Below are 72089 nucleotides of genomic sequence, written 5' to 3'. Positions count from 1 at the left end.
CATCAATTATTTGCTGAAAGCCATCCAGATTGGCTTGTACATGCCATTGTGTGTGCAGCATGGAAACATGAATTAAAACTGTCAGTCTTTTGATCTGCATGCCAGCTCAACAGTGTAAATGCTTATTGTAAGTACTTATAAAGACCTCTCTGTGTTCTTCAGAGAACCAATTTTTTTTGCCCCTGTGCCTGTTTTTATCATTTTTCCCTCTAACACTCTTTTTAAAAAATGACATTTATTTGTCAGTAGGAGAAATAATCTTGTCAGATGTAGTTCTTAATTATAGATTCTGAGCTATGTGTTTTATTCCTCACTTCAGGATACAATCAAACAGCAAAGAAACCATGTGTAATATAAATTAACTATTAGCTTCGGCATCTTTTAAATCCTCTGCAATTACTATTAAATCTCTTTTTCACTTGAGGGTGGTGGTTTGCTAAATTTTATGGCTGTGATTTGTGCTCAGACAACCACTTTTTTAAAAAATGAGAAAAAGTATTTTATTATCATAATGCATTTGCCCCCACAAAACGCATTCTGGTCTTGCGTTATTACATTGAATATTCCACTACAGAATAAATGGAAGGCATTTTCCAGCAAGTTTCATGGTTCCTCCTAAGCCATTCCTTCATCACACTTCATCTGTCGCTTTATCCATCTCAGCGATATCTAGAACTGAACTGAACCATCTTCCCCATGATGAGATAATGCAGTTTTTCACAGCAGCTAAAAGATTTGGCAACAATAATAGCCCCTTGAAAGTCCTCTTCCAAATAATTCAGAAGGAACATCGCCACACTGGAGCTTAGCCTTTTATCTGCTTTTCGAAACATTAGCCCTACAGCTTGAGTCCAATAAACATGAAGACATCTCAACAAGTGAGATTAAAAAACAACCCTGCTTGATAGTTACAGCATCTTCAACGGAACCTATTTACCAGGGTGGCTAACCTGTGGTTCTCTAGCTGTTGCTGAACTACAATTTCCATAACCTCTGACCATTGTCCTAGGGACGCGGGTGGCACTGCGGGTAAAAACCTCAGTGCCTAGGACTTGCCGATCGAAAGGTCGGCGGTTCGAATCCCCGCGGCAGGGTGCGTTCCCGTCGTTCGGTCCCAGTGACTGCCAACCTAGCAGTTCGAAAGCACCTCCGGGTGCAAGTAGATAAATAGGGACCGCTTACCAGCGGGAAGGTAAACGGCGTTCCGTGTGCTGCGCTGGCTTGCCAGATGCAGCTTGTCACGCTGGCCACGTGACCCGGAAGTGTATGCAGACAGCGCTGGCCCTCGGCCTCTTTGAGTGAGATGAGCGCACAACCCTAGAGTCTGGCAAGACTGGCCCAAATGGGCAGGTGTACCTTTACCTTTACCTGACCATTGTCCACGCTGGCTTGGCCTGGTGGGAGTTGTAGCTGGCGGCATATGGAGGCCAACAGGTTAGCAACCCCTGTGATGCTCAGCCTGGACAGTTGGGGAACTGAAAACCACAGGTGGGGAGCATTCTCTTGCACTTGGCTCCTACAGGCATCTGGTTGGTCACTATGAGAAGAGGATGGTGGACTAGATGGGCCATTGGCCTGATCCACAAGGCTCGTCTTCTGTTCTAATACTATAAACTAACAGCAAACTCAGAAGTTACTCCCACATGTTGAAATTTACATTTGTAGAATTTTTCGGGCAGCTCACCTGTTGCCAAGCCTGATCTCTTTTCAGCACTGGGCAAGGACCGTTTGAGTTGCCCATTTGTATCACCTGAGCTGGCTTTGTTGTTACTGAATACAGTGGTACCTCGGGTTACATACGCTTCAGGGTACATACGCTTCAGGTTACAGACTCCGCTAACCCAGAAATAGTGCTTCAGGTTAAGAACTTTGCTTCAGGATAAGAACAGAAATCATGGTTCGGCGGTGTGGCGGCAGCGGGAGGCCCCATTAGCTAAAATGGTGTTTCAGGTTAAGAAAGGACCTCCGGAACGAATTAAGTACTTAACCTGAGGTACCACTGTATTTCTTTATCACTCTGCTGGTTTTAAAACTTGGGCTGTTTCATTAGTTTGACTGTGGCATTGAATCCTGGCTCAGATTCTGAAAGAGCATTAGGGTGCCACCGATGAAAACGAGAAAACATTAATTTGTTGGTGCAATACTGGACATTTTCAGAGATATGTCTTCTGATCCAGAAATGGTCTGCCCATTCCAAAGTTCTGCGGGGTCCCAATGTGCACATGGCACTCTCTTCAGTGATGTGTCATGCAATGTCCTATGAGTGTACCACCATTGTATCTTAAGAGCTTTCCCCAGGTTTGAATGGCACAATGCAGCCTGTATTTGCCTAGAGCGCCCTATGGCACCAAAGTTCTGCATGTCCAAACTGAATCTTTTGAAAAATATCTACGATACATTTTTCAAAATATGCACTTGCCTATTAAGAACTGGCTATTCTGGGATCTTCATGTTAATTTATCTGGTCCCCCCTCCCACATAATATTCCAAGCCAGAACAGCAGGTACTAAATAGTTTTCAAAATCCTTGCCTTGGACACTATACTATTTTGCCTTTTATAGGAAAAGTAGAGTACCCAAAAATGCAGTTCGATTATGAATGCTGTCTCTTGCTCAGTTTATTACAAGAGAAATGAGGTCTGGTAGTTCTGTTTAATACAAAATTCTCTTGTAATTCCGTCGGCCAACTTCTTTTGATCCCAAAGATAACTTGCTCTGGAACATTTCAGGAGAAGAGAGGAGAATGGCTCTCTTTTTTTGGAAAATTCAAAAGCTAAACAGGGTGAAAGTATCCCTCAGCAGTTTCTATTCTTCTATCATAGTGGGCCATGATTCACTAAGATTTCATGTGCTGGTGAATCACTCAGGGAACCAGCCTCTTCTGAGTACTGTATATAAAATTGTTTTAGTGGTGTGTCTTGTCCAAATTTAAACAAAGAGAATACAAACGATCTTCATAAGAACTGGAGTGTATAATTGCATGTCCGATTCATAAGCTGGGCTTTCCATTTGGAAGTTTTAATAAACTTGCAAAAATTAGGCTTGTAGCTCAGTAATAATAATAATAATAATAATAATAATAATAATAATAATAATAATTTGTATCCCACCCATCTGACTGGGTTGCCCCAGCCACTCTGGGCAGCTTCCAACATATATAAAAACATAATAAAACAACAAACCTTAAAAAGCTTCCCTATACAGGGCTGCCTTCGGATGCCTTCACTGGATCCAAAGAGCTATTCAAAGGCTTGCAATCTTCCTCTGACCCTTTTGAATGGCAGGTCCCTGATGCCATATCGCAAACTGCTTTTGAAGCTTCCGTCATATTTGAAATACATTTCCATGCAGCGTGGGGGGTCCATTTGCCAAGAGCAAAGCGAAGCAAGGTGCCTGCTGGCTTTTGAAGATGCACCTGTTTGCACAGGCATTCCCTTAAATTCTCTCCTCTTTTAATTGCTCTTTGAGTTTTATAGGATTCTTTTATTGTACACTTTCATTATGGGTGCTTATAGTTTAATGCTTTAATTGGATTGTTTGTGTGTTTGTGTTTTAGTTATGGATGTTTATATTCCAATGTCTATGTAACAGGTTTTTATACTTTGTAGACCACTTAGAAGCCTGTTTTTGTGTTAAGCTCTATATAAATTAATTAATACACAACATTATGATTTGACTACTACCAAAGGGACATTCCTTTTATCTCTTGACTTGAGTCTCCAGTTTTAATTGCTGTGCCGTTTTAATAGAATTACTTTATTGTGTGTTGTAATTATGGGTGCTTGCGTTTTAATGGGAAATATGTCGCGTTAATGCTTATATGTCTGCGTAACTGGTTTTTATACTTTGTAAACTGCCCGGAAGCCTATTTTGCCATTTGCAGTTGCAAATAAACAAGCAACGCTGTCTCTGGTGTTAAGGGAGGAGCAAGGGGCTGGCAGTCAGGAGTAGTACCAGGGTGTCAGCGCTGAGGAGCAAAGCCTTGACACCAAAACACAGCAGAAGCAAGAAAAACTTTGTTGTTCAGGCAGACCCCCAAGCCAGACAGGAAGACTTGGAAGCGCCAGGTGACCAGCCTAGGTGGTTGAATCCAGTGCATAGCTGAGGAATGCTTTACTACCCTAGAAAACACGCCAGATGGCAAGTGTGGGACTCATCACACATGGTAGCTACATACAGAAATGAGGACTCCAGGGCTAGATCTACACAGCTATTAAAAATGCTCTGAAAACGCCCTGCAAAAAAAACGCTGTGAAGCTCACAATTGAAAATATCATTGGGTTGCCATTTCAGCTCTATAGCGCCATCTGGTGCCACAGTGTTATAACGCATTTATAACACTGCATATAAGCTGCATTTTGACTAATGTAGCTGAGTCCCAGGTTCCTGGCCCCAAAAGAGGACACATTTGCTCAAAATTTCCAAGTGTATAGATGCAAGTTTAGAAATATCTGCCGCAATTTAGAGAGAAATACAACATATCTCATCATAGTGGGGAAGACTGTGACCAGGTGACCTGTGCGCTTGCTCAATCTGCAATCCAGCTGCTAAATGTTGATAAGAACTTTAAGGCTCTTAACCTCTCTGCTTATGAGTCTTTATCTTTAAACTAAACTTGGACCAGGCATTCCTTCAAATAGAGAATGGTTTTCCATAAGGTAGACACATAGCGACTGTAAGCCTGATAGGTGGAAGTTCTTTCTTGTGCTTTTTCAGAACAAGAACCTAGCTGTAAGAGAGGCTGATCCCATCAGATCAACACTCTCTCAAGGGACAGATCCATTCAGCACTTGATCAGGGGCAGAGTGCGGAGGAGATGCTGCAAGCAGAATGGGTAAGGTGCCTTTGTGAATAAAGGCAACTCCCCATATGTCCGGGGTTGCATTCTGGGCCATTGTGCACCTGCATGAAATTGCGTATACAGTGGTACCTCAGGTTACATACGCTTCAGGTTACATACGCTTCAGGTTACAGACTCCGCTAACCCAGAAACAGTACCTCGGGCTAAGAACTTTGCTTCAGGATGAGAACAGAAATCGTGCGGCAGTGGGACAGCGGCAGCAGGAGGCCCCATTAGCTAAAGTGGTGCTTTAGGTTAATAACAGTTTCAGGTTAAGAACGGACCTCCGGAACGAATTAAGTACTTAACCCGAGGTATCACTGTAATTGGAACAACTATTGAAAAAGCCTGCAAGCACCCCATTCCATCACCTGCCCCATCCCCCATCCCACTCCTTTGTGTTATTTTTGTGACATTTTCAGGTCACTTCCAGGTACGGCGTGATGCACGTGTGTGTGGTTGTCCCCATATCAGACACGATGGCTGTACTTCCTTCTGTATTTGCCACCTCATATTAAAGTCTTGTCCCTTGGTTGGAATCAATAAAATAAACAGCAGTCTTCTTTGTTGTAGCCGCCATCCTGCAGAACTCCTAACCCTAGGAAATCAAACTGGTTCTCTCCTTTCCTAATTTTCAGCCCAAGATTTTTGCCAGGCTCTAATTAGCTGGCTGTGTTTTACACGGCACTGAGCTTTGGTTTTAGTCTGATCTTACCAAAGGAGGCTTTTAAAGATTTTGATTATAATGTTGTCTATTCTTCTGGAAAGGTGATTTAAACATTTCTAAATAAATAAATAAGATAAGATAAGATAAGATAAGATATATTTGAGCAAAGCTCTCTTTTTCTAAAAAAAAATGCACACCATATACTTGTTGCTAAGCCTATGCAACATTTTTAAATAGATTTATGCCCTCCTAGGTGATTCAGGGGTTGGGTGCTGCTGCTTTCCTTCTGTGGCGGTTAATCCTGATGAGAAGGTTCTGGCACACAAATGAGAGCCTATTACATAGTCTGTCGAGAATTATATTGTATTGAACCTGGTGTCTGACGCAGAATACATTAAAAATCTATAGGAAGCAGGTAATTGGGAGGAAAAATTAATCCTCCATCAGCCTTTGGTTGCTCTTCTCACAGCAAGTGTATTGTTCCCCTTCAGAAGTTTATATGGGCATAAATATTTCACTTTAATGTTTCAGAATTCATTGACTTTTGAATAGCATTTACGATTCAACATGACTGATGTTTTCTTCCTAGCTGGCGTTGTATTTTTTAACCACAATGGCTGCAATCCTGCATAGTCGAGCATACAAAGACCACTGAAATCAATTGCAATTAGGTTTATTAAGTTCCTGTAAAAATTTTAATACGACATGTTTCTTAAGGAGAGAGGTCATTAAATAATAGTTTTAGTACGCTGCCTCATTTGTAGGAACAACTCGCCATGATTAAATTCTCTTCCATCTGCATTTCCACAGTCTCCTTTCTCTTTTTGTTTCAAAAAGCACACTGTGCTAGCAGTTCTGATTTTTAAGCAGATTTGGTCACACGATCTTGGTAAGTAGTTCTGATTCATTCTCTAATGACTCAGATACTCCTGATTCCGTGGAAATTTATGAAGTTTCATGCTTGGGAAGCAGTTTTCAACACATGAAACACTTTCTGCCTTTTATCTGTTCCCATGCCGCTACTGTATCTTACAAATGGGGAAATAAGCTGAGAGATCGTGGCAATCCTGCTCTGCTGTTCAAATTTACCCATAAGCTTTGGCAACTAACAGTGAATCCTGAACTATGACTTCCATCATCCCTGGCCATTGGCCATGCTTGCAGAGGCTGATGGGAGCTGTAGTTCAGCAACATCTGGGATTCCAAAGCTTTCCTGTGTCTGGTTTACTCAGACTGGCAATGGCTCTCCAAGGTTCCACATGGGTTTATCCAAGCCCTACCTGGAGATACCAGGGACTGAACCTCTACCATTGAGCTATCGTCCATCCCCATAGTATTCCCATAGAGCTGTCAGGCATGTGTTGTTGCTTGGATGGGGGAGGTCTGATGCTGCTTAGGGCAAAACCAGGCAGAGGGCCTTCTTGGTAGTGGCGCCCGCCATGTGGAATGCCTTCATACCAGATATCAAGGAAATAAACAACTAGAAGAAGAGTTTGGATTTGATATCCCGCCTTTTACTCCCCTTCAGGAGTCTCAAAGCGGCTAACATTCTCCTTTCCCTTCCTCCCCCACAACAAACACTCTGTGAGGTGAGTGGGGCTGAGAGAAGTGTGACTGGCCCAAGGTCACCCAGCAGCTGCATGTGGAGAAGCGGAGATGCGAACCTGGTTCCCCAGATTATGAGACTACTGTTCTTAACCACTACCCTGACTTTTAGAAAACATCTGAAGGCAGCCCTGTTTCTAATGTTTGAGATTTTGTCATGTTTTTAATATTCTGTTGGAAGCCGCCCAGAGTGGCAGGGGAGGACCGGTCAGATGGGCGGAGTATAAGTAATAAATATATTATTATTATTATTATTATTATTATTATTATTAAATTATTATTAGGATCTGTCCTGCCTACCTGCCTTCTTCCAATTTGCCCTACCAGCACAGTTCCCACAAAACCTCCTTGAGAAGTCCGGAGGGTGGCAACACGAGAACGGGCCTTTTCTGCAGTGGCTCCACGTCTGTGGAATGCTCTCCCCAGGGAAGTTTGCCTGGTGCCTTCACTGTACACCTTTAGGCACTAGGCAAAAATGTTCCTTTTTAAGCAGGCCTTTGGTTGATCTGTTTGACATCCTCTGCCCTTTTAAAATGTGGCTCTTTTTGTGTTATTGGGTTGTTTTTATTTTGATTATATACATTGTGTGTCTATAATCACACAATGATGTCAGAGAAGTTCCCTCACTGACACATTGTGGTTTTTATGTTGATCTTTAATGTGAACCGCCCTGAGACCTCAGGGTATAGGGCCGTATATAAATTCAATAAATAATAATAAATAATAATTACAAATCTCCAGTATTTGTTATTCAATTAGAAACCAGCTCTTTAACTGCCCATCACCTCAGACCCTCCAAGTGTCTCCTTCCCTATACAGGGCTGCTTTCAGATGTCTTCTAAAGGTTGTACAGTGGTACCTCAGGTTACAGACGCTTCAGGTTACAGACTCCGCTAACCCAGAAATAGTACCTCGGGTTAAGAACTTTGCTTCAGGATGAGAATACAAATCTGGTGGCAGCGGCGTGGCGGCAGCGGGAGGCCCCATTAGCTAAAGTGGTACCTCAGGTTAAGAACAGTTTCAGGTTAAGAACGGACCTCTGGAACAAATTAAGTACTTAACCCAAGGTACCACTGTATAGTTACTTACTTCCTTGGCTTGGGGGGGGGGGTGTCACAGAACTTCATCCCCTCAAACATTTATCTGATCTAAATAGGGACGTCCTAAGGAAAAGCAGGAGATTCTGGGATCAAATCAGAAACCAGGATGGCTTCTGTAAATCCGGAACTGTCTGTGGAAAATAGGAACACTTGAAGAGTCTGTTATGGCATTAGATTGTGTGGCCTAGAATAAAACACAATGTATAAGAAATGAAAGCAGCAATGGAAATACAATTTGAAATCATACAGCATCTAGCACCGCTAACAGGCAGAGAAATCACCATGTGGTCCGCCATTTTCAAGTCATCTGTGGAGAGGAACATTTGGGAACGAGCAGCATAGACAATGTTAGGGAAGATGTGGGCTTGAGTGCTCCTGCTTTCCTCCCTCACATAATTAGTACTGTGTGGTTCTAAACAGCGCTAGAAAGGTTTATTTAAGACTGGGTAATGAGTTCCTGGCAGAGGTGAGATTCAAATCAAAGACTTCCTGACTTCATAGTCTCTTAGCTGCTACGCTACACCAGTTTCATCAACGGATGAAATACTTCATGTACTCAGTTTAATTGGAATTTCAGGAAACATGCCTGATGCCATCTTTCTTGCTGTAGAAGAGTATATGTCTCTTGTATAAAACAGACAGTGCCACAGTGGCAACATTAAAGGAGATGCATGGCATGCTTCTTCCTGAATTTGAGAAGCAATGCCGTCAAGTGACACCCAAGTTAGGGATGCTGCAGTCTCACTTTGTACAAATTTATTTTCATATGACACTCATTTGGAATGAGATCAGTGAAATCAATGCCCATAATTGCATGAATGCAAAGGACTTATTAGAATTGGCAAAACCTGTTTGCGTATAGGCAGCAATTCCTAGGGACTGAGGCAATTTCGGGTGCCCAAAATATATTTTTTGAAGGAGCCAGGCCTCCTCAGTATTCAGAAGACAGGACATCACGTGACGTTGCGTTAGGCCACCCCCAATTTTTTGAAGAAACTGGCGCCTCTGGTTTGCAGCAAGTACACAGACATGTGGCTGAAGACTGTGTGATCTGCACTGCCTTATCTCATTGCATGGATGCAAAGGCTACCTCTTGTAACAGCAGCTTCGACATCCCGCTTGATCCGGATTCACATGCAGAATACTGTTTGGTCATGTGGGATGACCTTCTTGGGAAGCATTCATAATCTATACAATAATCATAATCTGAGTCTGGCTTATTAATTATTATTATTATTATTATTATTATTATTATTATTATTATTATTACAACAAAGAGGTGCATTGTAGGATTAGGAACTGTTCTTTGCTGCCTTTGAAATATCCAGCTTGAATTAGGTTCACGTTCTGTAAAAACGAAAATTGTCATTTCACCGAATGGTTGCAGGGTGGGTTACAAAAATATCACAATTAAAACAAGAACCAATGATAAGAACAAAAAAATAAATAAATCATAACATAAACCACTAAACTTCACCACTGACAAAGTTAACAAAACAAAACAGCCGTCATCCTTTGTCTATTTATAGCTGGAACTTGTCTGCATGCATCAGCGGGGGCTGAGACATGAAAAATCTATTTTATCCTGGGACATCAACTCAGGTTTGGTTTAGCGAGGTGTTCTGAAAACAGGAAAAGTGAGACACTAAGGCTGTGTACACAATGTGCATTTAAAGCATGTTGCTCCCTGCCCCAAAATCCTTGGAACTGTAGTTTGCATGTCACAGAGCTACAATTCCCAGTTTTTCAACTACAATTCCCAGGATACTTTGCGGGAGGTGGAGCTTTGACCTCAGTTAACTAAATGCATGAAGTACTGGGTTGTTGCTCCTGTCTAAAATGCAAAAGTGTGTGTGAGAGAGAGAGAGAGGGAGAGAGGGAGAGGGAGAGGGAGAGAATATCGACCTGCTATGTTCAGGAGCAGCTACTAAAAATATCTGAATAATGTAAAACTTAATATGACTCCTGTACCTATATAGCTAAATTATATTTGCACGTTGAGAAGTGACATCCTTTTCAATATTGTTATTAAAAATCATTGGAATGATGCCACATATATCCCATCAGAATCAACAGGTCTCGCTGTAAAACTAATGATATAATCCATTATGGAAGATAGGCTGTGAAATTCCGTTCCTGAATTATACTCGCAAATAGAAGATGAGATAGAAAAAATATTCCTTTAGGAAATATCTCGTCATGACTGAACAGTTTCCTATTTACGTTTGGGGTAAATCATTCTCTGCTGATCTTACACACATACCTATGAAAAACGAAGGAGGGTGTCTCATACTCACACTTTTAGAGAAATTTATTTACTTATCCTATCAAGAGATAGGCAGATCCGTATCACACTGCTTAATGGCCTGGAAAGATTACAATGGCATACGATTTTTGCCTCTGGCCACATAATTGTGAGTTATTGTTGGAGAAGCATTTGCTTGACACACAATAATAGTAACCATGCTGAAAACAATTGGCTATCACAGCATTGTTTAAACTACATTTTAATCGCACAAGGCAAGCAAGTTCTCTTAATAGCTAGTTAAAAACAGAATAAAGCGTAGCCAGCAGGGCTGTTGTTCAAAGGCTGAAGCTTCAAATGGGTTGCTGTAAGATTGGAAGGATGACAAGTCATGTTCCACAAAAGTGTTCTATGTTCAGTATCACCAAACTATGTATTCCAATAAAATTAGGAACATGGGAAGCTGGTATAGGTAAGGTAAAGGCAAACGATTCCTGGACGGTTAAGTCCAGTCAAAGGTGACTGTGGAGTGTGGCACTCATCTTGCTTCAGGCCGAGAGAACTGGCATTTGTCCACAGACAGATTTCCGGGTCATGCGGCCAGCATGACTAAACCCCTTCTGGCACAACGGGACACCATGACGGAAGCCAGAGCGCAGGAAAATGCCGTTTACCTTCCCGCGAAACTGGTATATACCAAGTCAGACACCTTGGCCCATCTAGTTCAGTATTGCCAACACGGACTGGCAGCAGCTTTCCAGGGTTTCAGTCAGAAATCTTTCCCAGTCTTACCTGGAGACACCAGGAATTGAACCTGGCACCTTTTCTATGTAAAGCAAACAGTGTACCACTGACTATACAGGCCATGATTTGCGTATATCTTTTAATAATTATTTAATGATTATTAAAGAAAAGCTCATAATGGCAGAGAAGCAATGGCTTCCATAGGCATGGAAGCCACTTTTGGTAGTTTGTACCCTTTCAGTTTGTCCTCTTCATGGCGACTACCAGCGTTAAAGGACATGAAGGGCTTAAAGAGCATTTGTTAAACTGACACAACTGTTCATGTGAATGTGACTCTAGAATGACATGATTGGTATGCAGTGTAGAAAAGAACAAGACGTTCACTTTGTGAGAAGGAATGTCAAGGAGCTAGGAGAAAAACTTTTAAGTAATGACTCTGATAATGAAAATGTTTTGCTTTTTTTCGGTGATTGACAGTTTACCTCAGAGACACAATACCCTGCATTCAGCAATGGGTGTGTGTGTGTGTGTGTGTGTGTGTGTATCACGGTCTCCGATCTACTTCCTTCCATCAAATAAATAATACTAAGGTGACGTTGAAGATATTTACAGCAGCTATGAATTTCTCCATGCAACTCTTTCTGACAAGACTCTCTCTCTAAGTATTTTTGTCACATACAAGCTTCTACGGCACTGAAATGAGGCATGCTAAGAATAATATCCCTAGAATATCTCAATTGGCCTCAGTGTCCCTAACCCAGAGATGAATTTGATCCTATGACAGTAAATGTACTAAATCAGATTCCATACCAAACAGATGACTCTTGGAAGAAGAAGAAAAGTGCACTAATTGACAATGACATCACCCCACTCTGAATCAAAATTATGGCTTCTAGATCCACTTTACAGCCAGTTTCCTTTTCCCAGACATCACTATTGCTTCTTTATGAACTATCTCCATCATTTACAAACCATCAAAGGAAGTTTTAATAGGACTTTGCTTTTCAGTTTGGCAACTGCTGCTCTTTCCCCCCCATAGTTGCACTGTTTGTAGCTGTGGGGTTTTTCTTTTTGTTTAAATAGTAAACATACATTTTAAAGGCATTTGCATGAGCCTCTGCAATTGCGTCCTGAGACCTGTCACTTTTCAGCCAATAAAGTTCTCAGAGGACTCTAGACTGTGTCCTGCTCTGAGAACCTTTAACAGAAGAGTTGGGTGTGGGTTTAGAAGAATCAAGCTGAAAAGACCACAGCAAGCAGTAGCATCCAGCTGTGGCTGCAATTCTACACATTTGTGGCAGTGTCTTAATTAATTCAATGAACAGAAGTGCCCATTTCCAGCAACAGCCAATCAGATGCCTCTTGAGGAGCCACTGGTCTTGAGAACTTTAAAACACACTAGGAAGATATAGAAGCAGCAAAGTGAAAATAAACAATAAAATAATGAAAAAGGTAAAATACAATGATTATATAAAACTTTTGACATAAGTTTAAAACCCAATTTCCACTAAAATTGAACTGAACACAGATGGGCTGGATTTTGATAGCCTCGGGTCCACTCAGGAGCCAAATGTGTCCCTCCTGCCATAGCAGAAATCTGGAGCTTCACAGAAGAATGAGCGAGAGATACTTAAACATAGCTAGACTGGCTTGCCATGTTTTGAAGTAAGTGATGTGAGAAAGGGGACTCTGTAGGACCATTAAGTCCAGGGGCTAACATTGGCTAACTGCAAAACTTCATCCACTTTCTACCAAAGCAGATTAGTGCTGTTATGGGGAACAGCTTCAGTACCACCTCCTTCAAAGTGGCAAGGGGGTTCTCACCTTAACCTTGTCAAGAGTGGCATTGCAACAGCTGGGATGCTGTCAGTGCCAGGCCTAAGGTGTCAAATACAAACACTGCATACCTGGGAAGTGTTGTCTCTTACATCTGTTAACGATGAGGACAGAGATGAAAACTTGATTCCATATGTGCTTCTTTGAAACTGATGACTATGCATCATGAGGAGCAAATCTGTGTTGCAAAGCAGCCAAATATTGTCAGCATAACGTAATATTGTTAAATATTTTCCATTCCGTTAGCATCACATAGCTGCTTAACACAGAAAGAATCACACACCTTTTACCTTGGGAGTACCATGTGTCACTGGGATGCCTTCTGCTCTTCCAGAGTCATGGGATGGGATGCAGAATATGTTGGTAGAACCTCAGTCAACTACTAAGGGCTCATGTCTGCTCCAGATTGGGTTTAACTTGCCACCTACTCTTCCAGTTCAGTTTTTACCTATTAGTGAGCATCATTTGAAATTTCCCACAATGCCCTGATGTAGCATCACTCTGGGGAATTGTGGGAAATTCTCAAGGGCAGACAGCTCATGGGTGACCGTTGAAGAGGCCATGGGGAGCCTCTAAAGCAGGAGTGGATAAGCCCCAGTTTGGGGGCCTGATTTTCCCACCAGCACCAAAGAATCTTTCTACCCCCACCACACAGATTTTGGCGCAAGCAACAAAAAGGGGAAGGGAAGAAATCAAAGTAGAAACAATGTTCAGATTGGTGGAGCCCAGCACCCTGATGGGGATGCAAATTGGCTTTCCCCCGGTCATCAGATCAATCATTTGAGTGGAAACAGAACAAAAATCCACTCTCTTCAACTGATCAGTACGGACCTGTGTGTGTGTTTTCTGTGTATACATGCAGTATGAGGTAGCCATATCCAGTTTTGGTCATACCCACCACTGGTGTAAGATTCCATAGAGGGTTGGCTAAGGGCAAACAAAGCCCTTAGCCAAGAAAATGGTGAGTCATCCCTACTCTAAAGCAGGTAGACCCACCAGGGGAGGGTGCAGAGCAGGGTCAATGAAAAATGTGGGTTGGGTAGGGGCCCAAGGGCTGGATCGGTAGGCCTGGATTTGGCCCCCAGAGGCTGAGTTTTTCCACATGACAGGCATTGGGATTGTGTATGGGAATTGAAGAAGCCAGACAGAGGATCAATAAGCAAATGGGGAGTAGCAGAAGAAGGCAGCATCAGGCCAGGAGTGTTGAACAGAGTCAATAAAGGAATGCCTCATACTTCTGGAACAATTCAGCCCTCAGCCATGCAATTTTTAACTAAGAAAGACTACCTTTTTTTCTTCTCAAAGGTGAGAGTCATCGTCTGCAATTTTGTCTAACATAAAATATATCCCGCAGCCACACTGGATAGACTTCTCAGGATCTCTGCAACTCCTTCAATAGCTGCCATTGTTTCTGAACAGTGGGCCACTTTCTGAAGGTTGTCATCAGAGGCTCCATCCTGTGCAAAATGCAAGAACTGTACGCAGAGCCCTCCATCCCCTCAAATCCTTGTCACAACAAATGAGCAAACCCCATTTCCTTACTAGCAAAGGCTGTGATTTAAGGTTTGAGAATCACTGTGTGTGTTGTATCATCTCTTCTTCCGCTGCTCCAGAGCTTCTTTGACCTCTCTGCATCCCTAACCACCAATCAGATTTCCCCCAAACTAAGTTTGTCCATTAGAACAGGACACAGGGTACCAGATCCTGCGGTGTTTTGTAGAATTAGTTATAGCATTTTCGAGAACTGTTTAGACGGTGCAGATGAAACCCCTGTGAATTTTTATATAAATTCCCTGCAATGCTTTTACAGCTGATGCTGGCAAAGCTGCAGTTATTTCCTCTTCTACTAAATACACATATATTATTGTCAATTAAAGTTACTATTTTGAGCTGCAGACGCAGCTAGCTGTAAGACGGAAGAAGCATGTGAGGAATTAGATGTAACTGTTGGAGGATCTCCCAACATTCTCTGTATCCTTCTGCTGCTAACTATGTATGAATATAGTTGAGTATATCTGTGGATGTTTCTAGATTTCAGCAAAATATTCTTGACGTGCATTGTGTGAACTTGAGAGCATATGGTCGAGCTGATTATTAAACAGCCCTGTGGGCATAAACTGTGTGATTACTAGTAAATTTAAATTGTCCTTGAAGAATTTTCTCACCACCCGTTCATACAACCAAGATAGTTAAAGGTAATTTATAACACAAAGAAATATTAGTTAAAAGTGTGTGATCATGTACAAAAGATTGATATTACATGATAGAGCAATGGGAGGGGGGTTGGTAAAAGACACCTGGGGGACGCATTTAACACGCATGACATAGATAACATAGCTTTCCCTTCTTGAGCCGCCCTCATAGTCACAGAGAGGATAATGAGCGGTTCCTTTTCCTTTACCTTTCGCTCCCATTTTACCCTTGACCATTACTGTGTGTATGGAACCAAGAGTGATAGTTATTCTAATCAGCAGCAGACTAGTTTTATGTTGCACCACTGGAGCAACATGATTATCACAGGAAGAAGGCTCTACTCTTCACAATATTGACTAATTTGGATTTACTTTTGAATAAGGTGGAAAACCCTGGCTAGGAAGGGCCTGCCAGAAGTACAGCTGTTTCAAAACACAGCCTTGCCATCCAAACTAAAACAGAAATCACACCTGCTGCATAAAATTATTTACACCTTAACCACCGTGGGGGTCTTTTCTTATTCTCTTTGTCCGGCCTTTTCAATATGCACACTCTGCATAATCGATCACAAAACACGGCACATGTGCATCATTTGAATGACAATACCCAGGACTGCCAACTTGAATAAAATATTGGGGGGCAGGTAAGCCCCACCCCCACATAATTGATCGCATGACTTGGCCCACAGACACCATCTGAGTGGGAATTCCCCTCAACTATAGGAGGCAGCCCCCCCCCCCCCGCAAATATTTTATTGGGGGAAAGCAGGCGGCGAAGGGACCTGACCCATTAGGAGTTGGCTCCTAATGCCTGGCCCTCGCATCCCCACTCCCAGGGCTGGATTTAGGTTTGATAAGGCTCTAAGCTATTGAAGGTAATGGGGCCCTTTATATGGGATTTTTTAGGGAGCAGGCTAGCAATTGGGGCCCATTACTTACATCATAGGAGCCTAGACAACATAAAACACTGTAGCTGTATGTAGGTTGTATTTTGTTTTTATCTTATATTTTGGAAATGTACATCCAGTGGGGGTTTTTTTTCCTTTAAATTTTTTTGGTGCCCCCAAGAGAGTGGGGCCCTAAGCTATAGCTTGTTTAGCTTATACGTACATCCGGCACTGCCCCACCTAGAAACTTGCCCCCACCTTTATGACAAGGGAGGGCGGCTATAGGATGGGCGCAGCTGTTGCCACCTGTGAACGGGAGCGCAAAAACATCCGGAGCGCGCCACGGTGGGGAAAGGCAGGTTGAAGCAGCCCACGTCTAAACCCACCACCAAGGGGCTGCACCCCAACTTCGGGTCAGAACTGAAACCAGAGTTCGCTTTCCCCTTCGCGAAGCGGAGGCGTAGCCCCAAGAGGTAAAGGGAAAAGACCAAGTTGGAGGAGGAGGAAGGAGAAGCGGATCAAGGGCCGCCGCCGCCGCCTCCGGGCGGAAGGGGCTCCGTCGCCCTCGGAACCCGGCGCGCTCCGCTTGGAACGCGGCCGGCCTGGAGGAGGAGGAGGAGGAGGAGGGCGGGACGGAGACATGTCGGGCTCGGCCCGCCCCTCGCACCCCAAGGGGCATCCCGGCTCGTCGCCTAGGTCTCACCATGTCCCCGCCCGCAAGATTTCCACGGGCAGCGCCGACATGCTCAGGGCAGTCGTTATGGCAGCCAAGAAAAACAAGGCGAAGGAGAAAGAGAAGGCAGCCAGCCGGCAGGTAGGAAGAGGCGAGCCAGCAAATAAAAAGCCTGCCTCTCCGCCCCAGGGCCCCGGCCTGGCCCCCTACTCGAGCCCCGCCGCCGCCCTGAGGCCTCGCCAGCCTTCGCTCAGCCGCCCTCCTTGGTTCATTCCTCCTCCCCAGTCTGGCTTTTCCCCCCCTTTTCCCACCTAAGGGTGAAATGCTCTGTTCTCCCCATTCCCTAAAATATTCTCTACCCTTCCAGTGTATTGAGGGGCTGTGGGAAGGCTCAAATCCTTATATTTATTCTAATGGTCAGTAGTAGTAGTTATTTTATTTTTATTATTTATACCCCACCACTCTGGACGGCTTCCAACACTTATGGCTCTAATTAATAATAATTTTATTAGTGTTGTTCCAAAGGGTGGTCATATGTTACATTTGCCTTTTGAAATAATAACAATAACATTTCAAATTATTGTTTTATTTATTTGTTATTTATTGAATTTATATACTTGCAGCTCTATACCCAGAGGTCTCGGGGCGGTTAACACAGAACAAAATCAAAATATAAAACCACTCTGTGTGTGTGTGTATTCAAAATGCAAACAACAACCCAATGGCTACAAAATTGTTTTGTAGAAATATATTGTAGAACTGTAGAGTTTGAAGGGGTCCCGAGGGTCATCTAGGCCAACCCCCTGCAACGCAGGAAACTCAACTAAAGCACTGGTGGCCATCCAACCTCTGCTTAAAAACCTCCGAGGAAGGAGAGTCCACAAGCTCCCAAGGGAGACCATTCCACTGTTGAACAGCTCTTGCATTCGGAAAGTTTTCCCCCCAAATGTTTAGTCAGAATCTTCTTTCTTGTAACTTGAAGTCATTGGTTCGAGTCCCACCCTCCAGAGCAGGAGAAAACATAGCATACACATACATTATAACTGTTATTATTATCACCCTTAAAATTGTGCATATCAGGGCACATTAAAAATAAAAGAAGAGCCTCCTGGATCAGGCCAGTGACCCACCTAGTCCAGCATCTTGTTCTCGCAGTTGTCACACAGATGTCCGTGGGAGCAGAATCCAATCACATGACCACTATCCCCACCTGTGGCTTCCAGAAATTGGTATTCAAAAGCATTACCACCTCCAACTATGGGGCAAAGCCATCATGGTTAGTAGCCATTGATTAAAGCTAAAGGTATTGTTAGACTACAATCATGCACACTTACCTGGGAGTAAGTCCTGCAGAGCTCAGTGGGACTTCCATACAGCGCTTGTGTAAAAATCCTTGCATCTCTGTCATGTCTCTGCCTGTCTCTTCAGCATCCAGCTCACTTTCTTCTGTTTTGCTTACAGTGCAGTCCTATGCATGTCTACTCAGAAGTAAGTCCCACTAAGTTCATTGGGGCTTACTCCCTTGTAAGTGTGCATCGCATCTTCAGTCTTAGGTGCATATAACCATAGCTGTCAAGTGTCCCTTATTTGAAGGGACAGTCCCTTATTCCAGCGCCATGTCCCACTGCTGTCCCTTATTGATAGATGTCCCTCAAATGATGTCCCTTAAATTTCAAAGGAAGCAGCTCCTCTCCCTCCCTCCCTGCTGGCCAGGGCGGAGGGAGGCGAGGCTGCAACTGTGTTGCTCGACTGTGTTGCTCACCCAATAAGAAGTCTAAGAACGACTGGGGGGTGGAGCTTGCATGCCTTGTGTGTGGCTAGTTAATGCAAGCTGAGGGGGGTTTTGAATGCTGGACGCCATTTTGTTGCACGTGCTGCTGCAAAGTTTGCAGTGCAAAGCCAGGCCGGGGAGCCATCTTAAGTTGAGGCTGCATAGGCCTTGTGGTGCATGTGATTCAGATTCTGTTCAGTTGAACCTCTGGTTACAAAGTTGTTTGGACGGTGTTCTTGAAGCTACCAGCATGAGTTTGACCAGACTGCAGGAGGACTCAGACTGGAGTGCCTGGAACAGGCGAGGCTGCAGGTCCCTTATTTTGGCTGCTGGACCCTTATTTTCAAGGCTGCTGGTCCCTTATTTTCAAATCTGTAAGTTGACAGCTATGTATAACATGTAAATGAGCCTTGTTTGTTCATCGTGGGATGCTATGTTCTGTGTTTTTCGTTATATAAACGAATATTTCTTAAAGCATAAATGGAATTTTAAAAAACCAGAATGAAAATACAATAATTTCAGCAAAATCTCTCGAACAGCAGGGTAAAAAGGACATGATTTGAAACTCCCTCAGATGGCAAAAAACTACAAGAATAAGAAAGGCCTTTGCCTGTCACTGAAAAATATCTTGAAGTAAATAGATGTTATTTCCCACCTGCTTTACCTGAGATGGCAGAGGTACCCCGAAGATGACCTGAGTACATGGGCAGGTTGGTGAGGAATGATAATGGTTAGCATTCATATGGCCCTTCGGAGTTGTGGCTTGTCCTGCTGCTGCTAAAGGAGCCCTGCTAGCAAAAGAATGGCAACCAAGATTCAGATGTGATTCACATTGTGACATAGCTGATGACAGTGGCACCAGCTATGTCATAAGGGGATGTAGCTCCATTATGACATAACTGATGACATAGCTCTCTTTCAGCCTTCCACACTGTTATTTCCTTCACTGTACTACCTCTCCACTCTACACAAACATGGGAAAACCTTTTCATTTTCACCAAGATGCGCCTCTCTGGATTCCGGTAGGGAAACCATAAGTTTTGTCATGCTTGCATTAGCACTGGTGTACATAGTGGTTTTTAGATTAAAACAAATTGCCATGCTTTTCTCCCACCTTGTTAGTTTCCCTTAAGAGGCAATGGAATAAAGAAAAGGAAATTCGCATTTACAAAATTGCTAATGATTTCCCTATCTCTTATTAATTTTATGAGAGGCCAGGGGATGGGAACAGTAAAGAAAATGGCTGTGTGGCAGATGCCTTCTGCCATAGTAAAAGAGGAGGAATCGGGGGTCCATCCAGTTAGTTGTGATCAAAGAGATTTACATAGACAAAGACCGTGAAAATGTGACAAAGCCACTGCCAAATTGGAATGATTCTGTGGGGGGAGATGGTGTGTTGAGAATTAAACATTCCCTCCAGATAGAAAGCATTTGTATACAGGTGATGCAAAAATGCAGAAAGATGAATGTAGTTATAAATACATATTGCTAGGAGACCATAAAAACTGATGCAAGCACATTTAGTATTGCATCTTTATGTTTTATGCGTGCATACCAAGAATGGGAAAGAAACTCGAAAGCGCTTCAAGCAGATCATGTGAAATGAGTGAAAAGGGCAGAGTTAGCATGGTGGAAGTGTTGGAAGTAAGCTTTAATTGTTAAGAAGAAGGAGAAGAAGAACAGAAGTTGTGGAGTGCCAACCTAGTTGCTAAAAATAGTGTACATGCAATGCCAAAGAGCTTTAGCTAAACACGTGTCAAATGCGGAAGTTCCCAGACTCATACCTTGGATTAACTGCCTGAAAACATGGAGAAGTTCTTCCAGTCAGCTTAGAGACAATAGCAACCTAAACGGACAGGTGATCTAACTTGGTATGAGGCAACTTCCTTCCTAAGGTCCTGTAGAATGGTAATTGATATGTTTTAATGGTATAAATGCCAAGAGACTTGTGCAGCTATTTAAAACCTTTTGACTAGCCAGTCACTTTAACGATCACTCTGTTCTGTTTTTAATAGTGTTTATATTTTATAGTATACATAATGTACACCACCCTGATACTTTATGAGACGGTATATAAATACTTTAATAAATAAATAAAAGACACAAACTTTTTTTAAAAAACAAACAAACCAAAACCCTTGATGTCATTGTTTTGAAACAAAGTTTTCTGTTTGGGCCATGACTTGGTAATCTGACAGCCTGATCCTATGCATGTTAATTTTGGTGTTTGAGACAGTTCAGTAGGGTTTTACTCTTAAGTAAGCATGTGTAGGACTTGAAGACTGAGTAAAGCTGGCTTGCTTTTTAATATAATTTATTTGGCAGTGTACAAAAATCAAGAAGAAAACAGGCAGTGCCCAAAGACTTACAATCTGAAGTTAGACAGAGCACATTGGGGAGAAAACCAAAAAGGGAAGGAAGGTCAGTCAGAAGCCTGAAGGAAGAGCTTAAATTCAGAAAGTAGACTGGCATGAGATGTAAAGGAAATCACTTTTCTATTGCTGCTGGTAGCTGGGATTAAACCAGAAAGATGTATGTGTGTGAGATAGATTTTAATAGTCTGTGTTTTATCTAGAAGTTCAATTACACCTCTCACTAATGATTTTTTTTTTAAATTTAAATTTGTATACCACCCATTATTTGTAGATCTTGGGGAGGCTTACAACATAAAAATACAATGGAAAAATATTGCATCTAGTAGTACAGGTATGGCATTTTTATTCTGCCAGGCTTTCAGTTAATTTTAATTCATAGCTGCCTGTGGCATGAATTTGTTGATTTGTTTTAATGCTCTCTGGTTTTATAACTTTTTTAAATTGGCACTTTAATGAGGACCAAAGTGTGGTATAGAAATTATTTTATGAATAAATGGATAAGTACATATGGGAAAGAGTTCAGAATCTGATTTTTCGTGATATCCGAACCTTGGCTTCTGATTTGTTATCCCCCAAGAAAAGTAAGCCAAGAACAAACCTTTGTTACTACTTACGGTTTATTGGGAGAGAAATGACTCACAAGCTAGGATTTGAACATTAAAACAAAACAAACTTGTTTTCTGGCAGAAGCAGAGACGTAGTAAGGCACCAGCTTGCTGCCCATTCACATTAAACCATAGTTTGTTTTTAACTATTTTGAACAGACCAATGGTTGTGAGATGGTGAGGTGCATTAATTCAGACTGTGTAAGAATTAAAATTGTAATTCATTGGAGTATGGCCAGGTAAAGATTGGGCTTGCATTTCCTTGCATTCAAATGCTCTCTTTTGTCAAAGATGGGAAAGATGGGTCCATTTATCGTTACCTGGGTTTCCATCATTTTGGGAACAGTGTTGTAGAAAAGGGTCAGTTGCATTTACAGGTCAATATCCAGATGTAGCATCCCACTTGCGCAGCAGACGTCCTCTTGCAGGCCTTCCCCTTTCTCCTCTCTCTGCAGCTCCCTCCTGTGTACCCCCAAAATCAGCTGTAGGGGGGTTGGGGATCCCTTGGAAACAGGTTGGGGCCATGGGTGGGCTGCAAGGGGCTGGAGGAAAAGGACCACTGTGTCTGCTGGTGCAATATTGGATCTCACCCATAATACTAAGACAGGCTCTGTCTATAGACACTTAAAAACTGGGGCAAAATCTTTACCATATTTTCTTTCCTTCTGAGATGGATTTGCTTTTTTTTTTTTTTTAATGAAACACAGTATTTTTCAAAAGATGGCTTCAGAAAATCACCTCAAAGTAGGAAAGCAGTATTGTGACTGTACCTAAATGACATGTCTATTTTTCCCGGGTTTTCTTTCTCTTCCACAAGATTTGTGATATGCCCATTATACCTATGTTCTCTCTTAACAGTGTGCAATCCCATGTCTCTATCTTGAATTGTTCTAGTACTAGCCTGTAAGTACCTTTACTCTGTGCCCCTCTCAAAATTGTCTCTTTGTGTGCAAAGTTCTCTTTGGCCTCTTCAAACAGCTGTCATTTCTCCCCCTCCCCTGTATGCTCATTGTCAAGTTTTACCCTATTGCCACTTTGATGACTAGAAATATTTACACCATCATCCCTAAAGGATGAATTGTCCTGAACCCAGTGTTCCACAGCTCCTGTCAGCTTTCCCCCAGAAATAGGTTTAAAAGCTGCTCTGCGGCCTTTTTGATGTTAAGCACCAATAGTCTGCTTAACGAGCAGAGTCAAGGAAGCTATAAAAGGCAAGAAGTTTTCATTTAAAAAGTGGGAGTTTTGTTGAAATGGGGGAAATAAAAAGGAGTGCATACTTTGGCAATAAGGCAAGGGAAAAAGAACTTGGGGAGTTTGTTGCTGAAAACATTAAGACAAAATTAAATAGTCTAAATATATCAGAATCCAGAAACCAGTCCTGGAGGCGCTTGAATTGTTAAATGACCTACGTACAAAAGGATGACTGAAAAAGGATTGGTAGATATTCATAGAGCCCTGCTGAGGATACTACTTTGAAAACTAAGTCAAATAAAGGTGACAAGTTTAATTATCTGAGGTAATCAACAAATAAAAAAATAATGCATGGCGGGTCCACACGGGTTAGGAATAAGAGTTCTTAAAAGTGAAATTTCTTTATTTAAGAATATGTATTTTATTAATACTTATATCCTGCTTTATAGTCTCAAAAGGCAATCAAAGTGACCTACGAAAGATTCAAGCCTGTTACTAGGACAAGAGAGCACATGGTTAATCTGATTTTAAGCTGTATTTCAGTCAATTGCTGAATTTAATGTTTTAATGTATTTATGTTTTGATGTTAGCCACCCTGAGCCTGGTTATGGCTGGGGAGGGCGGGATATAAATAAAAATTATTATTATTATTATTATTATTAGCCATATGGCACCAGGATTATTCAGGAGGTATTTCCTACCTTCATCCCTAGTTGTTTGTGGTGTTGCACTTCCATCTGCTGCCTACTGGGCAACAGAGCGCACTGATGTCCTCACTGGATCTCACTCAGACCATGATGGAGAGAATCTTCCTTTGTTGCCTGGTTGGCAGTTGCCAAGCAACAGTTCCTATTGAGATCTTTGAGACAAAGGAATGAGACTGAGGAGCTGGGTCTTGTCTAGGTGATGATGGAGGCAGGCATGATGGAGGCAAGTGTTCCCTTGATAACAGTTGGCAGGCAACAGCTTACAGTAGGCAAGGGAGTGGGTCTAAGCAGCTGGGTCTCGCTCATCTCACAGTAGAGCTAAGTCTTTGTGAGTAGTCACGCAGCAGCTCCCACGGTGTGTTCCGAGGCAAGGCAATGTGGATGAGTGGTTCTATTTTACTCAGACCTTGATTGATCTTTGCACTGAAATTGGCCTTCATGTTGGAGGATTTGAATGCTGCTAATCTTATACCAGTTTTTAAGAAGAGGTCTTATATCCTACTGTCTGTTCCAGGTATATTGATGGGAAGCAGAATTAAACATATGAAATAACAAGCTCTGCTGAGGACTCCTCAATGTGGCTTCTGAAAAAAGACGTTCTGTCTTACCAACCCCTAGGAGTTCTTTAGAAGTGTCAACAAACACAAAAATATGGGTGTAGGCATTATATGTTTGAGTTTCCACAAAGCTTTTGGCAAAGGTCCTCATCAAAGGCTCTTGAGTAAACTTAGCTGCCATGGATTGGTAACTGGCTAAAGAACAGGAAGCAGAGATTAGGAGTATGCAGACATTTCTCACAATGAAGAGCAGTAAGAAGTGAAGTTTGTGGCTATTGGATATAAAATGCTGGCTTTTATAGGAACTAAGTCTTCCCCAGCAGAACCTCACATTGCTTTCCACCAATTTGCTGAGGGATATTAGGTTAACTGTAGTTGCTGCTTCAGAAGTTGCTGCCGGATGATACTAAAACCTCAGAAGTCCAAAATACGACAGCAATTTCTCCCAATACAGTGATTGCTTATGAACATATCTCCAATGAGACAATTGGGAATCTCTAGGTAAGGAAGATGCCAGTTCACACATTTCAGTGTTGCGGGCAAACCACTGCAGTTGATAAACCAGCAGTAAAACTATGGAACCCTCTGCCACAGAAAGCAATGATGATCCAACAGGCCATTATGTTCTTATACATGTACAGCCGAAGCAAGGGGGCGGTGGGGCTTTTCACTTCTTGTTGGTAATAAGATATGAATTGGTAAATAGTGGTGTTTGGTGTTCTGTACAAGTAAACAGGTGCACATTTCATAAATTACTACTAATTCCTATAGTTCTACAGTGTGATTTACAAGCCATGGTTTATTTCCCCTTTCCTTTTTTTTAATTGCTTTTAACTATTAAGCACTGGTGGGGTCGGGGAGGGGGCTCCCTCCTTGCATTGACTTTGTCTTCTAGGACATGGCTTGCTTCTATTTTGAGTGGGATTGTAAATCAACATGGCTATTTTTGGTATGCTTCCTTGCTTAAGAAATAGAACAGCTCAAAAATAGATGCTATTGCACTTTACCTGTCTGGTGATAGCATGGATAATTTGAGACTTTCAGAAATTTATGTATATTTAGAAACAGTGAGTCTGTGTGCTTGAAGACTATGTCAGTGATGTGCAGGACGAGTTTGGGGTCTAAGACACTGGCTGGCTTCTCTGCCAGTGAATGTTATGTAAACCCTCCCCCCCAAAGCCTGATGTGATATCTGGTACATAAAGATTGTCCAGCTACAGAAGTACTTACTCATCCCCAGTCATTGCTTCCTTTTTTTAAAGGCAGTCTGCTTCCTCCTTGGGAAGATATTTACTTGTGCAGTGGAACTTCCTCTTCCTCTCCTCCTCATGCCCCGCATCTGTTCTGGGGGTTCCCCTTCCTTGAGCAGATTTGGGAGGGGCGTAGAGAGTGGAAGTTCCACCATGGAAGCAGACGTCTTTGCACTAACGGAGTGATTCCATTGAATACAACCAATTATTTTGAACATTGATGCCTGTTTGCCTTTATAACTCGGGCCTGGGGGCCAAATGTGGTCATCCAGGCCACTCTATCCACTCCTCAGGACTTTGCCCAAGCCAATTCACAGGCCACTCCTCCTTGTTTTTATTCATTTATTAAATTCATATACCGCCCTTCATCAAAAGATCATTGGCCATGTTCCATACCATCCTTGAGTGCTTTTATGTGTCAGGAGTGTGCTGTTGAACCGTGATAATCTCTCTTGCTTGCCTTCATGGAGGTTGTAGAAGTGTTTGGGTGCAGAAATGTTTGCATGGTGGGATGTTGGAATTGCATTATGCTGCTCTACCACTCTTACCCTGGCCCAACCAACTTTTTGTTTGTGTCCACACCTACTTCTCTCTGACCCTACCTACCACATGCACCTGATCTAAGGTTGCCAAAACTCCAGGTCTGGCCTGAAGTCTCCAGGTTTGCTCGGCCCCCTACAGGGGCCAGGTGGAGACCTGCATCTCCAAGTGGGCAAGAGAGCCTTTAATAAATAAAGATTGCAAGCTTCAGCCTGACAGGAGTTCACTGCAAATTATAGCATAGACAGTCGGGGTGGGGAGGGGCTTCCCCCCTCCCCCTCCCCTTTCTCAGTTAAGCTCCATCTTCAGGACCTGCCCCCATGACATCATCAGGGGCCGCCCCCTAGGTCTTGGGTTAGGGCCCTGATATCACAGGGTCTCCTGATCTGTCAACCCTAATGTGCTCCTCTGCAGGTTTCCCACAGGAAAATGCTGGCCTAGGGCTGAAAAGGGTTCCTCCGCCTTTGCTTAATCAATATCTATATAATCAAATTTGGGTGATGCATTTTGAAACTAGGCAAAATATTTCAATGGTTTTTTTCAAGAAGGAAAAAAAAGAAGTTGGAGGGGGAAAGATAAGAGGAGACACCTTATAGGAATTGGATAGGTCAGGCACCCCCAACCTGTGGCCCTCCAGATGTTTTGGCCTACAACCCTATGCTAACAGGACTAGTGGTCAGGGATGATGGGAATTGTAATCCAAAACATCTGGAGGGCCGAAGGTTGGGGATGCCTGGGATAGGTTATTATTTCAGTATGTGAAAGAAGCTTCAGGGACGTTCAGCATTTATTGTCTATTTTCATTACCGTCTTGGTGAAGTCCCTGAAAGGGTGGTCTGTGTTGAACCTCTTGTGGTCCTTGGACCATAGTTTAATAACCTCTGGGATAAGAGTTTCATTCAAATTTAGCTAGTTAACTAGTATGAACTTGAATTTCTGCTTTGCAATGTTGAGTTCTCTGAGAAGTATTTCATTTACAAATGTAAGACAAATTAATTTCCACTTATCTGTCTATTCCCAAATCAGCTAAGTTAGCATTGGCAGCTGCCATTGTTTCTTTTTATGCATTGATGAAGAGAGATCCTTGAAATAAATAAGTTGTGTGTGTGGCTGCTATTGTAATGTAATGTAATTTGCTTTCTACAGGATGAGGATGCTGTTAAAGAAGAAGAGGCAATGGCTTGGAAATTGCTTTCCCTTACGCAGATTAATATTTTGTTGGAACAAGATATAGCAGGAGTTCAAAGGTAAGTCTGTTGAACTTAACCATAAGTATAGATTGATATTGTTCTTATTTTTATTCTCTGTTGAGTTGAACAGCTTATACCAGTTTTTGCCAGATTCTTTCCAAAGGACAGAGCAATGGAATCCTATACTGATTTAGGATCTTTTGACTAGGAGTTATCCACACACTCATGCTTTCTTGTGTTTGATTGCCATTGTAAGGGAATTTATCTTGTGTTACTCCACTTGTGGATTTATTTAAAGTGACTACATAATCAAAGTGAGTTAATTACATTTATTAATTTATGCCCTGTCTTTCCAAAGCTCTGGATAGCTGACAACATGAAAATGTTATCGTAATTAATTAACGCTTATTTGCACTAAATTAGGCCTGAGCTCATGGTACAGTGCTTACAGTGAGGAATCACATGATAATGGTTTTCTATCAGGTCAACAGGATTTACGCAGATTACTAAAGTCTGGTTAAACTGCTCTTTTAAAAGGAGGGTATGGGAAGCAAGATTGTTGTAGCTACATGTTCTAGCTTAGTCTTAATGCTCCAGTTTTGGATAATCACAATTTTTAATTGCAGTTATATGGAAATGTTCCTAAATCTGAAAGAACCTTTGACATCTTTGAAACAAGCTGCATTACTGGATTATTATGTCTCTGGATTTTGGTGGGCTAAAGCATTAGACTTCACACCTGTGCAAATTGGAGGACTCCTGACTCTGTTAAATATGCTGATTAATAACATTGAGAGTAAGTTTTGTTGTATTTTGCATTTTGGGTTTTCCGTTTGAGCACTTTAATAAATTAATTTACTTTTTGTTAGAAGTAGTTGTTTTCTCAACCCTGTTTTGTTTTTGAGCAAGAATGAGTTGCAAAAGCATTATTTTTGAGCATCCCAAGTTTCAGCAGGTAGTAAGTTTATTTTTGATACAACTCACTAGCCATTGTTATTTTGCTTAGTAAATTGAAAAGATGCATGGAATCCAGAAATTGCAGAGTTAAAGGCAGTGACATACTGTGTAGGCCTGACCATGGTTTCATGTTGTCTGAAGCCTTCTGCACAGTTTCTCACTAATCAAATACAGTTGATGTATTTTGTAATTAATTTATTTGAAAGGATCTGAAAAAAGAATTAATTTACAGTGGTGCCCCGCAAGACGAATGCCTCGCAAGACGGAAAACCCGCTAGACGAAAGGGTTTTCCGTTTTGGAGGTGCTTCGCAGGACGGATTTCTCTATGGGCTTGCTTCGCAAGACGAAAATGTCTTGCGATTCCTGGGGTTTTTTTTCTGCTCCCCACCCCCTTTTTCTAAGGCACTAAGCTGCTAATAGCCTTTTAGCAGCTAATCCGCTAATCCCTTAAGCCTTTAATAGCTGCTAATAGCCGCTAATACCGCTAATCCGTTAATGGGCTTGCTTCGCAAGACGAAAAAACCGCAAGACGAAGAGACTCGCGGAACGGATTCTTTTCGTCTTGCGAGGCACCACTGTATATGTAAACCAGATAACGACCATGATCATCATATTGTAAACTTGCTGCACTTTTAGACCTGTGTGTGTGTGTGTGTGACTGCACCCCTGCTTGCTCCAATCACCAACTCCCCTGTCATTCTGTTCACATTAACCCCTGGAGCTTCCCATTCCCACCTCATGCAACTATTCACTTTTCACCCTCCCAACTCAATTTCTGAAGTCACTGCTTTGCCCACATTTTCGCTTTCATCCGTGTCCATGTGCTCCTGCTTTTGTGTAATCCACCTTGAGCACAAACCATTCCCATGATGACCTTCTGCATCTTCCTCTTGCCACACAGTGCAACTACCAAGCTTCCTTTCCACGTTCTGCCCAGTTATGAAGCCACCATCCTTTCCTATTCTTCAGACCCTTTCATGTCCCAGGTTTCAAACTCAACCCTATTTCCATGCCACCTACTCCCCACTTTTTTTGGAACCTCCTTTGCACCCGTATTTTCACATTTACTCCCTTTTTTCCTCCACCACTCTTCATATTTTTCTCAACTCTCATTTGCACACAGATTATCCCCCATTTCCATACCTTCTCATTTCATTCTGAACCCCCCCCCTTGCACATACCATGATTACCTTTTCCCCCTTTTCCCTGCCACCTCCTTCATTTTTTTTCAACTTCCCCTTGTACACAGAAACACCCCCCACCCCACATTTCTTTGCTTCCTCCTCTCTCCTTTTTTATAGCCACCTTTGTGCATAAAATCTAATCTTGACATGGGAGTATTTGAAAGCCAAAGCTTTTCAGATCTGTTTGCAATATGAAACAGTTCTCTGAAAAAGAGCTTGACATTCTTTTCAGTAGACTCAGTCCAAAGGTACAATCTGTCCTTTTGTGGGAATATTTTCCCAGTTGGTTCTTCCTGATGTTCTTCCAGAGGTGGCTGCCTCATAATTGCTTTTCTGAATCAACCACCTCGTTTACATTAACAAGGAATTCCATGCTATTTGGGGCTGGCATAGTTATTTATTTATTTTTAGATGTATATGACCTCCATCAAAGACTATGCTCTGGGATAGCAGTATTGTTCACTGTCTTTGATAGTTCGAACTAGAGTGCATTCTTACAGGACAATTCATTCATCCCCACTTTAATATCCTGAAGAAAATGGCCATTATCTGATTTTGCCTTGGTTATTTTTTTTGCCTTCTCTTAGTTCAGTATCTGATTCATCTCTTGAACACCAATCAAGTGAATTTAGGAGTGATTATGCCTGGAGAATGGCTTGTGCAATTTATTTCTTAATGTGGCAAATACATTGAGCTTTGAAAGCCATGAGATCTGGGTGAAATCTAGCTGAATTATCTAGTTGTTTGTACGTAAAAGATTTGCGACATAATGCCTTTCCAGCTAATAACTAGTTGTCAGATCTTATTTTCCACACTTGATTTAAAACCTTCAAAGTGTTAAAAATGAGGGTGGGTTGTGTGGTTTTTTCTGGTATGCATTGCAGCTCAGCATATGACACTGGAAGATAACATCCAAGAACTCAGAAATGCAATGGCTGGAATTGGGCGACGTAACTCGGAGAAAAGCGGTGGCTTTGAGTTCTTCACAGTAGAGCAAGCCAAAGCCATAATCAATTATTTGAAGATCAGGTATTTATCTTACATGTTCATTAATTTTATAATGAATGATTTTAGAGTGTTGTTTGTGCTGTACTTTTGTACTGTTTTATTGTTGTTAGCCGCCCTGAGCCCAGCTTTGGCTGGGGAGGGCGGGATATAAATAAAATTTATTATTCTTATTGTTATTGTTATTATTATTGTTAAGAAGCACTCTGTGATGCACCGTACCAAATGCATGCAGTGTTCAGATGTCATAGATGCCTCTTATGAATAAGTATAGCTTCTTATAGATAAGAGAAGCAGAGTGGTGTTGGATTAGGACTTGGGGGACCAGGGTTCAAATAGACTCTCAACCATGTAGTTCAGTGAGCAACCTTGGGCCAGTTAGTTTTGCAGCACAACCTACCTCACAGGGTTGTCGTGGCATAACCTACACCACAGTATTGTTGTGTTGATAAAATGGGGAGGGGGAGAGCCATCCATGCTACCTTCAGCTCCTTAGAGGAAAGGTGGTATATAAAAGAAATGTAGTAATAATAATAATAATAATAATAATAGTAATTTATAATAAAAAGCCCTCACACCACATCAGCTAATAAACCATGTTTTGGGTTACTTGTGTGACATACATCTGTATTTTCTGAGGGTCCTGATAGGTATCATACAGCCATTAAAATATAAAACCAAGTTAAATGGGGAAAAAGAGGTCCTTTTAAAAATAAAAACTAATTTACTTCAAAATATCAAATTCACAGGATAACAAAATATGATATGGGTGCATATAACAGTGACAAAAAAGCACAAAGTCAAGGAGGTCTTGATGGGAAGAACCTCACATACAATTTCTCTCTGATATTTATATCCAGTGGCGTAGCGTGGGTTGTCAGCACCCGGGGCAAGGCAAGTAATTTGCGCCCCCTAACATGTGGATTTTAGCACTCAGAGAGCTGCGAGTGCAAGCGCCCCCCCCCCCCGATGTTGCGGCCGGCCCCCCCTGCACCTCCCACACTACGCCACTGTTTATATCCTTACTCATGTTGATTAGTAGCAATGTCCAATATCTTGAATCACGGTGAGCTGTCTGAAGTTCAGTTTTGGCGTCTACATTTCAGCATTTCCCAGATGATGTGTTCCCACTTCAGTTCAAAACAAAATGCTTGACTTTAGGTCAGGCATGACTTCCCTGCCTGTGAACCCCAATATAAATGTTTGAAGCTTCAAAAATATCTCCACTGTATGTTCATCTTGCCACGCTAGTAAGCAGTATTAACAATATTAGTTTGACCCAGGTTCCTTCAAAGTCTTTCTTTGCTCTTCCAGAGATAGGAATAAAGTTGGTGAACAAATATCTAACCACACTGGCAGATACTGGTCAGAAAATACTGAGCTAAGAGGAAATACAGTAATTACCTGAAGAGGGCAGAGTGGAGAAAGTAAAAAACTACAAGTTAGCTCTATCAAGGTTAATATTACAGTGAATATAACACTCCCCCTCAATATTTTTGTGAGATAATAGACAGCAATCTCACCAGAAGGCAAAAGTCAATAAGCAAGCTATTTGTAAAGTTCATCTTAAACTAAATGAAATCTACTAAGAGACTTCTGGGATCGCCATCTAGTTAATACCTCTTATGCAGATTCTTGCCACAGTTTCTGGCCAACAAAACATGGGGGGACTTTACACATTTTTAATTCAGTCTATGTTTAAGGATGACAAAGAAGAGGAGACAGGGACAAGGAGACAAGAGTGTGTACAGTTTTACTTATTTCGTGCATTGGATAGATGGAGATACCCAACCTTTGTAGTAGTAAACCTCCCTGAATCAACTCTGAGCTTCTGGGAGGTTCACAACTAAAGAGTAAAGATTGGGAACTCAGGCATTAATTCTTATAGTACAAGTAGTGGCAGCATCAGATTTTTTTTCTTTGGAAGAGCACAGAAGGGGCAAAGTATATTTCTAGGTGGGAGAGTGGTGTAATCTTAATCAGTTTATTACATTTTTGTTGTTACATTTTTGTTGTTACATTTTGTTCAGCTTATTACATTTTTGATTCTTTGTTTTCTTTTATTGTTACATTTGCACTTTTTGTTAAAAAACATGTTAATCATCAGGTTGTTTTTTTTAATTGATTGGCTTTTTAATTATATTTGCATGTGTCTTAAATTAATATTTTCAGGTGGGGGGGTGTCCCTTTTTATTTTTTACTTGCCCACTTGGGGTTGCAGTCCTCTTTTGTGAAATCAAATGTCATTAACAGTTGCAATTAACAAAGTGTTCAGTTTCTCCCAAGAAGCATCTATTCAGAGGTATACTAGCATTGGTGCAGGGCAACTAATGCAAATACAAAATAAATGTCTGGCTGGATCACAACTGCAATAGTCCCACTCTATTCCGCCTCGGTCAAACTGCAACTAGAGTACTGTGTCTGGTTCTGGGCACCACTAAAAAGGATATTGACAAACTGGAATGTGTGCAGAGGAGGGCAAGCAAGATTATACAGGATCTGGAAAGCAAATTTTATGAGGAATGGTTGATGAAATTATGTTTAGCCTGGTAAAGAGGAGACTGAAAGGGAAAAACAGAAGCCATCTTCAAATCTCTAAAGGGCTGTCACATGTAGGATGGAGCAACCTTGTTTTCTCCTCTAGGACCCAAACCAATGACTTCAAGTTATGAGAAAGTAGATTCTGGCTAAATATCAGGGTGAACTTTTTGATAGTAGGAGTTGTTCAACAGTGGAACAGACTCCCATGAGAGGTGGTGAACTCTCCTTCCTTGGAGGTTTTTAAGCAGAGGTTGGGTGGCCATCTGTCATGTTAAGATTCCTGCATTTCAGGGGGGTTGGACTAGATGATTCCCTGGCTCCCTTCCAACTCAGCAGTTCTGTCATTCTCTGAAAGACAAATGCTCCCAGGAACGTCACATGCAAAGGCAACAACCTCTCCCAGGTATTTGGAGGTATGCTGCTTTTGAGCACAAAGCCTCCAATCAGCTGTCATGTTTTATTTATATGTAGGCCACCTTTCGCAGTTTCCTTCACACAAAGTGGCTCACAACCTGTTAAAGCACAGTTTATGACATTTTACAAGCCATAAAAAAATGAAAACATAACATGAAACATAATCAAACATTGCCACAACAATACTGGCAAAATAAATGTGTTTGATATAAACGGACATCGAAACTAGCAATTTGAAAAACAAACCAACAGAACATAAATGCCTAACATAAATATTAGGGTGAAAGCTGTTTGGAATTGTAAAAGAAGAATGAAACGGGGAACTGCGTACAACAGCAGACTTGATACATGCATTTTTCCAGTCAGGAAAACTGGTCAAGAGCTACTTCCTGAGGGAGAAAAGGGGTGGACCACTCCCACCAGCTCTCTCACTTTGCATCCTTCCATTTGTTGCTTGTTTGCTGCTTGCTTGCTGTCCAAACTGCAGGAAAATTATCCCATATACAAACAGCAGAATGTATCATTTGAGGTAATAAACTAGAAATGGAAACTGATGGAAGTCAACGGGGGGAGGGAGGGATTGAAAATTAGTATTGATATTGGAAATTTCTTTTGAAAATGTAAAAGCAATAAAAAATGTAACAACAACAAAAAACTGCAGGAAAATGATCCCAGGCCAGTCCCTGAACTGGCTTGGGATTGGATGTCTCTTGAAAGACAGCATGCCTTCCTTTACTAGAAGTTGCATCTGGATCACCAGAGCAGTGGAGTAGCACCTGTTCTGGGCCTGACACGGATGCTTAAGTGGAGATTCCTGTACTGCAGGGGGTTGGACTAGATGACCCTCTGCCCCCTTCCAACTCTACAACTCTATGATTCTATTCCACCTCTGCAGCTCTAACAGTAAGGTGGCTATGGCCTGTTTTAACCTTCCTGTTCCTTCTCATTGCATTTGTGCTCAGGAAGGTTAAAACAGGTCATAGCTACCTTACTGTTAGAGCTGCAGAGGTGGCATAGAATCACAGAATTCCTGGTCTGGGGCCCATCATTTTAATTTCCTACAGTGGCCTGGCCTGCTTCTGCATTGGGGTAATAATGTGCTGTTAGAATGGAGTCCCTAATGCTGAACAGAATGTCAGAAATGAGTTTAAGGTCAACAGTGGGTTCTGCCAGGACACTTAAGTCATCAACAGCTGCCAGGGATGCTGGATACAAAGGCTGTATTTCTGTATATATTTTCAGTGATGGAGCTAAGGTATTTTTCCTTCCTCAAAATGAGTATTTGGTGCTTCAGCTCTTAAAACCTTTTTTTCCCCCTGGAGGAAGCTTTGTTATAAACATCTGAGAACTGTAATAAAAACAAGGAGAGATGCCTGAATATAGAGGCACAATCCACACAGAAGCTCTGATGATGCCTTCACGTCTGCTAAAAGATGACAGTGTTTTTCTTTCCCCCACCTTTTTTCATCTTGTCTCCGGAGGCAGGCAAGCAAGCATCAACATATCTCTTGACATTTTCTTTCAGGAAACAGTTAAGCTGGGGAAATATGTTGGCATTAATCACTTTCAGATCCTTGCAAGGTGTCATAAAAAGCCCTACCCTGTAACTTCATTCACATGTGTAATCATTTGTCTTGTCGTGCCAAAAGTCTAACCATCAGTAACGGCAGAAAGGAATGCCAAGTGTATTCCATTGTGTCCCTTAAAAAAAGAAAGGAAAGGAAATTTTGTACTGTTTTGGAGGAGAAATACGTATGTTGTCCAAGCTACATAATTTGATAGAAATGTGGCTCAATGAAGCTCCTTGAGAACCAGGACAGTAATAATTTGGCCTACGCATATACATTGCCCTCACCTCCCTGAATCCAAAAGGGTGTATTCAGTTACACAAATGAGCATGTCTTCGGTCTGAGAGACATGGCCAAGGTATAAAGTATTTCTGTAGCAGTAATTTTCAAAAAACAAAAAACTAGGACCAGGAGTTCATGAGGGATTTTAATATATATACATGGAAGTTCTTGTTATAATAATAAATAAAACATAATAAAAAAATAAAGCAGTTCTATCCTACCTTTTGGGACACGGGTGGCGCTGTGGGTTAAACCACAGAGCCTAGGACTTGCCGATCAGAAGGTCGGCGGTTCAAATCCCCGTGACGGGGTGAGCTCCCGTTGCTCTGTCCCAGCTGCTGCCAACCTAGCAGTTCGAAAGCACATCCAAGTGCAAGTAGATAAATAGGAACTGTTTCTTTAGAACTCTGCTGTACGTTCCATTCTCTGACTTAGAGGTACGAGCTATTTCCAACTACACTGCAGTGTCCCTGATGCCCGCTATTGATGCACACTATTGAAAAGTTTGCCCATCAAACTTTTCTTTAAGTCGTGCTTGAGGGAAAGCATTCACAGGTGGTGTTGTGTTATATCATCCAGAGAGAGCAGTGATAAGGATTGCAGAAACGCACTGTGACTGCTGCTGACTGCATTGCTTCCATCAGTACGTCCAAGTGAGTCTTCTGGCCATGCATCTGCTGCAACTATTTTCACACTCTCTGATGTCATAATGTTTTCATGTTGCTATGGCCGTGAGTCACCTTTTCTTAGCATTGTGATCTCACCAGAATAAGTCCCCTACCCACAAACAGATGGGCTATAATAGAAAAAGACAATTTGTACCACTTGATCACCGAGAAAAACAGCAAAGACTAAAAAAAAAATAATGTTTGAAAGTGAGGTGTGTCTCTCAGCATCAGAATTAATTTAAAATAACACTTGTGCTAACATTCCAAATTTCAGTATATTGGAGACTATGACCTTTGATACATTCTTTGATCTCCTTGTTAGGTTTGTATAGAAGAATCTATCTAAATAAAGTTGGAAATATGTCCTATCTTGAGTTCTGATATTCATTGTTGTTGTTGTTGCTGCTGCTGTTGTTGTTTAGTTGTTTTACTTACGGAAGTGACCCAGAGCAACGTACAGCACAGCATATGCAGTAAAGCCAATTACAAAAACCATAAGAAATCTATTTTTTTTTTAAAACCCACACACATCTTTACAAATCAAAGACAGAACCTGCCCCACAAAAATTTTGTAAAGCAGGAATATGGTGGGACAATGGAAATGTAAGGGGGGGAAACCTGATATACTTCCCAAAATTCTAGCTAGAAGAGTACAGTCTTGCTAGGGCAATGCTTTCCTTGTGAATCAAAATGGCCCTAGTTTCCTCCCAAAATATATTTTCTAAATGGATTCCCCATCCCCCGCATAATGAAGTGTCAATGTTCTTGTCTTCCAGCATATTCCAACATTATACACTATATGAATTTCTTTTCTACACTCCCAGGGAAGAAATTGTGTTGGGAGATGAGGTAAGTAATTTGTATGACTGGAACTGATTAAGTGGAATGTTTTAATGCATGTTCGCTGGCATCTGTTTTCTATAGCTCAAAGCAACTTTGTGTCACAATAGCTCAAGTGTTAACAGCATAGAATTGCAGATGAAAGAATAAAAGAGAAATGCAGTAATGCCTGTCTCCTCAGAAATTTGAAATTTAGAAGACTAAATACGCCATTGTTGGCTAGACTTCTTGCTGTCTTGTCAATAATATCTTCATTGACATCATTTATAAGGGAGATGTATGGAATTTTAGATACAGCTTATGGCTGAGGGCTGCTCTGTAGAGGTTTAAAGCTAATGTGTATGTGACTGTTTTCATGGATAAATCAGCATGTGGAAGGGGGTCAATAATAATAGTGGTTAATTTCTAATTCCTCACTATTCCTGATGTGCCACTCTTCCACCCTTGTCTGTCCATATCCCTTTCAGTTACCCACATCTTTTGTCTGTTCATTTCAGCAGTTTGATCACTGCCTTAGTGTGGTTAGTCACAAGACTGACCACAATCGAAATGGGAAAGTAGAATTTGCACAGCTTGCCTTTTCTGCCACAGGTGCTCCCACTGCTGAGGAGGCAATCCATTTCTTAAGTGCAGCTAATAGCTTTGGCAGCGGGAACTGATATGACAGAAATTGCAAAGAGATCTCCAACTGCATACATGGGTCTGTCCTGTTCACATATCACACCTTTGGACCGCACTTCTATTTTTAAATGATAAAGCTGCATATACTTTAAATATGTGAAACACATGATTCCCCCTCCCCCACAGAGACTTTTAAAATGATCTCTTCCTAAAAATTATGGCTTGAACTATTTTTTAGCCAATGAGAAGGCAGCTTTAAAGGGAGCGGGCAAATAATAAATGTCACTACTACCCTGCTGAGTGCTAACCATCATAATTCAGTTTGTCTAACGAGAAAAAAAAGCCATTGCAAAAGAAAACTGTCAGACTATGAATGTCAAACTCTTGCGAGAAGGTATAACTTGGCATTTAGCTAGCAACAGGTAGCATTTGTCCAGTAACAGTCAAGTTTCTTTAATCGTTTAGCAGGGAATGCTTTATAGAAATAATTTGTCATAGAAATAAATCCAGTGGGGGTTTTTTTGCGGGCGGGGACCCGAAATCCAATCTGGACGGTGTCTCTTATTTGGCTAATTTTACTAAAGAGCAGCTAGGGCTTTGAGGGGAACACCTGCCATATCAGGCAGAAAATCCTCCAGAATCCTCAGGAATCCATCAGATTCCATTAACCTCTATGGCAAACCATTTCAGTAGCTTCAACACCCATGGATAAAGTCACGAAAATACTGATCCTCAGCTGGAAATTATCTGAGCTGTACAAGGGAATATAGCCCCCACTTCAAATTGTCAACATCCTGTACAGATGAGAAAAGCACATTCAAGAATGTGGTCTGGTACATGTACTCAGCTGATGGCATGTTATGGTAGTGATGAAGTCATGAGCTCTCACCCCACCCCATAAACAAGGTGGCCTAAGCATGAATTTTGTAGTCCCCAGAACCAGCATTCTGGGGGTCTACAGCATCAAATCCAAGATGACCTTCATTAGATCAGTCAGGACAGTGGGGTGGCAGAATTCCCAGTTTCTGTCCCAAGTGCTCAACACAAATACTCTGGATTAGTACAGTTGTACCTCGGAAGTCGAACGTTTAAATAACTTAAGTAATTATGTGACACATGTAACTCACATTCATTTCCATGCAAATGAAACTTCTAAACAACGTAAAGAAAGTCATTAATGACATTTCATTTACGGACTTAAAACAACAATGGACACCAGTCATAGTGATTTGACTGATTTCCATTCTGGACCACAGACAAACACGCCAACTGTAGCAGTTTCCACTTCCTTTTCCATTTTCACTGGAATTCCCTGACACCCCTGTCTCCCAGTGCCTTACAATCTTTTAAGCAGGTGTAATTTAACATCGCTACAGATATTTTTTGTCTCTGGGCCAAATTCTAGTTCTTGGAGAGGGGGGACTAACATTTGACAATCTCATAAATTGTCGGGGCAGGTTGACTGCAGGAACAAAATGGTTCATCTTCACATTTTCTGGGACATTTTAAGCATGTAAATACAGAAGACCTCTGGGGATCCAAAGAGCCCGTGGATTGTAAATGTAGGCCGTAGTCCTAATCACACCATGGGACTTACTTCTGAGTAAACATGCATAGGATTGCACTGCACACTGAGAATAACTGTTCCGCCTCTACCCCAGGAAATGGTTGCTTCGAGCCTTGGCATTCATTTCTGCCTCAGGTACAGAATTTGCTTATTTAATATAACATTGGCTTAGCCTACTTATTCACAGAGCACAAATGGAGGAATGCTGAATGCAGAAATTCAGCAAAGCAATTTCCATTAACATATGTCAGATCTCATAACAAATGTTTACATTGCTAAGACATTAATTGCATAGAAGCTTTTATTATTTTCTGTTTGGGGGGGGCTCAGCTAATTTATTTTACTTAGGGTGATGTATTACTGTGTGCCTGGGGCGGGGGGAGTTTTGGGAACATTTACAAATGCAGCCTTGATGGTTACATGTTCATGCTGTTCTTGAATGGAACAAGCCTTAAAAAAAATTGGAATGGTGTTTGCTTTGAAACATTTCCTAATAAAAAATAATGTGGTTGGTAAATGTAGTTTTATCCCTTCTTGCTTCAATCAGTGTGATGGAATAATCAACCTTTTACGGCCCAGCTGACTGGATTTCTGAAGGAATTTCATACCTTGGACACAGTCCACAGAAACCTCTGTGCACAAGTTCCAATGATATGAGTTTATTTTCAAACTCTCAAGAGCAGAAAAAGTTTCCAGAGCATTCTGCCCAGGGCTTAGAGATGTCATAGAGTCAGATTGCAAGGGGTGTGTGTAATTTTTTATATATAATATTACATGTGCTCTGTCATTAAATTTATAGTCACCCGATATCATACGCTGGAGTTACCTTCACAAAATAGTAACTATTTACATTAACTTATTTCTGTCTTGAGTATAACCATACTTGGACTCTCTCCAACCCTGATTTTATTTCATTTGGAATATATCACTTGTTCATGTGAAATTGTTACAGGAAAAGTTGTTCCCCAAATTGGCTGATTAGAAAGCCTTACTTAAATGGAGTTAGTTTGAAAAATTAGAAGCTGAAGCTGGGTTGTTGTGGGTATTATCAGTGTGTTGCTTTCAACAAGTCTTCATTTGGTACTTTTTTCTTGTGCAAGAACTCTTCATTATTATTTTTTAATCCCGATGTATGAACTGAGATCTTCTGAACTGGGTTGTTGACTGATGTGCCTAGCATGCAGCTGGAAATATGCATACTTAACATTGTTCGGACGAACAGAAGCAATATGGCTAGGTTGTGTTTAGTTGGGAAGTAAATGAAAATTAGAGTGTGGTGATAAACACCTCCCAGGGAACACCTACGTAATAAGCTACCTGCCCCCAAAATATTCTAACTGGTTTCCACCCCAGCAAAGACTATGGAAATATAATGGTTCATTTTTACTTAAATGATTATATGTGATAAGAGTAAACCCTGATTTAATGTAAAAACAAATACATTTTGACATTTTGATGATGAGATCATCTGCAGGGTGGGGGAAAAAAAAGCTTGTGTACATTAGCTGTGCTAATTCTACAGTAAAGCCACATCTTGGGATCACCCTAATTTCACACCCCCCCTCAAAAAAACCCTTCTGATATACACACATTGTTCTGTATTAATATTCACAACAGTTATGAAATATTCACTTCAGCATATACATTATCTTTACAAACTAGAAAATACATTTTTTATCTTTATATATCAGAAATCTCTGCATAGTTCTCATAACAAAGTCTCACTTCTAAGCTATATTTACCTGCAGCTGTGGGTGACTCCAGAGTAAGCTAGCTGGTATTGTGCTATCCAATTACGTGCAAGTCAATGGGCATTTTCCCATATTAGCTGAAAATTATTGTACCAGCAATGAGTTATATTTAATGTGAAAATAGAGGTCATACCCACTGAATAACTACAGCTGGGAAATGAGTGTGTGTTACTATTTAAATTGCTACCATATGGCTAGCCCTGTAATATACATCTGTATATTTATGAAACTCTACCTAAGGAATTATTTATATTTCAATAAAAAAAGATAAGATATATACAATGAGAACACAGACTATTAATATGAGCTCGCTCTTTGAAACGAAAGAAATATTCAGAGTTAAATATTTGTGGTTTGTTAATCCGGGTACATTTGGCATAGGGTTTGGACTGACTGAATAATCAAAACATAAGACAATGGAAACATTTAGCAATGCTAAGAGAAGGAGTGGCATGTAGAAACCCATGAGTTTCAAACCCGCTTTGAGCATGCTCTTAAATCTCAGAGCAGAAACTCTCCTCCATGTTTGTCTTCCTTCTAATTAAAGAAATGAATTTTATAGAAAGGTCAGTGAGTTCAGAATTTGAGCTGACTTTTCCTGTGTTTGTAGTTGACACAGTCTGGGAGAGAAACAAGAGACCATGATATTGCCAGTGTCCTAGTTTTGAACTGCCCATCCTGAAGCAGAAAGGATGCTAATAACACTGTGCTATTTTGTCTCCACCTCTGCTCACCAAGGGCAAGATGGTTTGACCATATATTGCCAATCCTAGCCCGACTGCACTGGCGGTTTCTGGGCCCAGTTCAAAGTGCTGGCTTTGACCTATTAAGCCTTAAATGGCTCAGGTCTGTAACACCTCAAGGACTGCGTCTTCCCATATGAACTGACTCAGACCCTGTGATAGACATCTGAGGCCCTTCTTCATGTACTTCCTCCATGAGAGGTCTGGAAGCTGGCAACACGAGGACGGGCCTTTTCTGTGGTGGCTCCCCATTTGTGGAATGCTCTCCCCAGGGAAGCTTGCCTGGTACCTTTGTTGCATATCTTTAGGTGCCAGGCAAAAACATTCCTCTTCTCCCAGGACTTCAGCTAATTAAACAATCTATGATCTTTTAAATTGAGAGGCATTGTTTTTCTTTGTTGAAGGGTTGTGTAGAAATTGAAGAAATAATAATAATAAGTCGATATTGAGAGATGTGTCTGTCAAGGAGAATGGAGCATGTTGTAGTTAATTCAAGTAGTTTTGGGGCACTAGATGTTTGGCAGTGGGGAGACACGCAATCAAATGGGCTGGAGGACCACCAAGAGATCTTCTTGCTCCCGATTTCTTTCCCGACTTGAAACATGTGGCCTCCACATCTGTCAGCTCCTCTGTCTTGGCCTTGCTGCTGGTGAACAAGAGGTTGACCAAAAAAGAAAGACTGCTTTCTTCCATGACTTGATTCTGGAGAAGCACACAGACTTGGCCTGCACTACCAAAATTTGGCCAATACGTACTGATCAGCTGGGTTTGTCACCCGAAAGCCTTCTTGCATAAGTAATTGGGCAGTTGACACGGGGAAATTCTTCTGTATTGAGTCCCTTGGCTTTCTTAGCACATTGGGTACAGTGGACCGTGTTCAAGGAAAGCTGAGCTACGGAACTCCTTGCAATATGGAGAATAATATGGATAATAATAATAATAATAATAATAATAATAATAATAATAATAATAATATATTTCTACCCCGCCCATCTGGCTGGGCTTCCCCAGCCACTCTGGGCGGCTTCCAAAAAAATATTAAAATACTGTAATACATCAAACATTAAAAGCTTCCCTAAACAGGGCTGCCTTCAGATGTCTCGTAAAAGTCTGGTACTTGTTGTTCTCTTTGACATCTAGTGGGAGGGCGTTCCACGGGGAGGGCGCCACTACCGAGAAGGCCCTCTGCCTGGTTCCCTGGAACTCTGTGGCAAAGAATTTAGCAATTTTGAAAGGTGGATAAATTAGTAGAAAGGTGATATATGTAATTGCCAGCTGATTGTGCCTCCATCTGCTGCCATTTTGTGACAGGCACCACCATTTTGTGACTGGTGGGCTTCTGTAATTTACAGCTCTCTCAGGTGAACTCTGAGAGTAGAAAGGAACCCTAAGGTAGGTAGAATGCTGCTGCTGTGCATTTTTAATTTAAAATAATGAATTTGATGGTGCAAGTATTGCTTTTGCACTTGTACATATTCTTCAGGTCTCCTCCTTTATACAAACGGGGGAAATGCAGGTGAAGAGGTCACTTGTCCAAAGTTCTTCAAATTCCTGTTTAACATTTTCACGCGGTTTTCCTCACTGCATTATTCATGGTGTCCATTTATCATTGTAATTCTTCCGTGTTATTCATGCAGTTCCCTTAATGGTCCTTCATTTGTTCTAATAGAAACCACTTGTTAGCTTTTGAATCTCTACAGGATTTTGGATTCCTATTTCAAGCGTTTACATAGAGGAAAGACTAAATTAACCCATAATGATTGTTCTTCAAAGAGAATATTTAATGGAATTATTCTTTCACCTGCCTCTGTTATTGGAGATCTGTAGGTGTGTGTACGTGCTCATTTAAATTTTGAGTACAGTCAAAATTGGTTTAAAAAGTGATATTGCATAAAGATTAAGTTGCTCTTCAGAAATTTCTTACCAGAGGGCACTAGAGTGCCCTCATGTGGGAGTTTCAGAAACATCTTTCCCATTGCTCTCTGTCTGGAAATGCTTTTCCGTCAAAATGCCTGTCGGATACATGCCTTGAGGATATTGTATTTGTTTAGAAATTTACTCTTTGGAAAAAGACAAAGCGTTCATTCCAGAGCAATAGGTCAGGAATCTTACTTTGCTTATAATTCTGTTTCTTAAAAGTCTTCTATCTGGGTATTATAATTCCTTCTGAATCAGAAAATCATCCTTTCAGAGATGCTCAGGATGAATTAATTGCACAGGGGGGACAATCAAAGGCATGCGTCAGTCTTATATCTGCTTTTCCTAGCTACTATTTAATGCAGCTCATGGCACTAAAGCGGCAAAAAGGACAGGTTAAATTTGACTTGGCATTCCAAACGAAGAATTTCTGTTGTTTGGGAATAATCCTCATTGGGACAGGTAACTAATAAAGGGAGTAACGATTGCATGATTAAAAATAATTTTTCAGTAATAAAATGGGCTTGGGATTGTTTTGATTTCATTTATTAGACTCGCAGATCACTTTAATATAGTCTCAAAGACATTTACAGCCTATATATGTATACTATGATAAAAACATATTATACAGTGTATAGTATCTGTACAGTAACTGTTTTAAAACACACACTAAAACCCAGATTGAGGAACTGTAGCAACAATGTAAATAAGCCCACCCCAGAAGGATACAACGGTAAACAGTATCAAAAATCAGAATGTTTCAATTAATACAAACGGACACAGGTTATCCCTGACACAGGTTATCTCACTACTAAAGTCCTGTTGCCATGAATCTAGAAATACTGAAATGTTGATGTTGTAGAGGTGGTTGAAAATGGGTTAATGCTGTGGTTGTAGAGATTGTGAGGGAAAAGCCAACTAAAGTTGCTTGTGACACTGAAAACAATAGGATTCCAGTCAGTTATGGTCCACAAGCTTCACTGAATAATAATAATAAGCCATTGGTAAATTTTATTAATTTCAGCTTCAGGCAGTTTATATTAAGCAAGCTTATAAGCACTAAGGGAATAATCATGTTTGACAAATGCAACTTGAATTTTTTTTTAATATTTTAAATCTGAAGTGCAGTACAATGGAAAATAGTATCATTGCCTGGAGTGATTTATGTTGTCGTGTCTCTCCCCCCCCCCCCCCGCCTCGGCCCAACTTGCAAGATACAAAGCAAAATGCAATGAAGGTAATAAATGTCAAGGGCATTCAATAGAACCGTAGAGTTGGAAGGGTCATCTGGCCCAACAACCTGCAATGCAGGCATTTGAAACTGGACAGTCTGGACAGTCTGAGGGGGCCGGGCTTGGGAGAGGACTGAAGTGGAGCAGGCTTCATTCCAGTCCGTCCCTATCCTATAAAGGGCTGGCTGCGCCAAACCTCTGGACCACAGTTGGCCAAAGAACAACCTGCCCTTCCCACCTTTTTTATGCTGTGGTTTTTGTATACTAACCATCCTTCCTAGTGCATTGTATTTCTTGGCCTTGCTGTAGCTTAATAATGGTTGCCGTTTTCTGAGCTCTGTCCCAGCTTCTGCCAACCTAGCAGTTTGAAAGCATACGAGTGCAAGTAGATAAATAGGTGCCGGGAAAGATTTCTGCCAGAAACCCTGGAAAGCTGCTGCCAATCAGTTTCGCGGGAAGGTAAACGGCATTTCCGTGCACTCTGGCTTCCGTCAAGGTGTTCCGTTGCGCCATAAGCGGTTTAGTCTTGCTGGCCACATGACCCAGAAAGCTGTCCGTGGACAAACGCCAGCTCCCTCGGCCTGAAAAGCGAGATGAGTGCCGCAACCCCATAGTCGCCTTTGACTGAACTTAACTGTCCAGGGGTCCTTTACCTTTTACCTTTCTTTACCCCAGATGCAATGTTACCTTTTTTCATTGGGTTGCATGTCAGTACACCACGAGGCATGAGTCATGGAGAATGCAAATTCCGTCTAGAAAATCTGCTCCTTTGTAAAAGCTGGATAAAAGGGAGGAAGTAATCGGTGATTAAATTTGAGAAGAGAGTAGAATGTTTCAGTCTTAAGTATTTACATTGTTTCTCAGCATAGAGTCCCTCACGAGGTCAAGAACAGAAGATGGTGCTGAATTGTTTTGGTTGCTAGCTTCTGTCTGATAAAGGCAAGAGTGATGCCTTGAAAAACATTTCTAAAGGCGGAATGTAGGGATAAAAGTTATTTTAGTAGCCTGTTAATGCCTGCTCTGCATATCGGCTCCTTTTCACAGGAAAGAGGATGGGGCACCAGCAATTTCAGTTGTTCAAGTTTAACAAGAAGTTTAATCTCTTGCAAAAAAAAATGCTTTGTTAGGCTACATTCATTTGCTACATTTTGGATTCAGTATGAAAATTCCGTTCAGAGGGTATGCTTTTATGTTTTCCCGGTGAATATTCATGAAGCGTACGTGTGAGTATTTTGGATTCTTCAATAAAGGGATTTCATTTAGAGGAAAGGGCTTCTGATCTTTAGAAACAAAATAAACTTGAGAAGATGTAATATTGGGATGGCAGCTGGGTTTCTCAGTTAACAATACAATTATGCATGTCTGAAATAAGACTCTTCGAGTTCAACAGGGCTTATTCCCAGGTCAGTGGGTATAGGATTGCAGCCAATATTGTCACTGACTTCCACCTATTTCCAAAAATGACTGATTCAACAAAACGAGTGGTAGAATTATGTTGCTTGGGGAATTATGTTGTTTGGGGAATTGGTACAAGGGCCCAGGATTTGGGGTCATCCATAAAATTATATTATGCATTGATTGATTGATTGATTGATTATTTCCCCCTTGCTTAATATACTAAAAATATCTCTAAGCAGTGTACTGAAGCAACAATAGACAACTTAAAGGTAAAGGTAAAGGTACCCCTGACCATCAGGTCCAGTCGTGACCGACTCTGGGGTTGCGTGCTCATCTCGCTCAAGAGGCCGAGAGCCGGCGCTTGTCCGCAGACAACTTCCGGGCCACGTGGCCAGCGTGACTAAGCCACTTCTGGCGGACCAGAGCAGCACACGGAAATGCCGTTTACCTTCCCACCGGAGAGAGGTCCCTATTTATCTACTTGCACATTGAGGTGCTTTTGAACTGCTAGGATGACAGGAGCTGGGACCGAACAACGGGAGCTCACCCCGTCGCGGGGATTCGAACCGCCAACCTTCCGATCAGCAAGTCTAGGCTCCGTGGTTTAACCCACAGCGCCACCTGCGGTCCCTTAATAGACAACTTACAGTATTACAAAAATGCACAGTTACATATAAAAACGTTACACCAATACAAAGTTACTAATATATATAAATCAGTATCAATCCATTTGCCTTCTTACACACCCTCCCTCTTGTCCTCTGGATCCAAACTCTCAGCTCACCCATAAAAGTCTCGCAATGAGAAGAGTTCCTGGAAACAGCGGACATCACTCTAGTCTCTCAATCTAGATTTGTTTTTTTATGGGCAAGCCCAAGGTGGAAGGTACTTCCTCATATTTCCCACAGCTGTGTCCCATTCAGCTGCAGTCTCCGCTCTCGGTTCCAGGTATAGCAGGTTTGTTGAATTTCCCATGGGCTCCACAGGATGGGGAAAGGGTCACTGCTCCACCTGCTCCACTCGCAACTCTTTCTTCACACTCTGTCCTTTTCTCCTCCTCCAGATGCTTAGATGATGGAGGCATCAAGATTGTGACAAAGTATTGGGTATTAGCTAAAACTAAGCATAAGATGACAAGGGGTTGGAGGTGCTGTTTAAAAGAGCTTCAGTGTGTGATAACGTTTTATGGATGATCTCATTTCACTGTTAGGACCTTGTTTTGAATTTCTCCTATTCTGGTTGATTTCAAGGGGGTGGGGGGTGGCAGACAGAAGAGAGCTTGCTAGCTGTGCTAAATGACTACAGATTCCAAGCAGGGTCATATTGTGAACAGTTCGACTCCCATAAGCACTAATCTGTGAGCTGTCTGCAAAAATAGGAAACAATAGAATTGGTGAGTTTTAAATAACATCCTGGTAAGGGATCTGTCCTGGAAATTTTCGTTTTGAGTGTTTCCAAAGCCCCTTTTACAGTTTTGATGTCTTGTACAGGGGAAGATGTGAAAAAGAAGCTTAAAAAGGTTTAGTTCACGTTGGGTGGATTCCAACATTGCCAGTTTTTTCTCCCCCACTCCACTGTTCTGTTTTGCTCAGCATCTGTCCTGAATAATTGTTCTGGAGAACATGGAAGTTTGCTCACTATTTTGTGACATTTTCGCTTGTCCTAATAACAATGTTATCCTACAGTGGCTTTTGGATTTTTCCAAAGAGGAACCTAGGTAGCTGCATTATGGAGCCAGACCATTGGTCCATCTACCTCAATATTATCCGCACGGACTTGCAGCTGCTCCCCCATGGTTTCAGTTAGGGGACATTCCCAGCCTGCCTACCTGGACCTGTGGGCGACTGAACCCTCTGTATGCAGAGCAGATGTTCCCCCACTTTGCAACAGTCCAAATGGATCAAAGCAGTTTCCCGTGTCTCATAATTTTTGCTAAGGAACCACATTGTGTGAGACTCAATAGTCCTCACAGTGTAGCTCTAGCGGTATATCTGTAAAGGGGCAAGTCTCAGTCTGTATTGCAGTCCTTGGTGAGCAAAATAGAGACAAGGAACAGTAATTATGCTCATTACTGTAACTACGGTTAACGTTTGCACAAAGTTCCAGTTTATTTTCACTTTGGCTTTAAGACTGTCTGCGTTTGACCTGTATGAAGGATGTGTGCTTGATCCTGTAGTTTTTACAGTGCAAAAAGCAACATGAGCCTCAATACTATGGGCCCAGTTTTGTGTAACTTCCTTCAAGTTGAGGTCAGGCAGGCCCCTTTCCTGTTGAATGTCTGGCACTTACTGAAGACTTGTTTTTATTCCAGTAGGCCATTTTTAATTGAATTCTGATTTTGAGTTTTAACTCGTTTTAGCCTTATTGTTTTGGGTCTTCTGTACACCACTTAGAGGTGACTGTGATCAAGTACACAAACTCATGAAATAAAATTATTAACCATGGAATGAAAACTAGTAGCCATATGGTACAATAGTTCTCCATGCTTTGGTACAATATATTTCAAACAAGTTGGCAGTAAAACTTTAGGTTGTAAGGAAAGGGAACATTTTGAAATATTATATACAATACTTTGCCGGTACTTCTTTGCTTCTGGGCACATCCACCAACAGTGAATGAAGTTTGTCTTCCGCATTCCCCATTTTCATCCTCTTATCATCAATCAAATCTTAATCGCATCCATGATTTTGCAGAATTCTCACAATGATACAGAACAAACTGCATAATTGTTCAGATTTGCCCAGATAGAATTCCAAACTTCTTGTGGCAACTTTCCCCTCTGCCCTCAACATTTCTTCCTATTCACAAACATCTTCAGCTTGTCACATAGAATTTGATAGATCTTAAGACGGCATAGTTCTTGCTTTTCTCCTATTTTTGTTTAAGTAGAAAAAAGAGAGTAAAACTATTCCTCATACAGCAAAGTTTGCTTTCCATCACCAGCACCCTTTCATGGAAGCAGGATAAGATGATGTAGCTGGCACTGAAACACTAAGAACAAGGACAAAATCACAGCAAGTCTCTTCGGAGCATTCTGCACTCTTACTTCTTCTAAGTTATTTCAACATCACTTATCCTTATTTAGAGAGAATTAAAATTAGCCCAAAGCTACACTTATCCATTATTATTTCTTCCACAAAAAAGGATTCATAATTTATAATAAATTAGCACAATTGCTGTTGGTACACATCAACTCTTATTTTTCCCCTGTTCTCACAGCTGAGCATCTCACTGGGCTGTCACATTTTCCATAAAAGCAGCCTTTATGCAGTAGATCTGCTTCTGATTAAATCTGACATTTTGTTGGTGCACTAGTTGAGGTCAAACTGCATGTATAACAATTGCAATTACACCAGAGTCCCTTTAGCTGAACTTCTTACAAAGTAGTAAATGTCTTTTTCCAAGTACAACAAAGAATTGGAAACCCACTCTCATACTAAAAAAAAATCAGTTACAGTGATTCATTTTTTGTAGTAAATCAAAATAAATGTCTTATTTAAAAGATACTGGGTTGGTGGGGCTTACTGCATGCGTGAATCATAGAGTTCTCATAGACATTCATGAGAAAACATTCATTATGTTCAATTTTTTCAGCAGCCACAACATTTCTTTTAAATGATATGTCTACAATTTACTTTGAAGATGGACAGGGAAAACGTAAAAGCTTAACACAGATTGCAGAGATAACTTGCTACATGGTCTAGATCAGGGTTTCACAAAATTAGGTCTCCAACTGGTTTTGGACTACAATTCCCATCATGCTGACCACTAGTCCTGCAAGCTAGGGAGAATGGGAGTTATAGTCTGAAAACAGCTGGAGACCTAAGTTTGGGAAACCCTGGTCTAGATTCTTCTTCAGTGCAGACGTAGTATCTGGGTCATTCCATGCCAAATCACCTGATTTTAATACTCTACTGTGCTCTCACGTCTCAGATTTTGTTCAATTTTTTTTGTGTTTGTACATACCTATGAGATAACCTCAAATTAATTTTTTAAGATTTTTTTGGTCTCAGGAGAATTTTTTTTTAATTCCGATTTTCACGCAATTTAGGCTAATCCAATTTCTGCGTCAAGTTTAGGAAAAACCTCCTGTTCTGCATATTTTTCAACCAATTGGGCTTATTTGGGTCTCAAAATAAAGCTAGTTTTGGTCTCTTTCCAAATAAGGTATAAAAATGGCATTAAGTGCCGCAGAAAAGGGTCGCCGACCATTCAAAGTGAATTTTAGTGATTTTCTACCTTGGTAGGTTCGATACGTCATAGCGCGCAAACCACAACTAACACATGTTCCCCATTCACGGTTTGCTGTGCGTTGTGTTCTGATGTGCTGAAATTGAAATAAATGCAAGCTTATGAAATCTGGTTAATACCCTTTATATTGAAGACTTGGCTCACACTTGCTTAAAGCCATCCTTTTAAAGTCTGTGTCATACGTAAAGTTGTTGTTGTTTTCCTAGAACACATATTTCAGTCAAGATGCTTGAGTTATTCCTCAATAGATATTCCCCAATTATTAGTATTTTAAAATTCCACTCAGCTTTTCTCCTAAATGCGATTGATCACTAGATGGAGACAAACCAATTTACCTTTACACATTAGAAGATTTACAGATGGTAATCAAATCCACCAGCTGCTGCCCACTTTTTTTCTGGGCAGTTTGCCAGCTTTACTGGCAGCATGTTGACTTGGAAGCTGATAGTGTGACTCAGTTTGATTGAGATCTTATGTGATGATTTTTATTATAAATTTTGGTTGTAATGTTACTGGGTTGGGTGGGTGTTTTTTGGGTTTTTAAAAAATCATAAAGTGGATCCAATATACGTATAATGACCAAAGGGTGCTGCTGCTTTCCTGCAGGAAATGTCTAATTTTAAGATACCAGATTATACATGGAATGTCATCAATTGTTGGAGTCTGCTCTGACTTGCCCTGTTCTTATCAAGCTGGAATATTGAGGAAAAAATCAGTGGGAGAGGAAGGGATGGGAGAGTCAATGGAAAAAGATTCTTAAAATCAGCAGCTCTGAGTAAATTAGAATATTGGTGGCTGAGTGGCTGTTCATTTTAAACATACATGCATTCAAGTGATGTGATGTTCCAGGAGTTAAGGGACAGGATAAGGCGTTACTTTGGTGTCTATAACTCATTTCCATGAGGAAGGAACTCATTTATCATCTTTAAATACAAAGCAGAGCAGGGGTTCTACTGGACATGATCTCAGGCATAGGGAGCTCTGCATCCAGTTTGGTTTACAACATACCGTACTTTTCCGTCTATAAGATGGAATATAAGGTGTATAAAATGCCCCCCTATTTGGGGGGCTCAAATTTAAGAAAATGAGCCATTGGGGGGGGGTGGAATGCCGAACCAAATATCACTCACCCAACTGGCAAACGCTAAGAATCGCAAGCAACACAAGCCAAATTGCGGAAGCGGCAGCCAATCCAAAGCAGCCCTTGATGCATCCTCTAATAACCCACCCATTTGACAAAGCAGCCCTTGCAGCAGACACCATTCACCTACCCAATCGCTAGATCCTGCTTGCGGATGCAACCAATCACTCATCCCCACTCTGCACTACCCATGCATAAGATGACCCCCATTTTTTACTTTCTTTTGGAGTAAAAAACCCTCGTCTAATACACAGAAAAGTACGATAATTTATTGGTGGAGTATACCTATAGGTGTAAATAACACAGAAGATAATATTTGCATAATCAGATGGGCAAGTTTTTTTCTTTAAAGAAAGCTTTCTGTCAGTTGAAGCATTTTTGTTGCTCATTTAGTTCTGCATGAACCACGTATAAGAGTGGGACCCATAAATTTTGCTCCTGTTAGGGAGACGCAGAGTGAAGCTCCCGTTTTATTGTTTGTATGGTGATGATGTGGCATGTACTGGGGTTGCATCCCATAAATCAGGCCAATGTAAAGTGGAAATCGCATAGCAGAGCACTTGCCAAGCTGATGTTTTTGCATGTTCTCTTGCTCTGTTCTTGTACCTTCTTTGCTGTCCCTTCCTTGCTGGCTTGCTCTTCCATATTCAGTGTTGCCCCTGCTTACAGGTTCACAATTGCTGATTGATGGTTGGGCAATTCCCGATGTCCTTGGAGAGCAATGCTTGCCCAGATCCATTTCAGTGCAATTTCAGATCTGTGTTTGACACCCAAACCATTTTAATTTATTTTGCCTGTCTCACAATTTTTAAATGCACAATCCCTTAGATACAAGTCCCATTGAAATGTTGGGTTATTTCAGTGTGAAAATGATTGGGGTTAGACCCTGTGCTAACTACTTCTTCATCTCACCATGTCTCCTTTTCTTCACACTTGTGGCCTTGATGGGTTGGCATACCTGAGCAGTGTAGCTGTAACTAGCCTCATGCAACTTCCGGTTGTCTCACCAAGAGAACACAGTATTTTTGTTGGGCTAGCACACAGCACTCTATTCACGATCTTTATCCAGTTCATATAGTCCTCATTAGTAGGACTGGTTTCCTGAATTACATATTTTTTTGAAGGACAAGTGAGACCGGCAACAAAATGTTAAATGTGTGGAACATCCCTGTTTAGGATCCAACCAACCAGCCATTCCGTTTTCCTTGGATATCCAGTTCCCATCCCATTCACCTGCTTTTTTGTCTCCCTGCCTCCTGGTCAGATTTGGCTACTGAGCATGCTTAGTCCTCACTGGAATATGTTTGAAGTTTTTTCTTCCTTAGGATTTCCCCCCAGAGCTGTATTTTTTTCTGGTCCTTCTGAAAAACCTAGGGTGCTGTCAAGCCTCCCTCTTCAGCCTGGGTGGTACCATTTTGGCTACATAAGAATCAGCAAGCACTTGAAGAATAACCTCTCTTTCTTTCATTCAGACATCCATATGAATGTAAAATCCCTTTAAAAAAATTAAAATCACAACTCCTGCCTTAATATCATCCATGGTGTTGGTCAACATAAATCTTAAATCCTTATCCTATTTGCTATGGAGGTGAAACTTGAAACATTGAGACTCCTAACAAGCCTGCAGAAATTAGTCCGAATTATGTGGAACATTTGGCTCCAAACAGAATGTCAAAAAGAAAAATCTTTCAGCTGATGTTCCCTCCGGAAGAATGGAAAAAGAGTCACAAAGCAGAGAAGGTTGAACGCAAGCATTCAAACGCTCTGTTTCCTCACCCATTCCCAATCGCATCTGAAGCTTCATACTGTTTTTCTGCAGCACAGAACCTTTTCTCATGAATCTCAGCTTGAGGTTAAACCCTTCATGATTATGGGGATCTTGTTTAAACAAATGTCATCTCTCACGCTTTTAAGAAATGGAAATTAAATTACAGATGGCGAGGGATAAGGAGTAAAATGGCTGTGTTATGTAACAATTCACTTCAGGGGGAAACTATTTGGTGGAAGATGGTTATTGTTTCTTCCCACTCTTAGTTAAACACATTTTAAACACCCTGATTTAATAACATGATTTGCTGGCAGTTTTCAAAGCAAGTCACAGTAGAAACTATTTCAAGCCCAACAACGCTTGGAAATAACACTTTCCGATGCTGTCTAAGGCCTAATAAAAACAACACTTCTGGCTTCTGAATATATCACAGTTCCCATTTCCCCAGTTTTGCAGCTTCTATGGCTTGCCTGGTCTGGGGAGTTAGTTTGATAAGTTTTCTGTTGTCCTGCTTTGTTTAGCACCCATTTAACTGAATTTCATCCAACTCACATGTTGGTCTTGTTTGATCTAAAATTGTTTATAATAGAACACACAGCTGGTTTGATTCATGTGTTACACTGGAGGCCACTAGTTCCTTGAGAAAAGTGGTTCATTTGAGATCTTCAACTGTGATACGGCGCTAAGGCTTTCAAACATTTTGTTAGCGAGCTGGCTGGTTTTTAGAAAGAACCCCCACCTGGCCCCAGATGAGCTTATATTTCCCTTACTGTGTTTTTACAATCACAAGTGACGCATAATTGGTATAACAATGCAATGTGAATTTATGCCGTATTGCAGTAATTTTACCCTGGAGTTTATGGTTGCCAGATTCCCCCAGTGCTTTCACATTCATTGATGAATCGGGGTTGAGGCCATTGTGGTTTCTCCTGCCTGCCTCCCCCTTATCTGAACAGGATTGCACATAACTTCTGACCAAGAATCTTGGGAACTGTAGTTTTCCCTACAGTTCCCAACACCCTTAACAGATTACAGTTTGCAGGATTATTTAGTGGAAGTAATGTGCTTTAAATGGACGGTGTGTATGTAGCTTCTATCTTCCCATGTTGTGTGCTCTTGGTTTGAGGCACATTAAAATCTTCTAAAATATGGGTGAATAAATGGAGAATCCTGCCTGAATGCACAGCTTAGAGTATATTTAATTTACCTTTACTGTATTGAATTTTATTGTTTGGTAGTGGGGGTTCCCTTGACCTTTAAACCACACCACAGAAAATGTACAGTTTTTCAGCCTAGGCCTAGCCATGTTTATCCAGAAGTAAGTCCCATTTATTTCATTATCTTAATTCATTGGACCACAGAGATGTTCAGAGCCCTGTCAGCCTTATGATCCTATGATTATGTTTTTTGAAAAACTAGAGCAAGCGTCGTATCAGTCAACAGCTTGTCCTCTGTATTTTCCTTCAAGTGACTAATGAGCAAAATCCCATGTTATATATAAAGGGGATAAGAGACACAGCGGGAATAAACATATCAATCATGGGCAGCTTGTTCAGTCCCAAAAGCTACAGTGAGAAATCAGTCGAAAGAGAGGAGGACCTTGGTTAACTTTCATATTTTCTTTTCTTTTCTTTTTTTCCTTGCATGGGCTACATCATCAAAGTAGATTCTAAGCTGCTGTTAAAAGGCATGTGACAATTACAGGTGTCCCAGAGAGGAATTGCCTGTTTGTAAGAAACATGAAAAACTTGCTACCTATATCCAAGTATCATTATACATTGCAGGAGGGGAGAATTGAACCTGGCACAGGGCTGTATAGTTTTGCTATACAGTGGTACCTCAGGTTAAGTACTTAATACGTTCTGGAGGTCCGTACTTAACCTGAAACTGTTCTTAACCTGAAGCACCACTTTAGCTAATGGGGCCTCCTGCTGCTGCCGTGCCGCCGGAGCACAATTTCTGTTCTCATCCTGAAGCAAAGTTCTTAACCTGAAGCACTATTTCTGGGTTAGCGGAGTCTGTAACCTGAAGCGTATGTAACCCGAGGTACCACTGTAGTTTGAATTGTTAACCACCAATTTGGGCAGGGAAGGAGCAACTCAGTGCCTCAACAGTCCTGAAATGAATACAGTGATACCTCTGGTTACGTACTTAATTCATTCCGGAGGTCCATTCTTAACCTGAGACTGTTCTTAACCTGAAGCACCACTTTAGCTAATGGGGCCTCCCGCTGCTGCCATGCCGCCGGAGCACGATTTCTGTTCTCATCCTGAAGCAAAGTTCTTAATCCGAGGTAATATTTCTGGGTTAGCAGAGTCTGTAACCTGAAGCGTATGTAACCCGAGGTACCACTGTATAGATATTCTAAGCCTCCATCACACATTGTTGATGTACTTTAGTTGTGCAACCCTGGGGACCAAAAATAAGTATAAATTTGGAACACGGCTTTTTAAAAAAGACCCACCTAGCTCACAACAATGTTGTTGAAGAGAAAAGAAAGGGCAACTACATACAACTTATGTTCTCCTAAGTTTGGAATAACGTTCTTCAACCTTGGCTCCCCAGATGTTGTTGGGACTCCTGGCAACATTCCCAGGCAGATTTGTTTAGCCATTGATCAGGGATTCCAGCAGACACTGCAGGCCCAGAGTTGAAGAACACTGATTCATGTGATAAGAAGCTTCCTTAAAGCTTTCCCCCTCACCTAATCACTGTAGATGCCACTGTAGAACCTGGGACCTGCAGAGAGCATGTCGTACCTCTGAGCTATGGCCCCATCCCAGATAGAACCATGAGTGTGCGGGCTGCAGTGGATGCTGTGTGGATACTTCTGGAGCACCTCCACCTGAGTGTTTGTTTGAATGAGGAGAAGGCGTTGGAATGCAGTGGCAGGAAGGAGGTCACATGGGATGGGGGATATTAGGGCAAATAATCCCTGTCCTGCTCATGCCATTGACTTGGCTTCTCCACAGCTTGAGGTACAAGGTGTGGGGATTTAGACCATTTAGAAGGGTGCTGTTTCACTTTCAACATTCCAGAGCAGGGAAAGTGCATGCTAATAACCTAATTCTAATGATGCAGGCATGAAAACGAACAGTCGCTCAAACAATCTCTAGTCAATTTTCTGATAAAGTGAATTTAGTGTTTCCTCCATTTTATGATTAAAGTGAGCTATGGCACGAGTTTATTTTTAAGTAGGTGTTAATTAAAAATATGGAAATAGGTTGGAACACATTGCTTTTCACAGGCAAGGAATAATCACAACCAATTTGTTCACACAATCGTGCCTGTTTGGGAATGTTTTTAAAAACGGCTTGAGTTTCCGCTTGGTTCTCTGTGTGCTTGTTTCCGCAGCGGAATATGATTCCAATAAAATCTGTAATTGAATTTGCAGTCCAAAGAATAAATGGTTATTTTAACAGAAAGTTGCACGCTTTGTGGAAAAGACTTAAGCTCTTTGTATATTGTATCTAATGGCAGAGGACACAACATTACTGCCTTTACGTCTCCTTACAACCCACACATTTAACTAAATGCATAGTATTTATAAAAGAAACTAGTACGGTTTTTGTATCTTTGAACAACTTTATGTCCTGCTGTTTCTGGATTAAGACAAGTTTATTTTTAAATGCCAGTTACTTTGAACTAAAAAAAAAAAGTGGTTCATACATAAGCTGGAAATGAGTTGGGTTTTGGCAGCCTTAGTATATGCCTGCAAGGACTCAAAAGAACTTTGATACACATTCTTCAATGGCCTCCACACTGTTAGCTGTTGTGCAGTATTTTGTCTCTGATGCATTCACTCTGTGACAGCTCTTCCACAAAGAGATATGAGGTAACTGGAAATGACTTTTGAAACACGGGGTGATAGAGAAAGATGTGTTTTATAGAGTATTGTAGGGCAACACTAAGTATTTTTTCACACTGTTAGTCATTTAGGCTACCTCGGCGCTGTACATTTAAAGCAGTATGATACCAATTAAACAGCCATAGCTCCCTGCCCACCCCCCTTGCAAAATATCCTTGGTTATAGGTGCCAAGAGTTTTTAGGAGATCCTTATTCTCATCACAGAGCTACAATTCCCAGAGTTCCCTGGGAAGGGGCAGGTGGCCCTATTTTCAGAAAGTTAGTTTGCCGTTCTGTTCTCCCGCAACAAAAATCTACAACTTGTCAGTCTGTCCCCCTCCTACCAACATCCCATCTAGTATTGTGGAGGGGGCTGGTTTATCTGGATTGGGGTCCAGTCTGTTTTCTGCTCCTTGGGGAGTGCTTTGTTATACTTGACAGCCAGTCATTGGGCACTCTAATGAAGTACTCGCTTCTCTGTGTTTACTTTCTGGCTCCCTCAGCCAATAAAGCGAGATGAGCGCCACAACCCCAGAGTCGGCCACGACTGGACCTAATGGTCAGGGGTCCCTTTACCTTTTTTATTGTGTTTTTAAAAAAGGAAAAAATACTTGTGGCCTCCATCTTTTTATGGCTACATGTGCCTGGTCAGAGATTTTGCTTTATTCCACATCAGCTGCCAGTGCTGAGATTAGCACGTATGCCTCTTGCAGAGATCCCTGCATGCTCACCTGTAGAGCATATGGCTGATGCTGGATTGGGAGGCCCTAGAAGGTAGAATATTCTTCAGGGGGAAGTGAGATGAAAAACGCTAGCATAAGGCAGCCATGGTGTTGATCTACATGGGATAAGGGTTGTGAAATTTGATAAGTCAGGAGGGAACTGATAACTGACGTATCTCAGTTATTTGGACCTTATTTTATGTTGCGTCATGCATTTTTTAAAAACTGAGGTGTCAATATGTAGATGGGAATTGGTTGTTTTCTGCCAATAGTACTCTGACTGGTTGACTAAGTAGACAAATCAGCAGCATTCATTGGTGTAACAAGAAAATTATCTATGTTGACCTGCGGGAGAGTGTTTCAAAACTGTTTAATAGCTTGAATCTAACGGGAAATATTTGTGTGTTTTCTGTCAGCAATTTGTGGATTAAATGTAGAGGAGCTGAAACCATAAAGCATTGTGCTGCTGCTAAACATCACTTAAAAATTCCATGTTGATATTCATTAGTATAGATTACTGCGTTTCAGTTGAATCTCATGTCCTTGAGGCCAAGTTGCTGCTAAAGTGATGCACAGCTTCCTAGATTGTCAGTATAATTCTGCCATTAAAATGTTTTGCTGTCCAATATATGCTTCATACTTGTAAAGTAGCTTTATGCAGATATTTTCATATTTATTGGAAGGACAGGGAAAGCCAGGGTGCACTGTATATAAAACACCATCCCAGGAGGAATAACAGATGGCCCATAGGCCCCACAGCTGGATGAAGGGGACGGTGTCTTCCAGATGTGTCCATCAGGTTCCCAGGCAACCCCACCACATGTGAAGCAGTGTCCCTTTTGCCTGTTTACACCTCCAGCAAGTGTTAGATCTCGTTTTATACATTTTGGATAGTTTGGTCCCGTGCCTCAATCTCTGTTTTTAAATGAACCCTAAAGACCTGGATACTTTATTCTGTTTTTAATTGAATAATGCTGCCCATCTACATTTTATGAACTGTAGTTTTAACTTTGGCTGATATTTTTTTAATATTGAAATAAGAAGGTTTTGGCCTGTTCTTTTAATTAATAGTGTTTGATGTTTTTATTGTTTTGTGGCTTTTACTTGCAAACTGCCTTATTAAAAATATTTTTGTACTGCTTTTGCTTTGAAAGGCCCTATAAAAATGTTTTTTTTAATCAATACAAAACATGGCTCAGTCATATTTTTTGTGGCCTCACAAGCTATCACCTAAGTCCTGGAGATCTCATTTTCCCTTTTAACAAGTTTCTAGCTTTCACTGTTTTGAAAGCAGCTTCAAAACATGAAGGCGATGTGTTTGGAAGGCTCAAGTTATGCAATTATTTGGACCTCAGCCAAGGAGTACCATCTGGAGTCAATCGATAGGAGGCAAAATTTGGACATGAATCTAAGATACAGTTCAATTCAGGGAATAACATGCTTTCTGTCTGCAGAACAAGAGCAGATTTTAATATTACACAAACAACTCCTTTGTAACCTATTAGTCATAGCACTTTACTCTTCAGTTAAACAAGCACAGGCACATCTAATGTGTGCTCTTTTTATTCCCCAAACCTGAAATGCACAGCTAAAGATGAGAGTATTGAGTGAGCTTTAGGCTTCCTTAACTTAGCTAAGTGATTCAGTTTACAAGCTTGCCTGTGTTAGTTCTGAGAAATGAAACATGTTTGGATATGCCTATGGTATGTTTGTGTCCCATATGTGGTAGGGAATTTTGTGGACATGGCAAGCAAAAAAAGAGAGGAGGAATAGAAATTCAGTGTGATTCCGGTTTGGCCCAAACTCTAAGACAAGGATATAACTCCTAAAATGTGATTAAATATTTGGAGAGGTATGGCTAGATTTTATCACCACGGTTTTAATGTCATCCCTGCTGTTTGAACATTTCATTAATAACGTGTTCACAATATGGATGTAAACGTGGGTGGGGGGATTGAGGACAGAGGAATGAGGGGAGCTTGTGCTGCAAATATCCACTCTTTTTAAAGAAAAATTAAGCAGTATTAGATGATAGGTTCTGATTTTCTGGAGGCATATTAGTAAAACATTCTGCCCTTGCTCTCACTCCTCATTTCCAGTTATTGCTTAAGTAGAATAGGTAGCTTTTTCTTCTTCTGCAAAGAAAAATGCTGCTGGAGTCTCCTGCGGTTGGAGTTAACTGTCACAAATAAATAGCTGACTTTCATCTCTGTAATATTACATGAGCAGGCATTCTGTGCCGTGGCTAATGCTATGGAGCCATTTGTATAATATTAAATGTTTTTCCACCAATCAGCTCTCCATTTATACAGCAGTAACTGTACCTTATGCATAGATAAACGGTGCAATAATTTTCATATTAAGAGAACTTAAGTAGCAAAGCATCTGGGGGGACGTGGAGTTTTATACTGGTAGATTGCACAATGTTAATTTTGCAATAACTACCACATCTGCGCAACTCATTCCTTAGGCCTTCTTAGCAACCCCTTTCCATTCGTTCTCCAGAATATTTGTTATTATTTATGCCGTTTTAATGTTGCCGTCTTGCACACTTTTTTTAAAAAAAAAGCAAAGCTCCTGGACGTCAACCACAAACAGCATATGGCAAACACATGGTGGGAAGTGGATCTGTTGTACCACTTCCTATTCCCCCCCCCCCAATGAAAATTGAAAGCATATTTGGAGGCTAACTTTTAGACTGCAAGGCTGCACGCTAAAGAACCCACTTTAGGCACACGCCAAGGTTCTCGGCAGCAACTCGACTGCTGTTCTGCTTTGAAAGGTTCTTCAGAGGTTTCCCAGATTTCAGGGGTGGGTTGACAGGTACCGTATTTTCGCTCTATAAGACGCACCTATAAGACCATAGGATGCACCTAGTTTTTGGAAGAGGAAAACAAGAAAAACAAAATTTTGAATCCCAGAAGCCAGGACAGCTAGTGGGATCACAGCGCAGCGATCCCACTGGCTGTCCTGGCTTATGGGATAGCCACGTGCAGCCTCTCCCTGGCAAGGGGAGCCTTCATCCCCTGCCGGGAAGAGCCTGCGCACTGCTAAGGCTCCCCCAAGAGCCGCGCTCCATTTAAAGAGCGCACGGAATGTGTGTGCGGCTCTTGGGGGCTTTTCCCCAAGCAGGGAGAAGGGCAGCCCTTCTCACTCCTCGAGGAAAAGCCCCCAAGAGCCACACACACGCTGCACACGGCTCTTTAAAGGGAACGCTGAGCAGAGCCTCCCGCCTGCATTTGCTCCATAAGACGCACACACATTTCCCCTTACTTTTTAGGAGGGGAAAAGTGCGTCTTTATAGAGCGAAAAATACGGTACATGACGAGGGAGGGCACTTCTAGAAAAGTTGGGTTGCACACACAGCGTTCTTCATGCGGTTTTCATAGCCTACCTCAAGGTAACAGGTGGGTAATAAATTGAGATGATGGTGATGAGAAACACTCTTGTTTGATGGACTTTCCTTCAAAGCAGCTTTCATCCAATTAGAAAACAGAAGCCTCAATTAAGCACATTTTAGGCAGCCAGTGCGCATGCGCAGTTAACAGCCGTAGTGAAGTTCAGCGTGTCAAACAAATCATGTTTGGGGCATCGGGTGAAGACATCCCTGCCCCCTCTCTGGTCCATATAGCACTATAAAAAGTGTCTTGGGCTGCAGGGGCTACCTCACCATGTTTCAAGCCATTAATATGTGCCTAGCCAGAGTGCCTTATAGAGTCCTGGTTCAAAATCGTTTTGCATTGCTGCAGCCAAACTGCTAAGGATCTGACTTTGTAGAATGCCAAATCGTTGCAAGACATAGGTTTGCATAATCACTACTTTATTCTTTTAAAACTTTTTTGTAATTCAAAGATGACACATTGCATAGGGAAGTGAAAAACATTCTAAGAAAATGTAAATGTTTTGTAACTTAGAAAAAATAACAATCCGGTTTTTTAAAATTTAAATTCATTTGTGGACCTAATTCCCTTGAAGCCTGTGGAAGCAAAACGCCTTTATTCTACATTCTTAAGAAAGCTGTAAATTTTTTCCTTGGAAAAATTGCAACTTTAAAAAGAGGATTATAGTGCTGACCTTGTCTCCTCTATTTTTAAATAGATTTTACTGCATAATCATTGGTAATCGTATACATGAGGTTTTGTTTAAAAGAAACACAAAGGCTTAATTGTATTTTTTTAAAGGAAAGTATTGCATCAGAAGGATTCATTTAAATACATTTGGCTCTGGGCTCTCTTCACAATTCATTCATTCTGATTTTCCCCTGGACTTGTTAAGAATGCAAAATTTAGGAAGGACTGAGCCAAATAACGCTTTTTAGATCACTACATTCTGGCTTCAAAGCATAGTTCAGCTCAAAAACCTCTGTTACTAAAGAAAATACTTCATTTTAATTCTCTGTTTGCAGTTGCATTTTTTAAGAAAGCTATTGTCTAAATGTTAGGGCTGTTGTGACTCACAAAAGCAGCTAGTTCTGGGATAATGTCAGTATAATTGGCTGTTTGAAAGGGCGACAGCAGCAGAGAAAATGCAGGGAGAGACACTGTAGGTATACAGGTCACTGTAAAGACATGTGTATACATGCAAACATCTTAATGGCTAAGGCTTGAATAATTTTGAAATTCTGAATGGCCAGTAATGCATTTGTAGTGCGTCGTAAAGGCATTCAGTAATATAGCCTGGGAGTCCCAACCCTTTTGATCCTAGGAGCAGATCTGAAAACTTAAGAAACTGCCATGGGCACCACGAAATGCCCATTTCGCAAAAGAAAAATTGGGAGTGCTCAGAACCCCCTCCCTGCAAACAGCAGGCAAAACACTGCACAAACTCCCCAAACGAAACATAAGAAAATAAAGTAGGCCAGTTGCACAAACACACCAAAAATGCAATCCTACCCATCCAACAGTCTCAAGCCCCCAATATAAAAAAGAATTGGGGGGCTAGGAGCCTGAGACCCCCAAAGCACCACATTGGGGACCCTTGTCTAGCCAGCTTTTTCCAGCCCAGCAGCAAGTGATTGGAAAGGCTGTTTTTTCGCCCTTATAGCTAGTCAGCTTCTCTTTGCTTTACAGGAGAGAATCTTTCAGGTTTTCTTTTTTCCTTTATTTTTTTTTTAATCTTCCTTCCGTGTACAGGAAAAGATTGTCGGCCACAAATCACTGGCCTGGCAATGAAAGGGCAACTATCTGGTGCTACAAAAGCAGCACAGTAGTAGCAAAAAAGTTGTGTTGGTTTATGTACTGCACGCCAGCAGTTTGGGCTCTAGCATCATTCTGCAGACCGGGAATTGAAAACCACTCTTTTATAAACTAATAAAACTATGCCCTGATAAGGGCAGTCCTTTTCTATAATGTATATATATTAAACTGTAGTGATATCCATAATCACAGGTCCTTCTAATGGTGTAATATTCCATGCTAAGTAATTGAACAGAATTCAGCATCTGCTGACAGATGAATGCTTTTTCAGCTTTAAGGAGGACCCCTGGAAAAAACATACGACTAGAAATTAAATACAGATCCGGAAAGGATGACAGGAAACTGCCCAGTTCAGAGTACTTGGGAGAGTAACAAAAAGTGTTTTTGGTTAACAGCCTAAAGTGTGTTGAAAAACCCATCAGCGTATTATGAGCATTAAATACATCTTTGTTGTATAAGCTTTTTCGTTTTGTTTTCCAAACAGAATGTTGTAGAACTGGTCAAGCCCGCTGATAGCCCTTTCCCTGCTCCTTTGGAAGAAGGTTTGGCGAACGATATATATTCCAAATTTATAGCACAGACCCCAGGTGAAGAGGATGCAACTAAGGTAAAGGAGAATTTTCCTATTAAAACTATCTTGGTTAAGGAAATGATATGCTCCTTAATTATCCATCAGGGTGAGGAGTTTGGGAACTGCCGCCAGAGAATTTTTGCTGGTTTTCTAACACAGAAGCATAGAATTATAGAACTGGAAGGACCTTGAGGATCGTCTAGTCCAACCTCCTGCAATGCAGGAATATGCAGCAGTCCCTTTATGAGGATCAAACCTGCAATCTTGGTGTTACCAGCACCATGTTCTAATCAACTGAGCTATCCAAAAAAACTCAGGGCGAGCTGGTGTGTTGCATATATTTTACTTCCTCTGCAGAAGTAGACATAATTAAATGCAGTTTATACTTACACCCACTTCAAGATGAGAATTTGTTTCCTCTGTTACAGAGGTCCCCAGTGTGGTTCCCATGGAAACCCAGCACCCACAGAGTCCCCCCCTCCATCTGAAATCAGCCTTGGAAGTAGTATTCTGCTTTTGGGTTGTGTTTATGGCACTCCTCTAAGAAAGCAGTACTGCAAATAAATCTGTTTTCATTGATGAAATGTTGGGCACTGCGTTCGTTGAGTTCGTGCGCGCCATAATTTTGCAGGATGGGATCAAATGCTTTGCAGGGTCACCAATTTACAGGGACACGGCTAAGATCCTCAGCTGCACATTTTGTGTCCAACTGCACACACACACACAAAAACCCTGGTAGATAATAGAAAAGGTGGCGTGTGATGGTGCTCATCACAATTTCTCTGGTTTGTAGAAGCCCATGGGCCCAAAATAGCTGGTGAGCTCTGCATCTACTATACCAGCTGGTAGTAAGGCACTTGCTAGCTTTGAGGCTCTGCTCTTCTGCTCAGTTTATTAAGTAACGTGACAGCCTTCCATCCACTGGCTAGGCCAAAAGAACCTCCCAAGTTACCTCTATTACGCCAATACTGTCAGTAATGCTGCTTTTGCATATAGTGCCGAAACGAACACCTTTCATCTAAGATTTCCTTCCACCCTGTTAGGAAATGGAGGGAGGCGTTCCTCTGGAAGAGGAGGCTGAAGCCGAAACCGTTGTGGATCCTTTGACAGGTTACACCATCGAGGATGTTCAGATGGTACTGGGCCAGATCACCGGTGAAATGCTCAGCGGTATTCAGGTATTTCCGGAGGGGTGGCACGTGTTAGTCTTCAGGGTGCCACAAGATTCTTTGTTGCTTTTATTCTGTGTGCATGATGCATATAGAAATGTGCATTGATGCAAGATCCTGCACACAGCTTATTATAGACTCAAGTACAATACAGTGGTACCTTGGTTCTCAGACTTAATCCGTTCTGGAAGTCCATTCCAAAACCAAAGCATTTTTGTTCATATTTTTTAGTCCCTGCCCATTGACCTTAGAAATATACTATTTCTGTAATCCAAGCAATCCCTAAATTATTTGGAATTGCTTCTGCACTGAAGCCCTTTTGGATTGCTAGGACGTTTCTTTTCCATAATTAGCTGGAAGCAGAATTAAAATAGAGGTCCTGTATTATGATCCTTGTATAACGCTTCCCCACAAGTTAGCCACATTCATCAGAGACACTTTCTAACATTAGTTAAAAGTTTCTGCCTGCAGGATTTGGCCTTTTTATTGTTTCATGCTGATGGCTCCTGGGGATTAGTCTCTTAATTGCTCCAATATCAGTCCCTGTTCATGCCATAGGCAGAGTTTTAGTGACTTGTTGACCTGCATTTTTTAAAAAAATAATAATGCCATTTCACTATTAAACATGAAAAGAAAAAATTAACACGAGAAACTCAGTAATTAAAGCCTTCAGATAATACTCTGCATGGAAACAGAAACTGAAAATGGAGCAATTAAAGATAGGCATTTCCCAGGGCCATTAAGAGCCTGTTAATCACTAATCCCTAGCTGCGATCAACAGGAAGTGACACAACAGGCAGGTCCTGCAAGCTTGAAACCTTTAATTAAAGGCACAGGAACTCAGGAAAGCTGGAATAGTGCTTTGTCTGTCCCCAGTGGGCAGGCTGGTGCTGCAGTTGCGTTTTATTGCTAAAAACGTTTTCAAAAGTTACAAATCGTAAAATATGCCGGAGGACAATACATAACAGCGAGGATTTGGCATTGGTGTCCCCTGGATTCTCTACAAAAAGTAAGTGAACAAAGAATAGCAATTTCAGAAGAAAGGGCTGGAGTGGAATGCTAGATAATAATGCATAGGGTGAAAAGTGTGTTTCGTGCAGCAGCATACAATTTTCCAATATAGAAAATAAACAGGACTAAAGGTTGGTGTGTGGTTTGTTTCAGTCGTTAGTTTATTGTTTGGCAGATGCAAGGACAGAAGAACAAGGCAAATCAGGACTGCGCAGAGTAGGACCTACAAAGCTTTAACAAACCCCACCAGCCATGTGTTGTGGCCTGCCAAGTACACAACAGCTCACCCACTGCTATTTTTTTGTCCTAGCTGGGCAGGAAAAGCAGAAAAGACTATATATGGAGAAGTGCCCTCCATAGGTAGCAGGCAGCATCCAACATGATACAGTGGTGCCTCGCAAGACGAAAAGAATCCGTTCCGCGGGTCTTTTCGTCTTGCGGTTTTTTCGTCTTGCGAAGCAAGCCCATTGACGGAGTAGCGCTATTAGCGCTATTGACATTTTAAGGGCTAAAAACGGCTTTTTAACGCTTGGGAGATTAGCAGTTTTGCTGCTAAAATGCTTTTAGCAGCTTAGCGATTCAAAATAAGGGGTTTTGGAGCGGGGGGGAAATTCAAATTTTTTCGTCATTTTTCGTCTTGCAAAGCAAGCCCATAGGGAAATTCGTCTTGCGAAGCGCCTCTGCAGACGGAAAACCCTTTTGTCTTGCGGGTTTTCCGTCTTGCGAGGCATTCGTCTTGCGGGGCACCACTGTACATTGTAAGGTGTGTAGGTCTAGGTTAGATAGTACCATTCTGCGAGAGTCTGCATATTCAGCTTCAGGAATAACCATCATATGACTTCCTTGGTTTGTAAGTCTACTGTGTCATATAAAGACATTTGCATTCTTGCCCTCTCATGCAGCACTAGAAAGCAGTTGAAGGACAGTCAAGCTAACCTCACATGTTTGTCCTCTTTTTCAATAATTGTATAGAAGAAACACAGTTCTCTTCAGTGGACTTGCCACCAACAGTTCCCTCTAACGCAAATCAGGGGTACTTAATAAAATCACTATAAACACATGCCTTTCAGATGGGCCTCTTCTTTCTCCCTTCCTCTCCATCTTCTGCCCCCGGCACTATTGTGAAAAGTCAGACAGCCCCCCAAAAGTTACATTTAAAATAAAGCAATGTAGGTATTTTTATTTGCATGTCAGCAATTTGCAAAAATGTGTCAGTGGGCAAAATAAGATTTGGTTATTTTGATGTGTATCTATCTAGTGCCTGCCATTACTTGAATATCTTGTGGTTTAATCCCAATACAAGGACTGTCTTTCTCTCTCTCTCTCTCTCTCTCTCTCTCTCTCTCTCTTCGCCCCCACCCCTGCCTTGTTTCTCACGAGGCTTCATATCTTTTTGGAACGAGTTTTAGACTTGGAACAATTAAGCTGCTATCCTGTTTGCACTTACTGGGGAATGGTAGCATTGAACTCAGTGGTGCTTAGCCATGCATAGGATTGCAGTATTTTAAAAAAGTTAAGTGAAAGACTCTCTGCTTCTATGGCCCAGCTATAGCTCTTTTCTCATCTTCCCTTCTCCCTGCTCTCTTCATCCTGTGTGAGCCATTTGCTTTTTGCCCTGTTTCTGGAGCTGCTGTCTTGCTCAGCATCCCCACATACGATAAGGAGAAGGAGAAGTTCATCCTGTGATCGCTATAAAAATGAATCTCTGGAAATCCATCTGTATTGTTGTCTATAGCCGTGAACCATTTCATTGTAGTGGGTCTTTGTCCGATTGAACAGATAACCCTCCTGTCAAAATCAAGGAGGATACTCATCAAGCCTCAGGGATTTTGGATGTCATCTTAGGGGCAAATTCAAGGTGCCCTTTTGTCTTTATGTTCCACTGTCTAACTCCCCCACTCCCTTCCTTCCTTTTTTATTCTGGAGGATTTTATCAATCTGGGCCACGTATGAGGAACATGATATGATTCTAATCTGTATTCATTTTATTTAAGATGCATCTTCTGCCACCAAAAAGGGACCCAGAGCAGGATGCAAACATTACACAATCCATAAAGCCAACGATTAAAACAATTTCACAACCTAGTTTACATCTTTTGTTGAGGTTCGCTATTAAAACTGTCTCTGAAACAAATCGTTTCAAATTTGGCTTATAAAAATACTGTGTGGTTTTAACTAGGATCCCTAGGGGCCACCAATGGGGCTTCAAACTTAAATATCAGAAGAGCACCCTGAGGATCTCTTAACAGTGAAGGCATAACTAATCTGTGTTAAATTATTCTGTTCTTATGCACTCATGTTCAGAGACATGAGAAGTATTTAACTGGGTAAGTACAAGGTCCTTTTTCGTCCGTCATTTTTGTCAGAATCTCAGCAACCATTATACATGAGGCCTTCCACCAGAAATTGGCTAAAATGAGCCACAATATGCCTGTGCCATATTTAAAACATTGCCTACTAGTTCTCTTTCACAAAGTGATTTTTGAGCTAAATTCTGTTCCAGGTCACCAAGACTTCAACAACATCATTTTGAATTCAGCAGAGAATTTGGTATTACCGGTAACTCTTAGATGCATTTAAACTAAGTCTAAAGTAGCAGAGAGAGAAAACTATTCTTTTTCTGTTGTATTCTGTCGCTTTGGGGGCTGCTTTTGTCAACCATCTTCCCTCCACAAAAACAGGAAATTACAGGATGCACAAAAGTATACATTTCCTACAAAAGAGATACACACATCCACCTATTTAAAAGGCTACATAAATTCCAAGGCCAGCATTTATACAAAGTTGCAGAAACAAAACAAAATGAAAGTTGCAGGAAACATATTATCACTGTCAAGGAATATTTGTTGCCATCCTCGTGACATTGTTCTGAATACTGCAACGAAATCCAAGCATTCTGATGCTTGTTTGTATGATGTTCATTTGCAGTGGAGCTTTAGCTGAGAGAGACAAGCAACATCTAGTAAAGTAGTTCTGGCTTCTTGTGCACATTGCTTCATTACATTTCCAGTAATGCACTCTTAAGTGCAATAGATCTGCTCTAAAGATTAAACATCTGCTGTGAAGGGAGGGGAGAATGGAAAATAACTCAAATGCGAGAGGATTCCACCTCCTCTCACCAATTTAGATTTATTGGTAAAATTCATCTGAGAAGGCAAGGTTACTGGTCGGGTGGATTGAGAGATGGTTGTCACTTCCTGTTCATGACAAGCATATATAGTGCATTGAACTATGCACACAGCAATGAAATAAAGTATTGTGCAAGTACAGGCTGGGGCATCGTAACATCTGCAAAACAGGAAGATGTCCAAAGAATAATGTCTGCCTTTGCTATGGTGAAACCATGAAGACAATGTGCAGTAGCTGATAGCTCAGTTACATCTACTTCTTCTTTAAAATTGTCTTTACAGACTGAGATTAATGAAAGGCTACAAACGCAGCAAGAGGCCTATTCTGCAAGAATAGACAAGCTGAAGAAGGCCTGAAAGAACTGAGCAAGCAGAGGGATGGTGGTGTCTTACACTTGCTATATAAAACACAGGACAGCAAGCCCTGTGATGTGTTTCTATTACCTACAGTCAGCATAATTGGGACGCTGTTCTTTACCATAGCACATCTATTTTTATATTATTTGAGTGTTCTATGAAAAGATAAATAAAATTAAACTTTAATTTTCCTCTGTTGAAGGTTGTGTTTGTTTGTTTGTTTGTATCAGAGAGTCATCAGGGTTGTGAAATTTCCCCCTATATGTGTGTTGGTGGAAGATATTCAGAACATCCAAGGGCATAAAAATATTGTAACCTTTCGGGGGATCATAAACAAGCAGCCTCTTACCTAGAATAGTTACGTCATCCCTTAGGGATGGATTGATCGGTCTGTTTCAGGCCCATGTAAGTTTTGCATGTAGCCAGCCATAAATCCATTCTGTCCCATTTCTCATTTATCTGTTTTAAAAAGAATGAAAACATGTTATTTAAAGCCATACTTTATGTCATTGGGTGCATTTCTAACCATTTTTTATTATAAAATATGCATTTTTTAGAATTGTTTTTTGAGACAAGGACCCTATTATAAAATTCAGATAAATCTGAAGGATAGTTAAGTTCCAGTGTTTGTACTAGTCTGGGAGGTACAAACAAGGCCCGTTAGGGCAATGAAGCAATATTGCAAATGTAGCCATAGCCAGATCTGTATAATAGTATTAAGTTGTTGGCAAGTTTAATTTTCGGTCCTTTTCTTAATATTTCTTAGCATTTCTATTGCCAGACTCTCCTAAATCAATATTACCAGCTATTCAGACCGTTATGCACTATGCTTGAGATCATAATGCAAAGCCCATGTTTGTCTTTTTATGGACTAGGCCTGACTTTGATTTACTTCAGCGAACTCTGAAGATCAACTGATACCCCCTGCCACCTCCCAGGTTTTATGGAGGCCCTGGGAGCTCTATAAAACACTTTGAAGATGAAAAAAGTGCTATATAAGTGTGCAACGATGCTGATTTGTTCGACTTCACACATATGCTGGACATCTGTGCACTTAAAAATTGTCTAAGTGAAGCCCAAGTCCTGTATGATAAGAGGCCCACTGAAGTGAATAAAATTTAATTGTGCTGATTATATTAAGCACACTTGGGACTTGATTAGGGTCTTAATGGGAAATGGAAACAAGGGACAAAAACCAGCTGGAAAGAAAATGAGAATGCATTATAAATGCACACGTAACATTGAAGATAAGGGTACCTTCTGGTTCATTGATATGTAGGTAGACTCCATTTGGCTGCTCTTTTAATGGCTTGCCAAGAATGAGACACTTTTGAAAAGTTGTGTCAAGGGTGGTTGGTGCCTAATGACTCATTCAGACTTACCAGTCACCGCTTGGTGCTGCAGTTTCATTTGGTAAGTAAGATTAGGCATTCGCCAGGGTCCCAAGGCTTGTGAGAGACCAACACCCTGAAGGAGCCATCGTTCGGACTTTGTATGGAGCACCCAAGAAAGCCTGAGGCACAGTGGCGTAGCGTGGGTTGTCAGCACCCGGGGCAAGGCAAGTAATTTGCGCCCCCTAACCCGTGGATTTGCGCCCCCTAACCTGTGGATTTGCGCCCCCTAACCCTAACCCCCAGATGTTGCGGCCGGTGCGGCCAGCCCCCCCTGCACTCCCCACGCTACGCCACTGCTGAGGCAACATGAGAGAATTGCCCATCTGCATGTCCTACCTCTTCCAGGTTAAGGAGGCTGGGTAAGGGTGGGGAGATCAGTGAGGTTGCCCTGCTTGAAGAACTGCACACTACTGGAGCCAGCAGAAATCCCAGTGCAGTCACCTTGTGATAAACCTGCCAATATGAACTATTCCAAATGATCCAAGACTATTAAGTCTGAGCTACAGTGGTTCCCAAACTTAATCCATTCCAGGAGTCCATTCGACTCCCGAAACTGTTCGAAAACCAAGGTGGGGCTTCCGATTAGGTGCAGAAGCTTCCTAGACTCAATCGGAAGCTGCGGAAGCCATGCCGGACATTTGGCTTCTGAAAAACGTTCGCAAGCCGGAACACTCACTTCTGGGTTTGCGGCGTTCGAGAGCTGATTTGTTTGGGAGCCAAGCCGTTCAACAACCAAGGTACCACTGTGCTCTCTGAATTTCCTAATTTATCAGGTTGTTCCCTACCCCAACCTGCTCCGTCAGGTTGATGGAGCAGGGGGATATCAAATACGAGTGTTCCATATGTATTTCTTAATGATGTAAAATACTGTCCTGTATACAGCTAACAGAAATTCCACACTTTTTGTGCCACTGTCGTTCCCTTGAAGGCCATACTACTCTAAAAAGGAACAAGGTTTGTTTTGTTTTTTATGGCTTGCAACCATAGCCTCCCAGTTCATGGTTTGCGAGTGTTTGGATTTGGTACGTTAGTTTGACCCCAAGCCCATGCAGCCTTAATCTGGTCAGTGTGAAGATGGATGGGGCTGAGACTGCAAGAAGCCTGTTATTTCCATTGCCTTATTATGCTTCCTTGAATAACTTCCTTGTGCCCCATTCAAGGTCCCTATCCCAAGAATGAACACGCTCAGTTGACTCATCTGGGGAGATTTAATCATGTTTTCTGCATCCACACTAAGACTTGGGGAAGTTGTCTTGACCAAGCTTAAAAACTCCTGCCCACACTTCTGATAGGCTAAGGTTGTTATTATTGTTGTTGTTATCAGCAAATTTTCATTATTTTGGGGGAAAGTAACCAGCTAATGTGGAGAACGGAACTTACAACTAGAAAACTGAGAAACTAAGAAAAGCAAAAATTGATGGATTTTTCAATGGCCTGAGCTTTTGTCTAGGTAATGTTTGCCCTATTATACTAATTGTTCCAGTTTTGCCCAATTTGAGTTCCATCAACTTATTTAGATAATTTTAATTTTGATCATTTATTAACTGAATGCAGTGATTTTATAAGCAAAAGTTGCTTTGAGCTCTCTGTGACCTTTCTGGCATGCACAATATTGCAGACTCCAATAATGGGTAATATGTGTATAACAATTGTTTACATCCAACCAACATTTACAATCAGTCTGCCAAAGCGGCTTCTTTCTACTGCATAAAATAACCTGTGTGACATTGGGAATCGGACACCACTTGCTCTTTTTGTTTGTAAATTCAGCGTATAATAAAAATATGTCTGTACACCAAACTAACCTGATTTCCCCCTTCTTCTCACTAGTACATGGATTCTTTGTTAATATTATATTTTTAATACCTTTTT

The 72089-nt window shown here is 41.3% G+C and overlaps 1 protein-coding gene and 1 long non-coding RNA gene across 5 annotated transcripts; one reads left to right on the top strand and one right to left on the bottom strand.

The window, feature by feature from the left end:
• Positions 1–16596: 16596 nt before the first annotated feature.
• Positions 16597–69018, top strand: CABCOCO1 (ciliary associated calcium binding coiled-coil 1). 4 transcript variants are annotated; one of them, XM_083440109.1, is made up of 8 exons: positions 16597–16929; positions 26931–27031; positions 27601–27770; positions 30001–30145; positions 36371–36443; positions 63072–63194; positions 64202–64336; positions 68749–69018. In XM_083440109.1, the coding sequence occupies exons 1-8, from the start codon at positions 16756–16758 to the stop codon at positions 68821–68823; spliced, it is 996 nt and encodes a 331-aa protein (XP_083296235.1). In that variant the 5' UTR covers positions 16597–16755; the 3' UTR covers positions 68824–69018. The 4 variants fall into 4 exon arrangements, with proteins under 4 accessions (XP_083296235.1, XP_083296236.1, XP_083296238.1 ...); XM_083440110.1 differs by lacking the exon at positions 16597–16929 and adding an exon at positions 19519–19581; XM_083440112.1 differs by lacking the exon at positions 16597–16929 and adding an exon at positions 23509–23645.
• Positions 30318–35806, bottom strand: LOC310677332. Its single transcript, XR_014511083.1, has 3 exons — positions 35148–35806; positions 31125–34777; positions 30318–30960 (listed from the first exon to the last, which is right to left on the bottom strand). It is a non-coding gene; the product is annotated as an uncharacterized lncRNA (long non-coding RNA).
• Positions 69019–72089: the final 3071 nt, after the last annotated feature.

The sequence above is a fragment of the Podarcis tiliguerta genome, assembly GCF_965153285.1.
Source record: "Podarcis tiliguerta genome assembly, chromosome: 5".
Lineage (NCBI taxonomy): Eukaryota > Metazoa > Chordata > Lepidosauria > Squamata > Lacertidae > Podarcis > Podarcis tiliguerta.
The sequence above is the reverse complement of the archived record's forward strand: the minus strand, read 5'-3'. Positions and strand labels throughout refer to the sequence as shown.

What these genes read in the sequence shown, in the direction of transcription:
- CABCOCO1 (XM_083440109.1), top strand. Translation starts at nt 16,756, where the DNA reads ATGTCGGGCTCGGCCCGCCCCTCGCACCCCAAGGGGCATCCCGGCTCG. An exon ending in GCTGATTAATAACATTGAGA is followed by an intron (nt 27,771 to 30,000) that starts GTAAGTTTTGTT and finishes TATGCATTGCAG; the next exon opens with CTCAGCATATGACACTGGAA. An exon ending in ATCAATTATTTGAAGATCAG is followed by an intron (nt 30,146 to 36,370) that starts GTATTTATCTTA and finishes CTTGTCTTCCAG; the next exon opens with CATATTCCAACATTATACAC.